Source organism: Astatotilapia calliptera, chromosome 1 (genome assembly GCF_900246225.1).
Source record: "Astatotilapia calliptera chromosome 1, fAstCal1.2, whole genome shotgun sequence".
In the NCBI taxonomy this organism is placed as follows: Eukaryota; Metazoa; Chordata; class Actinopteri; order Cichliformes; family Cichlidae; genus Astatotilapia; species Astatotilapia calliptera.
In genome coordinates this window covers 16,241,085-16,292,194 of record NC_039302.1, presented here as the reverse complement: position 1 = coordinate 16,292,194, position 51,110 = coordinate 16,241,085, and the positions used below count along the sequence as shown (strand labels likewise).

General features: G+C 38.9%; 3 protein-coding genes across 8 annotated transcripts; 1 reads left to right on the top strand and 2 right to left on the bottom strand.

Annotated features, from left to right (window-relative positions):
- Nucleotides 1–9,049: 9,049 nt before the first annotated feature.
- On the bottom strand, nt 9,050–24,503 carry LOC113020718 (trace amine-associated receptor 13c). Its single transcript, XM_026164959.1, has 3 exons — nt 24,270–24,503; nt 12,323–12,690; nt 9,050–10,841 (listed from the first exon to the last, which is right to left on the bottom strand). The coding sequence occupies exons 2-3, from the start codon at nt 12,603–12,605 to the stop codon at nt 9,949–9,951; spliced, it is 1,176 nt and encodes a 391-aa protein (XP_026020744.1). The 5' UTR covers nt 12,606–12,690; nt 24,270–24,503; the 3' UTR covers nt 9,050–9,948.
- Nucleotides 24,504–28,230: 3,727 nt separating this feature from the next.
- Nucleotides 28,231–34,225, top strand: hp (haptoglobin). Its single transcript, XM_026166309.1, has 4 exons — nt 28,231–28,315; nt 28,590–28,678; nt 32,595–32,878; nt 33,402–34,225. Exons 1-4 carry the CDS (start codon nt 28,248–28,250, stop codon nt 33,960–33,962), a joined length of 1,002 nt encoding a protein of 333 aa, XP_026022094.1. The 5' UTR covers nt 28,231–28,247; the 3' UTR covers nt 33,963–34,225.
- A 10,787-nt stretch (nt 34,226–45,012) lies between these two features.
- On the bottom strand, nt 45,013–50,789 carry sult5a1 (sulfotransferase family 5A, member 1). 6 transcript variants are annotated; one of them, XM_026164760.1, is made up of 7 exons: nt 50,765–50,789; nt 48,501–48,819; nt 47,996–48,207; nt 46,722–46,848; nt 46,534–46,625; nt 46,137–46,317; nt 45,013–45,338 (listed from the first exon to the last, which is right to left on the bottom strand). In XM_026164760.1, the coding sequence occupies exons 2-7, from the start codon at nt 48,637–48,639 to the stop codon at nt 45,226–45,228; spliced, it is 864 nt and encodes a 287-aa protein (XP_026020545.1). In that variant the 5' UTR covers nt 48,640–48,819; nt 50,765–50,789; the 3' UTR covers nt 45,013–45,225. The 6 variants fall into 6 exon arrangements, with proteins under 6 accessions (XP_026020545.1, XP_026020376.1, XP_026020621.1 ...); XM_026164591.1 differs by having other exon boundaries at nt 48,501–48,912; nt 50,765–50,782; XM_026164836.1 differs by lacking the exon at nt 50,765–50,789 and adding an exon at nt 50,253–50,274.
- Nucleotides 50,790–51,110: the final 321 nt, after the last annotated feature.

Genomic DNA, 51,110 nt, shown 5'->3' with positions numbered 1-51,110 from the left:
TTACACTGAAACAGCATACCAAAACATTTTCCAAAATGTTTTGGTATGCTGTTTGGTTGAGTTGGGGATCCCCAACTCAACCAAACAGAACACCTTTGGGAGGAATTAGAGCAGAAATTGTGAGCCAGACCTTCTCTTTCAACATAAATTACTGACCTCATGAATGTGCTTCTGGAAGAATGGTCAGAAATTCCCAGAAACACACTCCTAAACCTTGATATGGTTATAGCTGCAAAAGGTGAATTCAGATAATCCTGCTGCAATACAGTACATATATTGCTGCAATCTAAATAGAGTTAATTTGTTTACATTTCCTATTAATGACTGGTTCAATACACACAGAATATTGAAAGTATTAGGCAAAAGAGCAAATGACCCTGTTCCAATTTTTCCTAGCTTGTGTGACTTTTCTGCTTCTATTTTTAATCTTGTCCTACAGTTGGTTTACATAACTCCCACTTCCAAAACAGTAAGTAAACAGCCACTCTCTCTCAGCCATGCTGTATAGCCATATGGGACTTCAGTTCTCATTAGCCCAGGACAGCATAAAACAAGCTGGCTGAAAGGCATCAGAGATAACTGCCATTCAGTAAATACGCACACTAGGTGCACTGGAATCAATCAAAGTGAGAGATAGAAAAACTAACGGCAGTGTTTTATTGCAGTGTAACTAATAAAATTTCTATTTTTAAGCAGATGCGAACAATGATTAATATTTAAAAGGCATGAAACTTTTGAAGTTCATAGTGTACTTTTCACTTGAAAACTGATCACGTCATGAGCAGCAGATGTTGTCTTTTCATCGCACCTTTTTCAAACAGGGTAAAATCTCTGTGTTAAATATTACAGGGCACCCTCTCTGCACGAGGACAGGCTGCAGTGACAGGAACACTCAAGTTAAGTGCACTAGTGAGCTCACTGAGGAGACTGGATGAACTGTGCAGGTTTGTGTATTTATAGCTGACAACATAAGCGGGGAGTCCAGGAAGACTAAAGGTCTGTGCATACGTGCGCTGGCAGGTCAGCTCACCGGGGCCACGCTGTGATTATGGATGAATAATCTAGCTGACATATCAGCATGATGTGTGACTGAGCAGCATGGATGGGTGGTGATGGCGCTGGGGTTTTGTTTGGGCTCTTAAAGGATATTTTGCTCTTTTTGACCCTGCATGAATGATTACTTTAATAATGCCAACCTTACACTTTTCCAATTCTCCCTTCAAGCTGTATGCAGCACTTCACAAACATCACCAATAAACCAGTAAACAGGGAAGCTGTTCACTTTCCAGAGTATGTAAATTACATATGAGAGATGGCAGGCAATCAGATCGGGATAAGGACCAATTATCTCTCTGCAGCTGAGTGAATAGTTGAACTCCCAAACGTCACTATAGCAGTCTCCATGATAAGTGTACAGCCAGGTCTTCAGAATATTAACAGACCAGGTCAGGGACACGCTGACAGACAGTGGTGCATTGAACACCTTGCTGCAGGAAACTTTCTCACATGACTTTAACTGCTGCAAAGCATAGAGGGATACAGAGATGAGGGCAGTCCCAGTTGTTTTGTATCATCTTACAGATTAGTTTAATTCATGTGAACCCAGAGTGGACAGTGGCTTGCTGTTGCCCCTGCTGGATTAAGCACCGCTCCCACGCCCCCCTTCCATGTCACCCCTCTCAGCCATCTCTGCCTTTGCCCTTTCCTCTGTTGAGCCAAAAACAGACACCAGCCACAGGTGGTCTCTGTGCTTTATTGGTTCTGACACACATCTCTTGCCTTAAGAGCTTAGAGAGACAATTAAAAATTCATTAGGACACTGAAACGAGAGAGGGGGCAAAAATAAATAAATAAAAGAAACGGGACAAACAAAAATATATAACCTTGCTGTGGCTCTAAAGATCTCTGACCTACCATTTACAATATGTCTCGCTGGCGGTATTATTGTGCACGTCTGTGTGTGGTTTCGTTGTAGTGTAACTATAGAGATACAGCGCTTGTCTAAAACAAAAAAGAAGGTTGCCCTGGTGCTGCCCTTAGAGTCACGGGGGAAACGGACATTTTCTTTAATCTCTACTTTGTTGTTTCAAGCCGTTGATTAAAGTCTCTTCTGTGTTTAAGCAGTTCGTTTCTCACTTCTTCAGTCCATCAAAACAAAGGTGGGGATTATGTCTCAAGTACACTATCGTCAGACATTTGAACACATTTAAATGATTCTGAATAACAAATATTTCCCTCATGTTTTTTTCTTTTACTTGCAAATTAGCCTTTACTGTCACTCTATAGCTTTTTTTTTAATAAGGAACTGAATTTGTTTTTCTCCTTGACGTATCCTTGTTATAACACACAACACCTTTAAACCTATTCCTCCTGTTCCCGTGTAATCATTAAGTGTGCATATCCATGAGTGGTGATTATCAAGCTAGTGAGTCTTGAAGGGCTTCCATAGTCTTTTGTAAGTAATCAAGTAGAAATAAGACCAATGTACTTTTATTTGTTTTTTAAGAAGCATAATTACTGTGTACAGTGTGTTAAAGACATCATGTGGACTTTTAAGCCTACTAGCATGATGTTTTGAAAGATCTAGTTTCCTTTTTATTTGCATGAACACACAAACACTCAGGACTGTGAAGGTCCAGCAAAGACAGTGGAAAAAGAACAAGTAAGCAGCAGACGTTATAGCATAAAATCTTTTGTCAGGGACGATTTTACTATATGAAGAAAAGAAATAGAAAAAATATTCAGGTAACAAGTCTTTTCATTGCTGTTGAAAATTAAAATGATATAAACTTATGGTACTGTAAAAAAAAGTATTTACCCCTCTTCTCCAGTTCTTATGGTTTTTTTTTTTTTTTCATATTTGTCACACTTACACATTTCACATCATTAAACAAATTTTAATTATCCAAACCTACCGAGCCCTGTTTGAAAAATAACCGTCCCTCAGCCTCCCGCTCCTTGTTGACTTATAAATAACAGTAATGTACTAAATTCAGATCCAGATAAATTCACACTGCAGTTCTATCATGTGATTACTTGTCTTACAAAGATTCTGAACGACAGGTGAATAGAAAGAAAAACAAAACAAAACATGAAACGTGACTTTTTCCTCCTGCACACTTCTGCTTCACACATGTCACAATCTGAAGAAACAGGTGACAAATGAAGTCACTGACATCTATCAATCTGGACAGGGTTACAGACTGGCTTTTGGACTACACAAAGCTTGTGTCCACAAAAGGTGAAAACTTGGAACTGTGGGGAACCTGCCCAGGAGTGGCCAGCCCACTGAAATTTTATGAGTTTTGGGAAGCAATGTAAACAATTTAGAAGGTTTGAGTCCCATTAAATCAGACATGTAATTAAAAACAGCATTTCATAAAAATAACATCACACAAACAGTCATGTGTCAATCATAGTGGTGGTAGTATGATGGTCTGCAGCTGCTTTGCCGCTTCAAGATGTGGACTTGCCGTAACTGATGGGATCATGAATTCTGCTGTCTACCAGAAACTCTGTCTGGGAATGAGTTAAACGTGAAAAAATCCTCGAGTGTGGCTGAATTAAAACAGTGCTGCACAGAAGAATGTGTGTGAATGTGTGGATGACTGGATATGTAAAGTGCTTTGGGGTCCTTAGGGACTAGTAAAGCGCTATATAAATACAGGCCATTTACCATTTACCATCAAGAATGGGGCAAAATTCCTCCACAGCGATGTGAAAGGCTCATTGCTGCCAAGGTTGGGAGAGCAGTTACTTTGGATAGCTTTTTCATCTCACTAAATGAAATCATCATTTAAAAAGGGAATTTTGTTTTTACTCAAGTAATCTTTGTCTAATATTAACATTTGTTTCATGAGCTGAAGTATGCAAAAAAAAAAAAAAAAAAATCATGAAGGCAAATACTCCACGGCACTGATTTATGTCTGTAAGATTGACTTGACAAGCTGCAATAGTTCAAATATGTCTCAAAATGCCAGATGCAGCTTTAAACATGCCTCGTGCTTTGCAAAAGTGTGACTCACAAAATATAAAAAACAACAACAACTATAACAAACCCACCATTAATCCACCTGCAGCAAGTATGAAAGCATGCATGAATGATGCAGTGAGTCAGTGCTCTGCACAATGAACATGATTCACAGGACTGTTGTGAGGGTACAATGTACTGATTAATGAGTCCACAGCAGAAATACAGATCAGATTCATTTATTGTACTGATTATAAATGACATATGAGGCTACTGGCTGCTAGATGCCATTCCAGAGTACATGATTTGTTCTCTCTCTTTATTGTTTCTACCCATTCTCCCGATATCTGTCGGACAGCTTTGTGTTTTTCATCGTTGAACTCAATTACATGAGCAACCAAATGTCAGCTCATTTATCTTGTGGTGGGACTGGTGGTGGAGTAGACTTCTATCATGTCACTACTGATAGAAGTCTACTGCTCTACACTTCCGTCTCCACCCAAATGTCTTCCCACATTACAAGATTGCGCTTTAACCGTGTAAATGTAAAATATAAACTCTGTCCCCATCTACCCAAATGCACACACACGCAAAATACAATTTAGGTCACTCGGTTTTAGGATCCTCTTCTCTAGATGTAAAGATGCGAACTCGGTCTACCTAATTCTGCTTTCTCTCCTGTACACAGTCAAAGAGTCCTCCATGCTAAGTATCCAGGTGTCCCATAGCGTCACTGCCACTCCTTCTTCTTCACATTACATAATGTGACAGCCCTTCAATACTCAAGAGTAACTGTGGAGGTTGTGAATATCATCGCAGTAAACTGAGTGCATTACTGTCACACGGAAACCTATTAAAGTCACAAATGATGTGTTCACAAACACATTTATTGTTACCAAATCTGACGCAGTCACCACTGAGGAATTATGCACTACTCATACAAGTTTATAGTCTCAGTAGTGCAGTAGTAGTAGACAATTTGACCTTTACACTGAGCCCAAGATGATTGAAATGCTTTTGATTTGAAACCTTGCTGTGACAAATTTTTAAACTAGAAGATAATGATAGTTTTTCCTGGAAAATGTTTTTCATTCATTCATCCATTCTGTGAGATCTATGATTTAAATGAGTAGTTTGACAGTTTGCATCCATCCATCCATTCCGCTTATCCTTTTCAGGGTTGCGGGGGGTGCTGGAGCCTATCCCAGCTGTCTTAGGGCGAGAGGGATGGATGGATGGCTGGATGGATGGTTAGTTTGACAGTTTGGTAAGTACATTATTAATCTTCTTACTGAGAACTGAGAAAGGTAAAAATCCCGCAATTTGGTTTAACACAAACACTGGACGGCGGGGCAAACTGCTAAACTGGTCTGTCCAAAGGTAACACAATCCTTCCAGCCCCAATAAAGCTCATCCTAAAAATTATGTACAAATTTTGGGCAAGTTTTTAAAATTTGTGCGACTGTAAATGTTTTATAATATATACAATTGCATGTCTATGGTGTTTAATGGTGTTTGGTGTAAATAAATAAAAATAAAGTGTCTTTGATTTCATTTTTTATGGTTTAACCCTGTCATGCATGAATTATGACAACCTCAATCAGGACTTTTTTTTAAGTGTTTTTATTCATCTTTAGGCATGAAAAGATGAATAAAAATACGTAAGAAAAAATCCTGATTGAGGTTGTCATAATTCATCCATGACAGGGTTAAATAACAATATTTACAATGAAACACGGCATACATCTATAGTAACCTTAAACGACCAGAGGGTGGCAGGGTATGGAGTGACACATCAGTGTCCAACGTAGTGGTCTATGTGCAAGTATACCATCAACACTGACACAAATACAAGAAAACAGTCTTTGAATAGCTGCTCACTGTAGCGACCACTATGCGTGAAAGGGTTAAATAAATAAAACATATTAATTGTGAGCTTTATATTTGCTGGCAGGTAAATTCTTATTTTATCTTACGTCGTCGTTTTCTAATATTTTCCCAGCTACATGATTGGCTTATCCTTTTGTCTTTTTTGCAGTTTTAAATCTTTTATCAAAATATGCAATCACAAGCTCCACAGATTCCTCCAGTTCCCTGATTTGGGAGGCTGATTTATTATGTAGTGTATTTTAGAACTTGTTTTCAGACTTACCTCTAAAATCTAACTTGCCTATCAGCCATTACAATGCGAGTGTCCATTTAAAACACATTAGCATCAATCAAATGTTTCTTAATATTGCCAAAAACAAACTTCCATGTACCATATGTCAGCATATTTGACATTAAAAACCAAGGTACTTGTGTGTGGAATACCAATTTCTTTTAAATTTCGTTGCTGTGGTAAAGGTGACCAGTGAGCTAATAAATGTACTTTCCAAATGTCAAACAATCACTTCATGGTAAGTTACAAAAAATGTTTTCACTCTTATGTCAATCGAACTGTTGGGTTGCTGTTTATGGATTCACAGAATAATCTGTAAACTGCTTACAGCAGCAATGGCAAGAATAACCTCCTCCCTGCATTCAAAGGGATCTCAGTTGTGACAGAATAGCTCAAATTAAGCTATTCTGTCAAGAAATAAATTAATGACATTTTATACTTCAAAATTCTCATTATTTATAAATATAATTAATTCTTAAGTACACAAGAAACACATTATTTCATGTTATACATTGTATGTTATACCCTGAAAAGATAGACCGAGGGTCCGCTATATATCATAATGTTTTTATTCTACATCTCAAGTGGCTGGAGTCCCATTCATTTAGTCAGTACTGATTTAACCCTTGTATGGTGTTCGGGTCTGTGAGACCCGTGTTCAGTTTTTTTCAAAAGAAAAATTAAACAATTAATTATTTTTTCACGTGTAAATGTGTTGTGTCTTTCCACTCACTCCACTTGATTATAACTGATTTATTTATAACATTTTATATAAAAGAAAAACGAGAAGCACATTAATTCATAAATGTGATCTAACAAAGGTAAAGGGAAAAAATTAACCATGTTTGCTGTTCATATGTCTTGTAATTGGGATGAAGTAAACATCTGTTGAGTAATTTAACATAAAATTGTTTGATAGTGTTAATTTGGAAAGCCAAAACTCTAGCGGGTCCACCAGACCCATGAACACTGGCTGAGTAACAAAAATACGAACACCACACAAGGGTTAATAAATACACAGATCATTCTTTAATATGCAGACAAAATACAAAGCTAAAAATAAAAATCTGTCCAAAATAATATTTGTGTCCGACACCTGGCACAATGGAAATGGCTCATATAGCAACTGATAAAGTGCATTTCTGATACTTGAGGCAGACTGTTATCAAAATAAACTGAATTAATGGATTTTAAAAGTAACCTTAACTGTTTCCTATGAGGAGGCTGTAACATGATTTCTAATTACAAACAAACCCCATTATAAATTAACAGGTGACAAAAACACTGCTGTCATTAAAAAACAACACAAAAACAAACAAAAGATTAAAAAAAAGTTACAAATAAACTACTCATTATGCAGTTGTGGCTGTTGTGGCTCCTTGACATACTTTTTTCTCTGAAATTTGTGAAAGGCTCATTAAAGCCCTTTGAAAGCAAGGTTTAGATTTGGAGAGAGGAAACAAGGACACCCGGGGAGAGGATATGGATTTGTTGTGGCAGTAGACTCACTGCAAGGACTTGCTGTTGTGCAGTTAATGACCTTTTCAGTCACGATCCATAATATGTGGACAAACCTGAAAGCGTTTTTTAACTTTTTCAGAACTTTTTCATTTAAAGTTTTATGTGTTTCCATTTGAATGGCATTTACATTTGACTTATGGGAACTCTTGAGCCTCGGCTTTTTTGGAAACGTGTTAGGTGATGAAAACACCTCAAATTAGCTTAAACCAGGAAATGGCTTGGTCTAAAAACTGGATACAAAAACAAAACTCTCCGCCTACCAGCACCTCTAAACCTCACAAAGATGTTACTAAATTGTTTCTTTGTTGACACCAATAATCGTCTAGAGTGGTTACTTGGCAACTGTTTATTTGTTGATTTATTTTTTACCCTGGACATGAACCACAGAAACTCACATTAAAAAAAAAAAGAAAGGTAAGGAAACTTTCTATGTGTTTATAGGCAGATTTCATCATGTTTGTATAAACCCAGTCCAAGAGACAACATATGGGGCTTAATAATGAAGGTAATGCTTAATGCCAAAAACTGCAGTTCTTCAAATGACCACTTGAGGCTGATTTAAAAAGCAAGTCAGTGGTAAAATGGTCAACATCTTAGCAGAAATAAATATGTTTACTACCTGTAAAAAAAAAGCGACTACAAAGACATGACTTATTATGCCCACAACACCACAACAACTTAAACATGATGTAATGTAGATATTTAGTTTTTTTTTAATAAAAAAAATAATAGGCCACCATTGTTATTTATGGTGCAGGTAGGCTAGATCAGCGGTCCCCAACCCTTTTTGCGCCACGGACCGGTTTATGCCCGACAATATTTTCATGGACCGGCCTTTAAGGTGTCGCAGATAAATACAACAAAATAAAACTAGTACCGGTAGCGAAAAAAAGAAGATTTATTCATAACACACGTGAAAAGACCAAGGAAAACCGATTAAACGATAAAAACGATAACAAAATAACGCTGAAAACCGATAAAAACCCTGAAAACTATACATTTCACACCTGAGCCTCAACTCTCGCGGCCCGGTACCAAACGACTCACGGACCGGTACCGGTCCGAGGCCCAGGGGTTGGGAACCGCTGGGCTAGATAGCACAACCCATTCAACTAAAATCTGAGAATGACATAACTGAACATGAAAAGACTGTTGGCATAACTCAGAATTAAAAAACAAAAAACGAGGATGACCTTCTCCCAGGTTGAGCAGGCAACCATGTGCTGAAAGGCTAAATGCATTTAACCAGATTTGACTTTGAACCGTGGCCCTTTGTGGAGTGTCTTCCACCACTCTCTCTTCCTGCTTTCTGTTTCCTCTTCACTAAAAAACCCCAACAATGAAGACGATCACAGAGCTGAAGAAGCAAGCATGGGACAAAATCCTTTTCTGTGCAGCCACTTGAGAGGTGTGAAAGGGGAGTGTATCAGGTTATGATAAAATGTCTTTCCTAACCTGTAATTTCAGCCTACCATCCACCTTTTCAATGTAGTCAATCTCTCCTCAAGACACTTTATGTTTATAGACTCTTAAACACACTTTGGTGCACTTTCAAAGGCAGCACCTGCCATAAGTTATATTTTGCTGCCTGCAGAGCATCTTTACATTTAATACTTTCTGTTCCCAGGCTATCTTAAAGTTATTTTCACTTTCACTTGCTGTCTGCATTTTTGGGGAGACAAATTATAGGTGCAGCTTTTGGTCTTAGTTTCTGCTTCTCACCAACAACAACAAAAAGTGTTTGTGAGCTCTAAATTAATCAAATGTGTTAGTACAGAAGTGTCAAGAACACAGCTCGGGGTCTTTTGGAAGTTGTCTTCATCCGCATGTGCCCGATCATTTCCCTTTCTCTTGCTATGGATGAGAAAACTGTGTAGATTAATATCTCTTTTCTTGTTTCCTTTAGACATTTCATAGCGTTCATACATTATGTACTTGGTTGTGAGACTGATGTAATGAGTCGAACTCGTTTCCATCATCAATCCAGAGTGCATTGCACATGTAAAATAATCACAGCCTTTATAGGTCATAATATGGAATAACGTTGCTGCTTTTTTAATGGATGAAATTCATATGTTTTTAACATAATGCTTTAGCAAGAGAGATTATTGATGGCATATTAAGGACCACAAGTTGAAATAGGCAGGGTTCCTTTTTTCCTCTCTTTGAAAACAGGAAAGGGATGACAATCTTTTCACAGAGTAAGCGAATAAACCCATTCTTCACCTTTCTCTACTTTTTAAACTATTCCAAGTCATACTTTGGGTCACAGCCACAACACAGATTTACGCGTCTCTTAGTTCTTCTCGCCATGCGGGGGGGATTGATCTCGTTGAAACAGCAGGGTCACACCCTTCCTGAAGCGGTGGTCCCTGACGCTGTAAATAATAACATTACAGCAACTGTTTCCTGTCAGAATCCAGAAGGCAAAAAAGGAGAAATTACACCAGGTGTATCCCACCACGTTCCCGAGCACAAACACTGCAATGGGCGTGAAGGATGCTGTAAAGGCAAATGTTAATATGCCAATTGTTTTGGCTGCTTTGATGTCTGAAAAAGAGGGCCTGTGAGGGCATCCTCCACCTCCTCCTCCTCCATCGCTCAGACTCCCCTCTGAGAGTAGTTTGCGTTTTTGGGAGTACCGCCGAATGCTAGTGAAAGACACGATATTAACAGCCAATGTGCCACCGAGCAGTGTGAAATCGAACGCTGGGAATAACAACAAGATGTTGGCATCTGGCGGGAGATGGCCTCCAAGCATGAGTGGGGTGTAGTTACACATGCGACTGCACTCATTGTACTCCAAAGTGAAGTTTCTGCTGAAGATGAGAGGCGCTAAAGCCAGCAGAAAGCTGGAAGCCCAGGAGAACAGGATGAGGAACAGAGTTCGTCTTCGGGTCACCAAGGCGTCCTTTTGGAGTGGCCACAGGATGGCCACACTGCGCTCCAAAGTCATTAGGAAAATGGTGCTGATGGAAACAAATGTGCATCCAGCAAACACTGGACCAATCAGCATGCAGGGCTGCCATGGGCTTACTAGTCCACCACGAGAAGAGGAGTTGGCAGGGGAAGTAGAAGTACCCTGATACCAAACAGGGGGCGTGGTGGTTACCATCAGAGAGATTTCAGTGTAGATGGAAAAAGGAACCACGAGGACACCGACCATCATATCTGCTATGGCCAGAGACACTGTCACAGAGAAGAAAGAAGAGGAAGATGTCATGTTGGATAGCTGTATTTAGTTTTCCTTATTATCATTTACTTAGCATTTTACCATTAATCACAAGAACTGCTTTATTTGCAGAATTTAAAAAACAACCTTTCTGATTTAGGTTTTCCATAAATTTAAATGAATCGGTTGTGCTGAATGAAACTATTTAATATAAGACATAATGTGGATTGCACAACACTGGTCACTATATTCTTCATTTCCAGTTAATACTTGTACAGCTGCTGTTATTGTGTATATATTTATTTATTTATTTATTTATATTTCTTCATACATTCTTATATAGTTCTATATTGTGTATTGTGTATTTTGTTGTACAGTTATTTTATTTTCAACTTTAATTTATATATTTTATCTTATTCTTCCCAGTTAAATTTACCCTTCATTCTAAATTGTGTTGTACAGTTATTTCATTTTTAACCTTAATTTATATTTTATTCCTTCCTAGTTAAATTTACCCTTTTTAATTTTTCATATTTATTTCCTATCTTATTCATAGCCTTTTTTTTTTTTTTTTTTTTTTAGGTCACGAGCAGTTGTCTAAGCATTTCACTACATATCGTACTGTGTATGACTGTGTACGACTGTGTACGTGACAAATAAAATTTGAATTTGAATTTGAAGTTGATTTATAATACTTTATAATCCCTTCTGGTCACTGCCACCTTGTGAAAGGAATGCAATACTTATACATTATACATATAATACAATTTACAATATATTTATTGCTTAAAATTAAAGATTCTCTTATATCTCTCTAGACTGAAAAAAAAGTCTTCTTTAATATTACTGCATTTTACAAACAGGAAATTAAATTTTACTAAGGAATTGTTTTTTGCGTTTCTTGAAATTAGAGCCCTACCAATATAATGTTGAGGGACGACATATTGCCCAGTAATATCTATGTGATATACCAGAGGATAAATTAAAATACAAAAGGAAAGAAGAGGTGGAACAAACTCTTATAATCTTGTTGTTAGTATTAAGGTTGCATAGTTTGTCCACCAGAGGGCACTCTACAACGTTCCTGCATGTGTTTGGAACCACACAAACACAACAGCCAGCAGATACAAGAAATGTAAACCAGTGATCTATGACTTAATGTAGCAATATGAACAGAATCGTTATATTATATTAGTAAGGAGTTATAAATAACTGCACATGACCAATGTCAGGTAAATCTGTTTATGTTTCCTGTGCCTGAAAGAAAAAAATATATCAGCTGATATCAGATTTCATATCAAATATCGGTAAATATCTGATGTTGGTCGGGCTCTACTGGAATCAATCCATGAAACTTGATTTACACTCTAGATGTACATGTTAAGATGTGGTGATAAAGCAGTTCAATTATTATTTTTTAATTCAATTCAATAAATGTTATTTATATAGCACAAAATTACAACAAAAGTTGTCTCAACACACAGTTCACAACATTTACCTTTCAGGTATCCCTGTGGTGTTCTCGACTGTCTGGTCTGCACAAACACTGTAAGTGTGACCACGTTCCCAACCACGATGGCAAATGCTAGGCTGACCATGAATGCCACTGCCAAGGTGCGATTGAGAACCCCACAGCAACACACGGTACATAGTGGGGCCAGTGAATGGCCTGACCCCAGTCCTGCCTGAGCAGCTGCAGTCAGGTTAAACGGACAGTCAGTGGTCACCAGCAAAGCTGCCGTACTCCCAGGAACACTGACGTTGGGAAGCAGAGCAGTCATGTCCCAGGTTAGACTGGTTTTAAGGCTTGTGATGCAGTGGTGGCGGGACCACTCAGGAGACCATGTCCTGGACTGGGAAACTCTCCTAATGGGAAAAAAATAGGTAAGCATTGAAAACCTTATATCACATAATAAGCACATTATGTCCAACAGTTAACAGTCATGGTATTTCTCTTTTTGATGGCCGAATTGAACCAATGTTTTTTTTTCTAATTCTCTATTTCTAAAAAGATTTTCTAAATGCAGTTGTTAAAAATCGCATTAAATTTGTTATTTCTCATGATTTCAATAGAAATTTTATTTTTTTAACAAATGTCAGATAATTTTAGGTCGTTCATACCAGACACAATAGCACTTTTGCAGCACTCAAAATCACATCATTTAAAGCTTTGAATCGGTTACTGCAGTCAGTAGCAAACCTTTTAATATATATGTATCATCTGCAAATTTAGGGATGTTTGATTTTAACCTCTGAAAGCCACCATAAGACATAAGTGTGTATACTCTATATCTTTGCTGCCATTCAAACAGTGGCATTAAAACAGTTCTTACAAACATAGCTTTTAATATAAATTGAAGCATGTAATCCAATAATATGCTTGACTCAAAGGGTTTGAAGTGCTAAAAGTCTGTAGTATATGACATGTGTAGGGTAGAGAGGTTGTGCTTATGTTGCAGTACAGATATGTTACACTAAAGGCTGAATAAAAAATAGCCTTACAAATCATAGGTAGTCTTCTTTTTCTCCAGCTGGAGAGTATTGGCACTGAATTTATTACTTGTGTGTACCAGCTACGTGCTGTTTCTGTGCCCTAACACTGTTGGAAGCACCTCGATGCTGTCAGTTCCCATGCTGAAACTCTGAGTTCAGTACCAAATGTCTGTCTCAGCTGACAACTAAATACACGAGTCCTTCAATCATTTATGCTGTTCACTGGGCCAGAGAGCAGGAAGGTACGCACAGAGGACGAAACAAAAGGTAACAGGAGTGGACATATTCAGACCAGAGCAAAACCAAATCAAAGCCTGCATTTGCTGTGCAGCTTTGTGTGCAGAAACATGGTCAACAAAACATCACAGCTGTGGCTGAAGTCCTTTCACTAATATCAGCAGGGAATTAGAGGTTCTTGAGAAGCAAGGGAAACACTTGTGTATTTTTTCTGTGACTGGCTCATGGTTCAGGGTTGAATTAAGATCAGATATGAAAGACCCTCAAAGCTTGTCTGGAAACAAGGGCCAGATATAAAACAACCTGACGTTTTACTTGTTATTAGCAATTTAGTGAAGTGGGTTTGATCCTGGGCGGAGACAAAAAAAATTATATGATATCACGGAAACGATATCACGCTAAATATCTGCTAAACGAAACACGTGGTGACCCTTCGTGAATAAGGGATCAGCTGAACGTAGCTTTATGAACAGAAAAATAAATTTATATTTATAAAGCTGATAAGAAATTTCATCATTTTGAAATTTTGGTCACTTTGTTATTTGTTTTAATTAAGTGACTCTTACTGAGATGTAAGATTTTACAAACAATAAATTAGATTACACAGATGCACCTTTGGTACAAGTGACTTTGGTACAAGTGGTTGAACGTCTGGTGTCCTGGTGCAGCCACAACAACCTGGTGCTGAATGCCCAGAAGACAGTGGAGATTATTGTGGACTTCAGGAAGCACACAGCCCCACTCCCCCCCATCATCCTGACTGACACCCCCATCACCTCTGTGGACTCATTCCGCTTCCTGGGTACCACCATCACCCAGGACCTGAAGTGGGAGCCCACCATCACCTCCGTCATCAAGAAAGCCCAGCAGAGGATGTACTTCCTGAGGCAGCTGAAGAAATTCAACCTGCCAACACGGACGATGATGCAGTTCTACACTGCAATCATCGAGTCCATCCTCACCTCCTCCATCACCGTGTGGTACGCTGGAGCTACTATCAGGGACAAACAGAGACTGCAGCGTGTTGTGCGCTCTGCTGAGAAGGTGATTGGCTGCAGACTCCCATCTTTGCAGGACCTGTACACCTCCAGGACATTGCGGCGTGCAGCTCGGATCTCAGCTGACCCTTCTCACCCTGGACACAGTCTGTTTGACCTGCTCCCCTCAGGCAGGAGGCTCCGGTCCATTCGCACCAGAACCTCTCGCCATAAGAACAGTTTCTTCCCCTCTGCTGTTGGACACATGAACAATAACCATATGACTGTTCCCGCTACTAACACATGACCCTACGCTGTGTTCACTGCATCATTCCATGTTTGGCACTGATCACCACCTGCACTCATGTATATATCTTTCTACGTAGCACTCTTAATTCTTATTCTCATGTATATATCTCATGTATATCTCATGCACATATCTTTCTACGTAGCACTTTTAATTCTTATCCCTACTTTTATTTTTTCATGTCTATTTAAGTGCTATTTATGACACCATGTTTGCACTGAAGCACCGCAGCAATTTCCTAATGTTGTAAACCTGCTCAACATTTGGCAATAAACCCCTTTCTGATTCTGATTCTGATTCTGATTCAGTCTCCAGCATGTGTGGGTCAATCGTTTACTTGCTGGAAACACTTTTACTTCCTGCTAATGTTGATAAGGCCTGTCAGATTGCAAATGTCTAGATGTCAGTGGTGTGTTCACACTTATCATCTGAGTAAATTATAAACAGTGTTCTCATTATTGGAGGTTTTCCATCCCTGGTTATCTTGAAACGAAAAAAAGACATTTGGTTGTCTGACATTTCTGTTTTTCATGTGACAAAAAGATTTTGGATCACTCCTAACGCCTTAATTTTAATTTGTTATGTTCTGTATTGGCTGCTTTATCTCATTTGCTTTTCAAAATACTAGAAATCCTAAGTATGTGATTACTTTTCATGTTTACCCATCGTTTGCGTATGCTTATGAAACAACGGGGCATGCTGTTCCTCATAGGTACAAATGAGCTTTCGTGGTTTTCTCACCTTTTCGCATTGTAAAATAAAGAGAAAGAGCTTTATTTGTCTTCTTGTACTTTCAAAGCAAGGCTTTCCTGTCAAGCTCTCGTCACTTCTGATATTTCTTCCTCTGAGCTCATCTCTTTCATGTCAACCCTGCCTCAAAAGACAATTACGAATCTTTCGTTTTCATGGTTATGTTGTGCTGAGAAATGCAATTGCTGCTTGGATTGTTTAGAGACATTTTTTCAGAGCGAACGATGTTCTACATTTATACGTCCTGGCCACAGCAGCAGTCATATGAATGCAAAGGATAGACATGTGAGTCCAAAGTGTGAAGAGCGAGCACACTCCTGTCTGTGATTAATTTTGGGCAACAATACCAACTCGGTCAGGGTGGTATTGTTGTATTGTTCAGTCTCTTTCTGCATAAAACTAGAGTGCAGTCTGATGTGTGCTGACAGTGTCTCAACACAAGCTTAAAAGTATGTTGAATACTTCAATATTAACATTGTTTGTCTTTATCCTAACAGAAACATAATCTGGTTGGCCCCATATGCCTCCATGAAAACATTATTGTTGTTACAAATTAGCTGCACATAAATAACAGCAGACACATCCGGTGCATATCTGTAATGTTTGTTTTTTGGTATCATGTTCCTGAGTTTCCCAAAGACCCCTCTGCTGCTCAAGCATGCTTAGGAAAATGCACAGCTGTGGCTCTCTGTGGAGTTCTGTTAAAATGAATTTTACATCCTCGCCGTCTCACAAGCCCCACTGTGGTGCATCTGAAAGCTAACAATGGAAAGTTGTCGTCAGTGAAACCCAAACTGTCATTTAGTTGGAGTCAAGTCTCTTTCAGCTGCGGTTCACAGCAAAAACCAAGGGGAAACTTCCAGGGTTTTAAAATTAGGACAATGGAGAAGTGTCATTAACTGCAGCTCCTTAAAGGAAGTCAGTCCTCCCAGACCTGCCATGATAAGATTACACTTTAGAGCAGAAATAAGCAGTCGATGGATGATTTTATCATTTTTCTGCTTTTTGTTGTTGTTGTTTTGCACACTTAACACTGAGCTACAGTATCGATCATTCAAATAAAAAAGGCACCTTACTCAAGTGATGAACCAGTGTTGTGTTTACACAAAACAGACAACTGAACCTATTTTAAATTGTGTCTTTATGCACTTTGTTAATTTTAAACTTTTGTTCACAGTGTCATTAATATATGCAGAGGAGCTCAGAGAGGTAAAACTGTGAGTGTTACAGTGAGCCATCTGTAAACACAGTGGAGGCTCTGTCACGGTTTGAGGCTGCACTTCAGGCAGTGGTGTTGGAGATCTTGTCAAAATTGATGGAACGTATTGTTGGATTTGTATCCAACATGCAATACTATCTGGAAAGCATCTGATTGACTACGATCAAAAACACACTGCTAGTGCAGGAAAAATATGCTTGGGCAGAAAAACACATCATTTAGGATGATCAGATTGGCCTCCTAAGAGCCTGGACCTCAGTATTATTGAACCAAAACAGAACAAGGCAGCCAACATCCAAGGAAGGGCTTTGAATGTTCTTCAAGAAGCCTGGAGAACTATTCCTGAAGACTACTTCAAGAAATTACAAGAACACTTACCCAGGGAAGTGTTGTAGAATAAATACTGATTTTCAAGCTTGTTAAAAATGTACTAACTCATTTTCCAAGCCACGTATAAAGAAACTTGAGACGTTTTCACAGTGCTCTGTAGTCTATGCTGTATCGTGCCAAAAGAAAGATCTCATTTCATTGCTTCCACCCTTGTAAATTAGTTTTATTTAACACAAAATATGACATTTAAAGCTATAAACAATAATTTTTCTGTATTTTTATGACTTTATCAGCGGCCAGAATATTTCTATGTTTTGTTCTTTTCTTAAACAGATTTTTCCTCTTTTACAGATTATACTAGATTATAGTTTATAAGTCTCAGACCAAAAACTTAATATCCCTGTCATTTCAGTGCTGCAGTGGCCAAAGGCATTCATTTTATTAGCCAGATATGTTGAAAATCAATTCTGAGCTTCGAAGAATCGTTATCTGTTATTCAGTTCAGCAAAATTCAGATTGTGAGAAAATCCATCTGCCCTTTTGATTTTCTCTAAAGCTTGATATTTGCTCCCCCTCTGTGTCGGTAACACTGAGCTGCAGGCACAATGATAACTCAGCCTGAACAAGGCCAAGAGAGTGTTTAAAGAAGACTGTTTTCATTTTACAATTTATGAAAGCAGCTCTTGAAAATCTAAAATTCTTAAAATGGGTAGCAGCGAATGGTGAGGAATTATGACGTCAAGCATAGTTCAGCCTTTGACTGTGTTTCGTCTTTTTATGAGTGCATTCTTTTGTCTGTGAAAGATACAGTGTCATAGGGGTGTTTAAAAAAACTGATTCTAGTCTAAATTATATGCTCTTAAAATCAACAGGATTAGACAACTGCTTTCAAGTCAGAGTAATTATTTTACTTTAAATTTCCTGATGGTGCTGGTGGTAAAACAAAAGGAAAATTATTTAAGGGAGGATGGGAGATGAACCTCATTAAGGGGCTTTTTGCCCTTACCTTGAGTGAAGATGACAAGTGGAAGCCTTCCCTGTGGCAAGACCTCAGGCACAGTGAGACAAGCAGCTGACAGCAAAGACCGCACACACACACACACACACACGCACACACGCACGCACGCACGCACGCACACACGCACGCACGCACGCACGCACGCACGCACGCACACACACACACACACAACAAAATAGGCTGCATGATGATTTACATACGAGCTTTTTCACAACTTGAAATTTCAAGTCCTCAAGACAAAGGTCATTTATTTTTTATGTCTCAGTAGAAATCAGTTCTGGACCAAAGATCCAACATCTAAACTGCTTAACTATCAACAGTTACCCTGCGCATTTGTTTGTGGGCGTTACGACTGCTGTTTTTGTCGTCTTGTGCGACTGATGTGCTTTTCTTTCCTTTTATAAAAAGCCCTCCATTGCTGTGTCTTAAATCTGAGTAAGAGTGTAATAATTAGAGTGTGCAGATTCCTGCATGGGATTGGTGTGGATGTTTACAGCTCAAAGATGGCCGCCATCGAGAGAGGCTTTGTACACCTTTTCAGTTACCCACCACAGATTTACTGGATACTTTATTAGGTGCACTTTGCTGCTATTTCCCCACATTTTCTCCAACATAGTTCTATATTAGGTTCTTTATAGTTTGAGGAGATAACAAGAGGTGTACTGAAAAGTCTGATTTTAAATTTCCAATCAAATTCTCTCTACAATTGACTTCTTATTCCCTCTTGACAGGTTTTGCACAACTCTTCTCATATATTATCTGTGATTATAACATTTAATTCTAGTTCCCATCTCTCCTTAATATAGCCTGTGTTTTGGCATGACTCCTTTATAATCCTTTTGTAAATATGAGAAACATGTTTCTTAGCTGGGAGATGTTTTTCCATAATATTAATAAAGTATTCTTCTATGCTGTTAGGAGTTTTATTAATCTTTTTCTTTATGATTCAGGTATCTATAGCAGTCTTTAGGGGGGAGTTAGAATCGTTCCTGAAGTTCCTCTGTTCCCTGTCTTGTCATGGCACAGATTCAACAAGGTGCTGGAAACCTTGCTCAGTGATTTTGGTTCATATTGACAAGATAGCATCACAGTTGCTCAATATACAATAATGCTTAGTTGTTACCAAGGGGCCCAAAGAGTGGCAAGAGAATATCCCCACACCATTACAATACCAGCCTGTCACTTCTCACCCTACTACCTGGTTTGCAGCAGAAGTTGAGACTTCTCAGACAACATTTTTCTATCTTCTGTTGTCCAATTTTGGTTGACCCATGGAAACTTTACTCTTAGTTTACTGTTTTCAGCAGACAGGAAAGGCAGCCGGTGTGCTGCTGAAGGTCTTCTGCTTCAATATTTGACCTATCAAGCATTCAGAGATGCCTTTCTGCATACCTTGGTTGCAACAAGTGGTTATTTGAGTTACTGATGCCTTCCTATCATTTTGGAGCAGTCTGGTCATTCTCCTCTAACCTCTGGCATCTACAAGCCATTTTCACTCAAAGAACTCGATATTTTCTTTTTCAGACCATTCTCTGTTAGAGATAAGTGTGCAGAGAAAATCCCAGGAGATCAGTCGTTTCTGAAATACACAAACCAGCCCGTCTGAGACAATCAACCATTTGAGTTATTCTTGCCTTCCTATAAACTCAAAGTAGTCTAGCCATTCTCCTCTGACCTCAACCTGATTCAGACGATTCCCCATAAACCCTGGAGATGGTTGTGTATTTCAGTACATCAACAATGTCGGAAATACTCAGAACAGCCCATTTAACACGAACAACCATGCCACATTCGGCCATGTTTCATCTATTCTGATGCTCGGTTTAAACTTTAGCAGGCTGTCTTGTTCATGTCTACATACGTAAATGCATGGAGCTGCTACTGATGTGAAAAGCTGATTAGATATTTGGATTACTTTATTGAGCAGTGGAGCAGGCATACTTAATAAAGTGGTTGCTGAGTGTATGTAGTGTGACTCTACTTCATAGAGTAGTTGGTGCTTTGTTCTCAGATCTATTTTCTTTGTCTGTTTTCTGATGCACACAATTTCACGAGTATGTTTTTACTTTTCTCCATTTTATATAAAAAAATCCTTCACATTTCATTTTTGCTTCTGAACATTTCTTACTCTACATTGTTTGCAGAACTCTTTAGTCAGGAAGGTTTTGATGACTCAGACTTTAAAGAGTGGTGAACTATTCAAGTTTTGAAAAATGTGAATGGGGTTTTGATTGTTGCAGCTGACTCAGGTACTATGTAAAATTCAGTAACTGCCAAATCGACTGAGAAAAACTGTAATGATCAGTTGAGCAGGTGACTGTATTTTGAACAGTTTTCTCAGGTTTTTGTGAATGAGAACGGCGTCACTGTCTTTTGGTTTGTTTCTTTTGCTAATACTATGTTGGTTGTGATTCGTTACATAGATATATGTTTATTTCATCTCCAGTTTTAATGAATCTTATCATTAATTACATCATATTAACTGCAAAAGTAGTTGCAGTGGCTGATAGGCACTCTGCCATGTCCACATTTTAGCACATAGCAAATAACAAATAAGTCTTCACATAATGACGATTAGTCATGCTCAGTCTCTGTCAACACTTCTTTAATTGATATAGACTTTGCAGGGCTGTCTACTGTGTAGTATGTTTTAAAAAAATATTTTCAAAAAATTCAATGTGCGTCATGTTTCTGAGGTATGAAAGTAGTAAATATATAAGCTACAGTATCAGTTCTTTGTGTGTATTCGAGTGAAATTCTCCTGTTTCTCACCTCTTTTGGTCTTCAGATCTTCCCCGATTTTATTTATTTATTTTTTTACTCAAGAAATAAATTGTTGAGTTAACAGTCATTTACAAGACTTGTTATCAGGTCTTTTTCTACAGGGATGTAGTGTTGACAACAGTGCAAACCGATATGAGGAATAACAGTGAAGATGATGGCCATTAGAATAAATAATTTTGGAAATAAAGATGCCTCTGAACCTTGTAAAGCCTGAACCATGAAATAATTGCCAGACACTCTAATTTTTTAATTTATTGACATTTCCGACAGATTTAAAAAAAGTTTGCGTTTGCATGTGTGAGTATTAATTGGATAGTTTTTGCTACATCTAACGTCTTTAGTTTTTTCTGGAAAAACTTTTTTCTGACTAAATAACTCTGACTTAATAAGTCATTTCTAATTATTTATTCGATTAAGTGTTCATTATTGGTTTCTAAACACATGCACAGATAAAACTACCCGAAAGAAGCTCCAGTAACAATGCTGTGCTATATGGAGTCCTTTGTGGTGGAATAGCTGCATTTAGGTTGTTGTTCTTGCATGCAGTGAACCTTCTTTGACAGGGCTGTGTCTCTGAGTGACAGATAATGTAGGAAGACCGTGGGGGCCCGGTCAGGGCTCTCGAGCCAGGTCGCCTAACGCACACAGGGGTCATCTGCAGTAATAAGTGGGTCAGAGTCGCCTGAGGCCGACTGCCACAGCACATGAGCAGAAATACAATTTTGTCTTCACATCTTGGCCTGTCATTCTGTCTGTGTTTGTTTCACTGTGTACAACAAACACATACAGGCACACATTTAAAAAGGGTTGTTTTATAACCCTGTTCACAAAAACAGGGTTATAAAAAAAGAAGTGGGGACACTATAAAATGTGAGAACCTTATTAAAGGTTTTACTTTATTTAAAATAGTACAAGACTAATATTTCTAATGTTTGAACGCAGAAGTTTTGTTGAATATGATGCCAGCAACGTCCAAAAATTGGATGGACAGGAACATCACAGGGTTAGGGTTCAAAGGATTTAAAGAGCATTTAAAGAACACCAGGTGAAGGCACTGCTGTGGCTCACCTGGTTGAGCTGACCACCCTCCTGACCATTCTAGGAAACCAGTGCCAGTCTCTCCAGTCAAAATATGGAAAAAAAAAAAAAAGTGATTCATTTATAAAATTGACAAAGATCCATCTCATATCCTTTTGCCAGAGTATGAGCTGCTGTCCTCAGACTAATCTATTTAAGCTGTAAGCATCTAATTTCCCATCCACACCTGGGATGGTCTGAGCTTCTGCAGTGCATGGGCTCATCTGTGTAGGCACCATTATTGCTAAATGATGTTGCAGACTTTGGAGTAATGCATGATGCCATTTTACAAAATCTTTCAGGGAAGGACTCCCAATTTCACACACACAATGCCAAATCGCCTTCTGCATGTATTACAGCACCATGGCTCATCACAAAGAGTCTGCCTTCAGTCCAGAGTCGTCCCCAACTTAAAATTGCACATTATGAAATGATGAAAAAATGTGAGAAAGGAAGCCCTGGATTGTTTAGTAACTAAAATATCAACTAATAAAAGGAAAGGTGTTTATCTCTAGAGTTACAGCAGTCAGTATCCTCAGTTCCCAAATTGAAAAACAAGGAGGTGATGAAACGTGTGGTAAACATGGTCGTGTCCCAACATTTTTAAACATGTTGCTTTCATAATAAATGAAAGCAAGTGTTCAAAAAACAAAATAAAACAATTATCCTTGTACTATTTTCATTTAACTTTAGAGTCTGAATGATCAAATCACTGCAGTTCAGTTATATAGTTGTATGCAGTTTATAAAGCATTGAATTTTTTTTTAAATGAGTTCACATTTTTGCCTTTGTTCGTGTGTTTTTGACATCATTGGGAATATTTTTGCTCTTGTTCTGTCTGAAAAAACAAATCTCTGGCAGTGTTTGTTGTCACTTCAGTAGTTTCTCATTCTAGCTTTTCTTCTTTTTATTCCATTGCTTAAAATTTCTTAACATTACACTTAAAATGATGATCTGAACACTGAAAAAGCCCCTTTTTAACATATAAAGATACCCTATATGGAGAGATCATATAAGACATTCAGGGTGTACCCCCCTTTTTTATGGACTGCAACATCTGGAAATACTCTGGAAGTCCCTCAACCCTTTTTAAACCACTTAAATTAGGTTTTTCTTTTTCTGTGTGTGGTCTTTGCTGTGCATTTAGGGTAACAAATGAATACTTAGAGAGTACAAGAACAACAAGAAGAACAAAAATAGTTTAATAGGATTTTTAAATGATCCCAAACAAACTGAATAAAAGAAACTGTGCATCACAGACTTGACATTCTGGTATTTAACTGTAAAAACATATCAAACATTTGACAAATGTCCAGTTTACGCTTTTACATTTACACCCTTCTTCTCAGGTTTGTTTCCCGGGAGAAAAAAATAGAAATCAATAATTTATAAATTAAAACCTATGTTTCTTTAAAATTACACTACAATTTCTAAAAGCTGTTTCTGTCAGTGATATCATGGTTCTCAAGGATTGCTATTGCCTTGTTTCCCAGTAATGGTATTTAATAATGAACTAAATACATTTGAAAAGTCCCATTCACCCACAAGATGATGAACTTTTTACATCAGAGCATGTGTTTCTGGACTTGTCCTTATATGTCTTTACATCCTGTCTGTCCCTATCGAAATTATGCACAGCTAACAGACATCACACCCACCTCTGGACTCAGCCAACAGCTGCTGCATGCCTGAATGGTCAGACACCAAGCATGATACACCTGACAGTTTAGCAGGTTAGTATGAAGCGTTTTCCCCAATACAAAGCACTGAAGGTTTGATTAGGCTGACACTGCTAGCTTACACTGATTAAGATTTCTTAAAAAGCTTCCAACTGAAGAAATTTTCTTGTTTAATAAAACAGAAGAAAATAAAAACACTAAAAACAACTGTTGTGAAAAATATCATTGAAATTGAACGAGACACGTATCTGTGTGGCCGCAGAGACTACTCAATGTTTGTGTCCAATAACAACCAGCAAAGAAAAATGCAATGGGACTATTTAAAATATAAATATTTTGGTAAACTTAAAGTGAAAATATAAGTCTTATGCTTCAAATAATTATAGTATTTTTCTGAATGTTACACATTACAATTTAATTCTGTTAAGTGAGTAATTATGAGTTAATATTCAGAGCTAAATGCATACAGCGTGGGGATTTAGCCTTATATTATCAAGAAATTGTGTCAAAATAAAAGAGCTGCTGTCATTTAATCAAAACACAATTTACAAGAAATCTAATGAGACAATCTTACCGGCATTTCCTCAGAGCACTTGGCAAGACAGAGGTTGAGAGCAGGAACAAAATCCAGTATTTAGATGCTGACTTAGTGGAAATAAATTCCTGTTAAACACCGTCCAGTGGAGAAGAAAGTGGAGCTGTAGTCCTCATCATTCATTCTCCCGAGAAGCACACATTAAGCACAAAGCCTCTCACACACTCCGGCTCTCTGTCCATGTGATTCAGCCTCTCCCCTCTCCTTCCTCCCACTCTCTCTCCTTGCATTGAGCGCTTAATCTCCAGTCCCCACTACTTCACTGTTTCCCCTCTCTACAGCTTATCACATGCACACGGTCTTTCCCAGAGCTTCAAGGTAAAGTCCACAGCAGCACTTTGCTCCCTTTCTCTTTTTGTTTCCCTCCCATGTTTGGCCTCTCATGTGTCTCCCCCCACCCTCTCTCATCTTCTCTCTTTGGTCCTCGGTGCTCTGAACATCTGTCATGCTGTTGTGTCTCAGAGCTTCTGTTGCTGTTGAATTCTCACTTTCAGTCCACGCCTCATTATCTGCATAGACTCTTTGTCCTCAAGCTTATTGTAGCTTTCTTACATGCTTTCACTTTTGAACTTTTCACGTGCCTGTGCTGCTGAAAATCATCTCTAGCTCCATTTCAATGGCACCCATCGTTTGCCCCTAGTGGTCTGGGCCCATGTGCAAAGCTTGTCTAGCTTGAGGGTCACATCCATCCTCTGTTGTTTTCCTCAGGGAGAAAAGACTACAGCTTTCAAGTGAGACCTCCTACCTTCAAATATGATTGGAAACACTGAACATCAGGTTTAAGTACACAGCACTGATTTGTTCTTGCCTTAACAAAATCTCCACGAGACGGGCTGAAGTCATTCAACAGCAAATGCACTGAGATTGAAATGGAAATTGAAGCATTCGGCTGAAGAAATGTTGATGAGGCCTGAGGAATAAACAACAGTGTACGTGCTGAGCAGCTTTATGTAACTTAATCCTCAAGGGGTTTGTAAATCTGCCAAATAAATAGGACATATCCCATGTTATAGTCAGGGAGCTATAGCCTGGTTTCTGTTCTGGTTGATTACAGTTGGAGGCCTACCAACCTGAGTGACAGGTCTTTTGATGGTACAGCACTGTCAGCTATACATACTGTATCTATTGCTGTGTGAAGCCTGCAGACAAACTGAATGGCTCAAGCTCTGGTGGGAGTCACACTGTGAATAATCCAACATAAAACATGCAGTATTAACCTGAATGAAGTTCCTATAAGATCAGGGACAACACATGTGTTAGTGATTTGTCAACCCTTCCTTTCCTTCTTTTTTACTTTGTTTCCACAATCAGAGGAGTCGCCCTCTGTTGGTCATCATAAAGAATGCAGGTTTAACTTCTGTCTGTGTACATTTTTCCTGCCATTCCCACATACTGGATTGATTCATAGCAACTTTACTCAACCTTGCCTTCCAGAGCAATGCCGCTAACAAAGCTGGGTAAAGAACAAACATTTGTGACATTTTCTGTCCCAGAAAAATATTTGCATGATCTGAGTAGTTTGCACCCACTGACACGGTGATGAGGTTGAAATGTGGACTTTCAGAGAACAGAAGGGCTTCCTAAATGAACAGCTCTGTGTCTGACCCAATTAAAAGTGCACTCGCCTGAGTGTCATCTCCTTAGCACCGCCGCCATAAAGTGACTTACCCTGACATTAGTGTTAGAGTTTTAGGGTTTTGCTACCAAGTTATGTTCTTAAACTGATTACCCTTAGGAAATGTTTCTCAGGGCTCCCTAGAAGTCAAATCTTCACACCCAATTAGACTATATTTTAAGTACAGAGCATGAATATTAAATCTATCTAGTCAGTTACTGATAGTTTTTAATGCATGACTGAGAATGAGAGCATAATGGCCTCCACACATTTTCTGTCAGTACTCATAAAAAAATGAACACAAAATAAAATGTGTCAGGCCAGCACAAGCTGCCAAAACAGCTTCCCTTCAGTTTGGCATTGATTCTGCAAGTCTGAACTTTACTGGAGGGAAGAATACGATTTGTCCATAAGCAGTTCCCTCAGTTGGTCTTTTGATGATCTATCGCAGTGGTCCAAAAATCCTCAATACGTGTTGCAAACACTATAACATACAAGACTAATTCTGTGTGGCATGTAAATAAAAGCGGAATCCAATGCAAATCTCATATTTTATTTACATATCAAACATTTTTTTTTAAAAAAGTGTCATTTTAAGGAAAATATTGAGTCTAATTTGAATTTGATGTCATTGATATGTCTCAAAAAACTTGGGACCGGGCCTGTTTACCACTGTGCAGCATTCCCTCTTCTTTTAACAGCAGCCCATAAATGTCAGGAAATTGAGGACAGCCTCGTCTGATATAGGATTCTAGTCCTGGGCCTTCTTTGCCATATTTTTGTTTGATGATGCTCCAAATTGTTTTCAGCTGGTGAAAGGTCTGGACTGCACGCAGGTCATGCTGTTGTAATAGATGCAGTATGTGGTTTACCATTGTCTTGCTGAAATATGCAACGCTTTCCCTTAAAAATAAATAGTGAGAGCATATGTTGCTGTAAAACCTGTATATACATTTCAATACTGATGGTGCCTTTTTCACATGTGCCAATACTGCCAATTCCAAACTAATACAGCCCCATACCATCAGTGATGCAGGCTTTTGAACCTAGCACTATTAGTCCCTTTAGAGGGTCACATCTTCCATGTTTTCCAAAAATAAATACGAATTTTGTTTTATCTGACCACTGAACACTTTTCCACTTCAATTCAGTCCATTTTAGATGCGCTTTGGCCCAGTGAAGATCGTGGCAATTAAAACATATGTTCACATATGTCTTATTCCTTGTGTCATAGAGCTTTAACCTGCGTCTGTGGCTAGCATAGTTAACTGTGTTCCTGAGCACATGCAATGATTTCCATGACAGAACCATGACTATTTATAATGCCGTGCTGCCTGAGGGCCCAGAGATCATAGGCGTTCAGTATCGATTTTCGGCCTTGTCTCTTGTGCAGAGAGATTTCTCTCAGAGTCTTTTTATCTTATTGGGCCCTTTGCCCATCTTTACTTCTGAAAAACTCTGATTTCATTTTACACCGCATCGCAACATTTTAGGCATTAAGGCTGTATGATTCTTCCTCTTGATAGTTTCAACCTTGGTTAGACCACTCCCAATGCGAAATAAAGTTATAATCACTAATAAGAACATTGTAGTGAACACAGACGTGTTTTAATCGCACGTCTGAGTAACCTCTACACAGCCTCTGTTAAATAAATGCCCAAAGCCTCAATTCTGGACTTCCCACCATGAAACACATCTAAATTATTCCAGCACAAGGTAACTATTTACTTCCATGAATCTGATGAAATGCTGCGTTTTTGTTCCCTACAGACAAACCCATTCATCTGAACCTCGTTTTGTGTAATAACAAAATAAACAGAACACAGTGTTGCAAAATACTTCTCATCCACAAGTGATAGCAGTGTGTCAGAATCCGTCAGCACTGTTTATCTTTAGTAAACTATGAAGTAAATCTATGACCAAAGTACAAACTGTTATACTTTGCAAAATTAAAAAACACAGAATTACAAAACCTGCAGTTCGTTAGATCCACTGCTGAGCTAAAGTGTTAAAATACAAAAAATAAAAAAATAGACTAAACCAGCAGAAATTAACACGTTTTACCACTGTGCTATGGTATTTTGCCATTGTGCATTTTTATACTTAATTTAATTCAGTTTATTATACAACAAAATATATCATATATATTAACAAAAGATGGATATGCCCCAGATTGTATGCACCCTGACTCTAGTCTTTAGAGAGCGTCTGACTAGAGGAATAAAAGTCAGATTGCACAATTATTTATTTTAGATTTCAGGAATCGATGCTTTTGTTCTAAACAGAAATTTCCAGAGCAGAGGTGTTGCCTCTGAGCAGATATAAATACTCCCAGCAGAAAAATGCACAACACACTCGACAGAAGAGACTTAGCATTGTTGAAGAAGATGAATATGATCCACAGAATGGCGTAAGTTGGATTATTTTTTGGTTTTCATCAAATCTCTTAATAATTACAATCCATAAATCAAAGCATTGTTTTACCATGAAAGGTTTTCCATTCGTCATCTATCATTTCCTACATGCTGTAAATCCAATGCTGATATATCGATCTCAGTAATTAAATAACTGACTCCTTACAGTTTCTCATTCTATTTTTTTATCTGCTCCCAGCTCCACCGACCCACAGAAGCAGAGGCATTTAATTTTTATTCATCATTTCTCTCTCTTGTTGTCGTGTGAAGGTTTTCTCTGACTGTGGTCGTCCTGGCTGTGTGGGCCTGCCTGGCAGATGTGGCTCATGCTGAAGAAAGGATGAAAGCCTCTGTGTTAGGTAACACATACTCTTAATTCGAAATAAGCTTTTTACTTCAATATTTCATGTAACAAAAAGGTTTCTGCATGGTATAGTATTTGACCAGCCAAGCATTTAAAAAAACAGCCTTAAAAAGCAATGCTGCTTTGAGTCAAACTGAGACGTCAGCACGCTAACTGGCTCACCGTGACAGCTGATATTTAACAGATATGTTTATCATGTCATATCTTGCTTTATAAGTAAGCCAGTGATGTAAATATCCATGTAAGCATTCTAACAATTGACATTAATTAGCACTTACTACAAAAAGAAGTCATTCATTTTGCAGATTGTAGTAACTTGTTTTGAATGTCAGCAGAATAATCAGAGGTTATCACAGCTAAAGATCAGTCAGCCAGTATAGTAGGCTCAGTTGGCCTCGAAATAAGAAATAACAGCATAAAGTCAAATAATTCAAACAAGGATAGTTAAAAGTATTCAAGCATCATCAAGTTACCCTGAAAGCTGATTCTCTTATCTCAATGTTGCGTTTTCAGTTGGAGAAGCATTTCATCGCTTCTAAAAACCACAAGTTAAAAAAATCAAAATCAAAACGCTTGCAGTTTAAATATGGGTCTCAGTAAAGTTCAGTAAAGTTTAACCAAAACTAAACTAAAAACTACAACTATATGTCAAAAGACATTTTTGTTAATTACATATAAACATGACTTTTAAAAATAATTAACTGTAACTAACTGAACTGATTTTGTAAATTCGGAAACGTAACTAAAACAAAATGACAATATACAGGGAATACCCCTGTGATATTGTTGTGTACATGAAATTTTATGGTAATCCATTCCAGCTTTGTTCCGATAAATGAGTGTGGAACAAACCGTATTTTGACTTACTGCCATACTCTCAGATTACTGTGACATTTACCACTGCACTTCCTTCAGTATCAGCAGCAGCAGCCGCTTTTTCACTTCAACCACCACCAAAAAACAGTTTTCACCAGCTGTGTCAAACGTAGAAGTGGGCTGTGAAAGGGCTCCAAATTATGCCAGTTGGGGGGGCTTGCAAATTACAGTAACAGCTGCAAAAAATTGTTTGTTGTTTTTAGACTTTTTTCCTATATTGTTGGTCTATTTTTGCAACCTAACACATTTGCATACCACAGTGTGGTGTGAGAGCTGCCAAAGTTGCTTTTTTTAAATGCAGGCTGTTCATCAGTTCTGTAAATGGGTATACCATTCAATTTGATTACTGCAATAAAGCTCTTATACTTCTTTAAACTAAAAGGGAAGAATTTATAAATATCAGGTTATTAAATATGAGTTTAGTGGTCAAACCCACTTGAGATGAAATTGGGCTTCATGTATTCCTTGAACTAAAATGACTTTGACACCCTTGGGTTATAACGAAACCTCCTCTGCAGCTGTTGTTCAGACAGATAACTCCTGCATTAAATGACACGTGCTTTCCTGAGGGATCTGAGGACTGGTGACTTTTTTTCCCTTCATTTGGCTCTGAGGCTACTGCCTTTGAAAGGGAAATCTTCTGCTTCCCTGCTTCTCCCCAAACAGCTGATAAAAACTTTACAATAATCCAAACAATCAGTTTTTAGTGAAAGATAACTGAACCCACTGGAGACGTGATGAAAAAGACATTTTTAATAAGACAAAGGATGCTATTGTTTACTAAAAATATTAACATAATGAGACAAAGAAAACAAGAAATGTAGCACAGATACTAAATCCATTCATTGTTGCTGTGATGTGTTAAAATAATAAGTTGTTCATTTCTTGTAATACATTATGTGCTGTACTTAATACAATAAATGAACAAAATATTGGAACTCATTCTTGGTATATTAATTCTGCCAGAAGGATGTAAAATTAGAAGAAAATTGATGATAGTCTTTCAGTGCTGTACGGAGCTATCAATACATTAGTCAAAGCGGTCTTCATGATTATCTCAGCCACACAAAAGACTAGTGGATGAAAAGCACAGAGAACAGATTCCATATTTTGCTCCATGATACATTATTTAAAGTCTGTTGTTTTTGAAAAGGCTTTTTAGAGCAAGAAAGTGTCGTATTCAGATGGAAAAGCTCTGCTGAAAAAGCAGGAAGAGATAACAATATTCTTTAATGACTGAAGGGCACAAAGTAAAACGTGACAAGCCTGACATCAAGCAGGTCATGTTTTATTAATTAGGTTTAAGTTCTACTTGAGGGAAAATGGGAAAGAGCAAAAGTGCTATTAACAAAGCAGAAATGCTCAAACTGACAAAGTGTCCTTAAGGTCTACGCCTAAAACAAACATGTTCTAAATATCCGTTTATGCAGGAGGTCTCATTAAGACAGAGAGAGAACAAATTAGAAAGCAGCAAAACAGGATGAGCGAGTCAAACATAACATTTGTGACAGTTTCAGGCAATGAAAAAATTGCAAGCTGTTTTTTAAAACAACAACAACAACAACAACAAATGAATTAGAATTTATGGGAATACCAAAAAATTTGTGCTTCATTAAAAAAGATAATAATTAAGATGACAATAAAAGTCATCTCAAAGCACTTTATACTATAAAATGAATGAAAACAAAGATACTACAGGACAACAAATCTATACTCTGTACTTGCATTTGACCAGATGCCATTGAATTGAATGGTTTACATTGTGTTTATGTGACAAAATTACATGGAAAATGTACATGTGATCACATTACTTAAAGTCAGCATTATGGGCATAAATGTTGTTTTTTGTGCAAATTATGTAGGGCTAAGAGTTGCAGCAAAGCACAGTAGTTTACTTTAAATGTTTAATTTCAACCAATTTGAATGGATGGATATATTTGAAAATTTGCGATGACGATATAACTGACGATGTAACTGATGCGAGACAAAATAGTTTACAGTGCAAAAACCCTCCATCAATGTATTTTCACTTAAACAAGCAGCAGTTTTTTATGTGCATTAAAGCTATATAAAAATGTAACAGTGCAAATGCCTTGCTGACAGTTTAACCAAAAGGCATTTGCAGTGGAATATATGGACATATCCTGAGCATAACCATGTATAATATCCACAAAAGTTAAAAAGAGGTGCTTTGCAACGTGAAACTGCAGTGTGCCAAATAAATAAGTCAAATACGTATTTTTCAGATCATAAGGTGCACGGGATTATAAGGCGCATTAAGCAAAAATAAAGCAGTCAGATAAGTCTAACTTTATTCAACTCATTCTTCTTGCTTCCTCCACTTCTGCACCATTGACTCATTAATGCTGAATTTTCTCGCAGCTGCTCTGTTCCCAAGTTGTACTGCGTGACGCCTTGAGTTTAAAATCCGCTTAATACGCATGTCTCTTAACAGGTGCCATTTTGGGGTCCTTATACACACACAATACAGTAATATTATGTTGAAGCACAGTACGTATCACTCCGGGAGGCTCCTGACTACGGTAGCCGTAATGCTCCAACAGTCCATCAAGCATTGCGGGTTCGTAGCTTAGCAAAGTCGTACTAAAACATTTGACAGATTGCTGAGCGCCGTGTACCACATAAAATCGGTTTGAGGTCAGTAAGCACAACCAGAATTCATACATAAGGCACACGGGATTATAAGGTGCACTGTCGATTTTTGAGAGTGCCTTATAGTCGGACATCACAGGTAAAAAATGTATCCTTTTTTAACACAAAGTATTTTAAAGAGGTTGATAATGAGTTTAAACACTTTACTGAGCAGAATTAAAGTATGAGGTGCCGGTCGAGTATAACGTCTAATGTCCCAGTATGTGGATAAATGGTCTCCAGAGGTCAATAGTTTTTGTAAAATGTGGATGGCGAAGCTTTTTTGTGATGAACTAAATTGTGTAAACTTGAACTGTAGGCCAAGACAATATTTGACAGGATCGACAGGATTATAAATAAGAATGTCTGCGTTAACTTCCCAGCCTCCAGGACAGCATCTGTCCGCTCCAGGCGAATGGTTGGTGGGAAACTGGCTCCTCATGTGCCCTGGCAGGCCATGGTCTACATTGCTGAGAGCATGCTGGATGGAGGTTATGCAGGCGGTGCTCTCATCTCTGACCGCTGGGTGTTGACGGCTGGAAGAAACCTTTTTGTTAGGAAGAGTCGGGAGGACATTCAGGGACAGGAGCCTGTCATCCCTAAAGTGTACCTGGGAATTAGAAAAAAGGATGATGCTAAATCTTCCAATGAGGTTGCTGTTGAGAAGGTGAGGAAAGGAAACTGTTGTAGAGTCAAGAATTATATTATTTTACTATATGTTTGTTTTTCTTTTGTTTTCTTGTTCTGTCATTTCTATACACACCATGTTTTTAAGGTTCCACAAGTTTATAAAATAATCAAGTATGTGGATATCTTTTTCATTAAAGTCAAAGTTAAGTCATGAAAGGATTGCTTTTTAACACCACATAGTTGCTAGCATTTCTGAGCTTAAAGAAATTTGTTCAAACCTTCAGGGTGAGTGATGTGAATTCTACTGAATGAGACCAAATGATTCATGTGAAAATATATCACTTTTTATGAACTTCTTTGAAATCTGGCATACTTACGTGTCTTTAGACCTTAAAATTTATTATCAACGGGAAATTTGTCATCATTTTAATGGCTCTTACTTCATACTTCATTACACGTTTATTCTGTGTTAGGAAGCACTGCTTGAAAGTGAAAAAAAAAATACAAAGCTAAATGCAACATCAAACTTAAGAACAAACTTTTGCATTTCCCTCCTGCAGGTTGTTCTCCATCCAGGCTTTCAGAATCAGTCTGACTGGAACAACGACCTGGCTCTGATCCAGCTGAAGCAGCCTGTCGTTATAAATGATAAAGTGACCCCCATCCCATTACCAGAGAGAGGCCAGGACCTGGCCAAGGCCGTGCGTGGGTCAGGAATTATCACTGGATGGGGCTGGGGACCCCTTCTCACCCCTTCTCCCTTTCTCAAACACATCGTAGTCCCACTGGCCAATCACTCTGAGTGTAGGGCTGAATATGAAAGTCTTGCACTCACGCCAACTGTAGATGATGACATGATCTGCACTGCTGCCACAGAATATCAGGAGAATGTCTGTTTTGGGGATGCAGGTGGCGCTCTGGCTGTCACAGATCCTGAAACTGGGGACATATATGCTGCAGGGATCCTTTCCTATGATAAATCCTGCACTAGGTACAAGCATGCAGTGTATATGAAGCTTTCCTCGTATTTGCCCTGGATCCACAGCATTATGAGAGGAGATACAGACACATCAACTGCTGTGCGCTTTGAAGCGATGTCTGCGATGTACAAAAGGCAGTAGTAATTCGGCTGTCCTTTAAGTGTTGAGGAGGTGTTTAATCTGTGATTTGTTTTTGTTTTTTTTAAAGTGCTTGTGAAGTAACACCTGTTGTTTTGTATCATTTAAATCTGTGAAGAGAGGGAAAAATACACTGAATATTTTTTTTTAAAAGAAGAAGAAGGAACAGACATTAAAATGTACCACAGTAAAAGCAATCTCTCTCCTTTCATCTTGGACAGTGATGTCATAAAGCTCCTCAAATAAAGGCTATCTCATCATCATCATCATCTCAACTGTCAATTAATATGTGTATCCATCATTTACATACTGCCTTCTTGCAACTCGCTGAAAGTTGCGCTTGTTTCATGCTCATAGGAAACTGCACCTTTCTCTGTCAAACCAGTGTGTTTATCTCCCGTTAAGACTCGAGCTAAAGCTAAAATGCTAGCAGATTTTTTTTCTGGTGGTTTGCACATGTTCCTTGTGGATAAAGCACTAGTATTTCACCGTTAACTAAGGAAAGACCAGTATACAAAGCAAGCTGCCAGTGTCTCAGCTTTTACTGCTCTGGGATCAGTTATGATTGCTGCTTCATATGGAAACACAATGACCATTAGCAAGTAAACAAGCTTCAGTGATATAGCATCGTAAACAAAGGAGTTTCATCTTGCTAACCACTTTGTCCAACATGTGCGATGTAAAATTTGAAAAAATTGTTAATAATTCATTTAATACATTAACAAAGAAAGCTCTGATGATGTGAGGTCTAATAAAATACAACAGCTCAGTTATCAAATTATGGAAGTGTTCACGTTATGTTGTGCCAAGGTTATAACAGAAATCCATCAGCTGCTATGGAGCTCTACTCAAAGACGGTATAATAAAGATGTGACATTAATATTACCCACTGCTATCTGACTCTTTATTTTGGGACCATATTTGGATGAGTGTTGTGCTCAGTTATTGGCTAGTTAGTGTTAAGAAAGAGACTCTAGACCTTCACTCATCAAAATGTAAGCATAAACTTGTTCTTAAATGGGATTTCTTGTATTTGGCAATAACCAATACTACTAGAAGGCTAATCATATTAAGTCCTCCAAAAGCACAAGTTACTCAGTAACTCTAATTAATGGCCATACATCCACTGATACACATGCATATTGTAGCTGGCTGTGGGTAGTTTAAAGAAGGCTGACCTACTTTTGGAGCTGCAAGTGGCCATTTGAGAAACATTGGCATTGGCATAATTTTTTAGCCTTGGAGGTTCCCATTTGGCTCAATTTTACATTTTGAACTAACACTTGCAAGCGAAACACAACTCCACAACACTGGTGAGGAGTTCTGTCAAGGAAGAGAATGCTGCTGCTATTACAGCTCTAAAATGGTAAAACTGCTTCCTTTTAGCTAAGCTGTCAGTCTGAGACTTTTGGCTGGTTATGTGGTGAATAGATGTTGCCAATATCAACTAGTTATGAAATGATGTAAAAGGACAAATGGGTGCACAACCTTTGGACCAGTGACTATGCAAATATGGATGTAGCCACCAAGTCCTGCTGATCCATCTCAGCTTCTTAAAAAAAGAAATTATGAGCATGGGTCAGATTTGTTTGTGAAACCAATAACCTTTTATTGTCCTCCTTGATGTTTCTAAAAGGGCCATAATTTATGAAAGAAAAATTATGTTGTATTCAGAATGCTCCGTATCATCTTTTGCTGACTTTCAAAAACTGAATTTTATTTTGTCTACTTTCCTTAAACACAATGATGTGAGACATCATTGCTGATACAGGTGTCAGATTAATAATGTGTCCTCATGAGGAACTGCTCTGCGCAGACGTGAAGTTTCCCTGTTGCCCATTCTGAAAAGAGACTTAAGAGCTTCAAAGGTTGAGACTACATTTCATCATGTGCAGTCATCAGCGTGAAAGCAAAAGTTAACAATAAATCAAAAGAAAATAACCCAATTCAGAATTTGAGGACTTTAAGTGTTGCCTCCACATTTTTTTTCTTTCACCTAGAGCAGCAAGACTTCAAAGATATTTTTGTCTGGCAGGTGTGTTCACTCTGCCACAAATCACGAACTGTCTCAACAACAAATGCCCTGAACAGTGATATGACGACAGCCGCCTGTCTAGTTGATTCAATGTGATAGCAAAGATAAAACAGAAGGAAAAATCAAAGTGTGGAGGAGAGATGATTGATTTTATACCTTGGAATCTTTTTCATTGTATTGTAAAGACAAACAAGTTTAGGTCAAGGAGACAGGCATAATGAGACTGATGGTCTTTATTACTATCATCTCAAATATATAAGTGAGTCATTTCATCTGCTTGCCATAGTCCCCAGCCTCCACGATGGAAACTGCTGCTGGCTTTTATAAAATTGCTCAAGAAATGAAATACTGTGATTCTCTTCCTTCTTCTCATTTCTTCCTCCATGCATTTCTAATTATGGTGATTTTCTTTAGTTACTTTATCTTAAAAAAGGAGGAGAGCAGGATTTTACCAGGAAAAAAAAGAAAAGAAAAACTTATAAATCAACCCAAGACAGTCAAAAATCATATTCTCTCCAACATTTCCAATAGAGGCATCCAGGAAGCGTGAAGTGATGCAAAAGTCAGTCTAATCTCCATGTTTTTTTTACCTTGTTTGTTACTTCCTGTTTTATTTTGATAGCCTGTCATCTAATATACCAATACATACATGTGTTGCCACACTGCCCTTATATCCTCCCATGTTTTTAAGCCCTCTGTTTGCTTCTGTTTTTTGTTGAGTTCCCCATCAAGCTATGCGTTTTCATTTAACAAATCCATTTGGGGCCTTTTCTGCTGAACACTTTGATGTCTAAACAGTTTGAAATCAAAGCAACAACTAAACTAACTCTTATGTTTTGGGTGCACAGATGTGACAGTGATTGCTCAGCACTGCTCTTCCTCTCTGGAATATCTTTTTATCCACTGCAAACCGTTTTATTCTCCGCGGGAGTTTGCTTCATTCATCGGAGCGGAGACAGGGACTGCTACAGAGAGGCCAAGTACAGGTTCACTAAAGAAGTGGACATTGCTAAACATCAGCACTCTGAGAAGATGCAGCAGCAGATCTCAGAGAATGACTCGGCCTCTGTGTGGAAAGGTTTTAGGAATATCACAAACTACAAGCCTAAAACCCCCCACTCCACTGATGACTTGCTCTTAGCCAATACCCTTAACGACTTCTACTGCCGTTTTGACGAGCCATCAGGCAGCCTTCACACCTCCAACGGCCCCAACAATAGAGGCACTTTGGACACTAATTCCCCCACCTCTCCCCCCTCCATAGAGCCATCACCACCTTCAAACCGTTCACCTACAACACCCCCCTCCTCACCCCACACAAAAGAGGATTTCACACCACCTTCTCCCACCACAACTCTTCATATTCATGAAGCAGATGTGAGGAAGCAGTTTAAGAACCTGAATGCTCGGAAAGCTCCCGGCTCAGACGGCGTGTCTCCTGCCACCCTCAGACACTGTGCAAACGAGCTGGCCCCAGTGTTTTCTGGCATTTTCAACTCCTCACTGCAGGCATGTCATGTGCCTGCCTGCTTCAAGTCCTCCACCATAATCCCTGTCCCCAAGAAACCTAGGATCACTGGACTAAATGACTACAGACACGTGGCTCTGACATCTGTGGTCATGAAGTCTTTTGAGCGCCTAGTTCTCTCCCATCTCAGGACCCTCACGGCCCCCCTCCTGGACCCCCTGCAGTTTGCATACAGAGCCAACAGGTCTGTAGACGACGCCATCAACATGGCCCTACACTTCATCCTGCAGCATCTGGACTCCCCAGGAACCTACGCCAGGATCCTGTTTGTGGACTTCAGCTCTGCCTTCAACACCATCCTTCCAGACCATCCCCGAGGCAAGCTTTCCCAGATGAATGTGCCTGATCCCATCTGCCGGTGGATCACTGACTTCCTGACGGACAGGAAGCAGCACGTGAGGCTGGGAAAGAATGTCTCGGACTCCCGGACCATCAGCACCGGCTCCCCTCAGGGCTGTGTTCTTTCTCCTCTGCTCTTCTCCCTGTACACCAACTGCTGCACCTCCACCCACCAGTCTGTCAAGCTAATCAAGTTTGCAGATGACACCACCGTTATTGGACTCATCTCGGACGGGGACGAGTCTGCCTACAGGAGGGAGGTTGAACGTCTGGTGTCCTGGTGCAGCCACAACAACCTGGTGCTGAATGCCCAGAAGACAGTGGAGATTATTGTGGACTTCAGGAAGCACACAGCCCCACTCGCCCCCATCATCCTGACTGACACCCCCATCACCTCTGTGGACTCATTCCGCTTCCTGGGTACCACCATCACCCAGGACCTGAAGTGGGAGCCCACCATCACCTCCGTCATCAAGAAAGCCCAGCAGAGGATGTACTTCCTGAGGCAGCTGAAGAAATTCAACCTGCCAACACGGACGATGATGCAGTTCTACACTGCAATCATCGAGTCCATCCTCACCTCCTCCATCACCGTGTGGTACGCTGGAGCTACTATCAGGGACAAACAGAGACTGCAGCGTGTTGTGCGCTCTGCTGAGAAGGTGATTGGCTGCAGACTCCCATCTTTGCAGGACCTGTACACCTCCAGGACATTGCGGCGTGCAGCTCGGATCTCAGCTGACCCTTCTCACCCTGGACACAGTCTGTTTGACCTGCTCCCCTCAGGCAGGAGGCTCCGGTCCATTCGCACCAGAACCTCTCGCCATAAGAACAGTTTCTTCCCCTCTGCTGTCGGACACATGAACAATAACCATATGACTGTACCCGCCACTAACACATGACCCTACGCTGTGTTCACTGCATCATTCCATGTTTGGCACTGATCACCACCTGCACTCATGTATATATCTTTCAACGTAGCACTCTTAATTCTTATTCTCATGTATATATCTCATGTATATCTCATGCACATATCTTTCCACGTAGCACTTTTAATTCTTATCCCTACTTTTATTTTTCCATGTCTATTTAAGTGCTATTTATGACACTATGTTTGCACTGAAGCACCGCAGCAATTTCCTAATGTTGTAAACCTGCTCAACATTTGGCAATAAACCCCATTCTGATTCTGATTCTGTAGGAGGTGAAGACGTGGTACCAGGAGAGAACTCAAACTCTTTGGTACCTCTGCTCTAAAAGACTGCAGGTGATAGGAGGTTTAAACCAAACTGCCTCACTGTACCAACATACTGCCCCTGAAACGAGACATCAAAGATATTTATCCTTATTACTGACACCTACCATTCATCGTACCACAAATGTAAGGAGCTTCCCATGGCCAGGACTTTCCCTTGAAAGCTCACGATTAAGAGAAGAAAACATGAATTTACAGTCCTTTCTTTGGTGGTCTGACTGTTTTTATACTAATTCCACGTCTGTAAATCACTTCACGATCTTATAACAGCTCACTTGTCTGGCATGCTGACAGTCCTGGGCAGGAACAATAGAAAAAGAAGTTCTACCCCTTAAGCTGCTCGCTGAAGTGTGCGCAAAATCATTTAATGCTTTGACCTTTTTTTAGCTGAAATAAAAATCCAGAGAGTTAAAAAGTACTTTTTTTTTTTTATCTGATCTGCAGCAGAGTGCAAGGAGTTCTTCTCCATGGCTGTTAAAATATTAATATCCCTGTCAAACACCATTACTCTCTACCAGTGTCAGGGAGTGCTCTGTCTGACTCCATCACCCCTGAAAGCACCAGCATAGGTCACAGCTGTAGAATTAACATGGACATTTTTTTTAAATGCATACTTACATTTTTGTTTAGTTTATACAATCATATGCATTAGTTCTTAAACTGAATTCAGTTTTTTTAACTGCATCTACAGCAGAAGTAGACTATCATTCATGTTAAAATATTCACTGCTCTCAACTGCCACTTTACTGAATATTTGTTACCCAAGTTCTGTAAAAACACCAAACTTTTAAAGATGAGACAAGATTTTGGAGGTTTATATGTCACATCTGATGAACTGTGGGGCATGAGGCCAAACGAAAAGAGGTGTCACACGTAAAATTCAGTTCAAAGTTTTAGCAGGTCCTGAACTCATATGGGTTCATCTTGACAGGAAGTCATTATTGTTGTCGTCTAGTCATTTTTATTCAAGCTCTTTATTCAGACTTCCCAACACAGCCCTGTTCCTGTAGTTCCCGTCCTGCTTATTTGTCACAACAAACAGGAACTCAGTTTCAAGGCAAATTTACTCTGTAAATTTAATCTTCATGGGAACGAATGGGTCTTTGTGACACCAGTTCTGCAAAATAAAGCTATTTTCTAAGTCAGTCAGTCAGTTAGAAGTGCGTTGTGTACTCAGCTGCTGGTTTGTGTACTCTGTTGTCGTGGGTAACTGGGAAACAGAATCCTTTTAGGCTTCACTGACCATTGCCATATTCACTGCACTGCACGTTTTTCGATAAGGCAATAATAGAGCAGGATATTTTTTCCTGTCATTTGTTAATCATAGATAGCCTTATTCGTGGTAGACGTGCTTGCTTGGACACTTCCCTTCAGATTTTATCAGGAAATAATAGAGTCAGCCATCAAAACAACTGTAAGATTAAAATATAAACCAGTCTTTGTGCTGAAATGCCAGTATCTATCCTCCTGATTTCTCTTTTTTTCAGAATCATTAAAATCCATTAAAGAGTATCCATGTCTGTATTCAGTTTTTACATATATTCTTATACGTGATAATTATCATGCTTTACTGACACCTCGACTGAATTCATCAAATAGATATTTTAGTGCTGGAGTGATGTCATCTAGCCTGAATCTCTTAATAGAGCTGAGGTCTCAAATTAAGCGCGGAGGGGATCCGGCTTTTGCAGTTACAGCCACGAGACTGTGGAACAACCTTCCGCTCAATATTCATACTGAAAAGTCTCTACAGTCTTTTAAACTCTGTCTTAAAACTCTATTGCTTTGTAGTCAACCTTGTTGCTTTTAATTGTGCTATAGAGATCAAATTACCATGGGTAGCCCCTTTTTTAATGCGTTGATGATGCCTCTATTGAGTGGAGGAAAGTAACTACATATTTTCACTCAGGTACTGTAGTCAAATATTGTGACATTTATTCATGCTTGTATGTATTTATGTTTAAACATATGCCATTTTGAATGTAATAATCCAGATAACAATGTACCGTAGGTTAAAGGTCATACAGCTAACATTTTTAAATCATAAAATAAACAAATTATTAAATAATATCAACAGTCCTGGCATTATGTCACTGGTGACATAATGCCAGGACTGTCACGCCTTCCTGCCCAGAGTACAACCAGTTGTCATGACTCAGCTGTGTATTGCCTTTGAAGTTTGGATAATAAGTTGATACTAAGTCATTGTAGACCGAAAATCATATATAAATCTTAGACATGTGTTTAGAGAACACTTTTTTTCCTGAGGGAGGGTTTTAGCAGAGGCTTGCAGAGCGAGGATAATAGTAACAGGGAGAAGTTTACTCTGCGCAGAATCTTAAGCAACTTCTCGTTGTTTTTTGAAAAACAACAGCATGCCACAAAAAGACAACATGCATTTAAGTGCAAAACTTCAAAGATGTACACTTCCTTCTGCAACCAATTACAACAAAGTGACTATTGTAGCTGTACGCCACTGCCGCTGTCATAAAACTGTGCCACTGTGCTTTTTCCTCCTCAGTTTCACAAGTCGTTGTGCAGTGAAATATAAATCTGCAGTCTGTGACACCCTAAAACGCTAAATATGATTTGACTGTGCCTTTCAAACTGTATATGTGCACAGTATAACAGGTACATTTTGGAGCCATTGTTGTTTAATTGTCTTAAGGTCATATTTCAGTGATTAAATATTATATTAACAGAATTGATTTAAAAATCAAAGATCTCCAAACCCATAATACAAACAAATGGTTTGTTTCCCAGAATTAAAGTTCTCTTCAGAAACACAGTCTGCTTCTTCACCTGCACCACATGTTTCAGACCATCAAAGAATTGTTAATATTAGATAACAATAACCCAAGTGAATGCAAACTCCAGTCTTTAAAAGATTATTTAATTTAATAAGAGAAAAACCTACCTGACCCTGTGTGAAAAAGTAAGTTTGCATCTTCTACCAGAAAATCCTGAAGGAGAATGTGCAGCCATTAGTTTATACCCTGAAGCTCAAACACACTTGACTTATGCAGGACAACAACAAGTGGTCTCTTCAAGATCCTTTGGGGTGACCTTAAGCAAGTTAATGCACAAAAACCCTCCAGTGTGGCTGAACTGAAACAATTCTACAAAGAAGAGTGGGCCAAAATTCCACCATGATGAAAGATTAATTGCCAATTATAACAAATGTCTTTTTGTAGTTTTTGCTGCATGTGGCACAACCAGTTATTCAAGTTTTAGGGAGATATTCACATAGGACCAAGAAGGAGAATATTTCTTTTATCAGACTGGAGGATGCACATGTTGTTTGTATCAGTGTGATGTAATATGTGTTTCCTTTAATAGCCACCAAATCTATAGGATACTGTAGCTAAACAGCGAAATATAGAGAATCAATATGAGATGATGCTTAACAACAAGAACCTGTTTAGTCTAATAATGAATTTTTAAATATCAGGATCATCAATCCATTCATTACCACATAGAGTACGACCTCTTCCTGACTTATTCTTCCTATTACCGGTTTTAGTGTAGACTAAATTACTACATTGTTGTCATACTATGACAACAATGTAGTAATTTAGTCTACACTAAAACTGGTAATAGGAAGAATAAGTCAGGAAGAGGTCAGGAAGTCGTTTATTTACCAAACACAAAGTAACTCACCTGCACATCTGAGACTTGGTTCAGTTTACCACATCAACATGTGAGGCAGAATCCCCACTTCCACACTGCCAGAGTAGTACAGACCTTTCTGGATCAGGAGCACATCCAAATACTTCCTTGGCCAGGATTTACTCTCAGTAAGCCTCCTACTGAACATGCCTGGGAGATGCAGCGTCAACATGTTTAAAGAAAGCCACAACCGACCAGCATTGCACAGCCGCATGCTGCACTCCTCCAGGAATGGAGGCAAACTACTCAAAAACAGATGGTCCATCTCATAACATCCAGAGCAGGCCATAACTCATGTTAAACATCTTGTATATAAGTAGATTGTCTATAAATGTGTCTATAAAATCTTTGATCTAAGAACAAAATATAAATCTCAGAATGTGTGGGCTAATTACAGCTTACAGCAACCTTTGTATCAGCCAAACATCTTGTCCTTGCCAAAACACTCTGCCATCATCATTGATAATGATTAATATGAGGCTAAATGAAGAAAAATCCAATTTTTTAAAAGTCCTGCTGTGTTTAAACCGTTTAACACTGGCAGCAGCTTTACCCTTCAACCTCCTTGCCCTCAGCAGAGTCAGAGAGGGGTACGAGAGGTGTGAAGTGAATTCTCACATGACCAAAATGTGTGAGCCTGTGTGCACAACAACAGCTCGAGAGCTTCAATCACCGGTGTTTGCATGTGGGGCTGTGTATGGGGCTTTATCAGCAGCTGATATAGCAGCACATGTGTGCCCTTGTCAATTTGAATATTCAGGACGTTGTGACAAAAATCGAAATAATCAGTGACAGAAGGTGAAAGACGAAGAAGAGGCCAGCGTCTTTTATAAACAGAGGGAAATGTGTATCCCTAATAAATGGTAAAGATAAATCAATCCAAAATTTATTGAATGTTCTGCAAGACATATTTATCTCACAATCAAAGGCAGAAGGCCTAAGCATAGTTTTCTTTCTCTCATTTGGCTCACTTTCCAATAAACCTCCAACAAACCTTAACTGCATTCAGAAGTGATGATTCTTTCATTAGGGGGCTTTCACAGCTTCAAGGTTTTTCAAGCTTGAGTTTGAATGGTTTCTTTCAAATCAGGCCAGATGACGTCTCGATTTAAAGGTGCACGCACTCAATGAAGTAGCCAAAACGCAGATTCTTGCACACTAACTGTCATGATTCGGCTGTGTGGCAGGCAGGAGAGGACCCAAACGCACACTCACGGGGACACGAGGAATAAACTCAGAGAACACAGCTTTATTGCTGGAAAGGCAGATCACAGGTAATACGAAACTAAACTGGGAAAAACTAAATATAAAGCGCCCCAAGAAACACAGGGAGAATCACACACAGCATGAGGGAGAACGCGACACCAAACTGAGGGAGATGCAGACATAAATACACAGAGGGTTAACGAGGGAAGTGGGAACACACGGGGAACACAGCTGACACAGATAACCATAACGAGACAGGGCAGGAGTGAACACAACATGACGCATACTGACGAGAGACTGTCAAAGTAAAACAGGAAGTACACGGAGGTTCAGACAGGAGGAGAGAGAGCACGGGGAGAACACAGACATAACGGGCTGGGGAAAACATGGAATAAAACACAAGGAGAGACGAGGGCTCACAGATACACAGGGGCACACAGGAGGTAACCAAATAAGGAACATCTTAACTAAATAACCTAGGAACCAAGGCATAAATAGGGAACAAAACACAAAACACACAAAAACTAAGAATACTGGGCCAACATGGCCCAGGACCATGACATCAACATGAACTGCACAGACAATCACCTGTGAAATAAAAAGCACGCTCAGTGGCTGCTCATGTTAAGTGCTGTGAGTTTCAACATCACACACTTGTTACACAGACATAAATACATACAGACTAAAGAGACTGCTTAAAAAGTCTAAAGCGTGGTTGTGCTTCAAAAATTCAAATCCAAATCAAACAGATACCTGATGTTTGAATAAAATTACTTTTTTATGCATATAAATCTGCTTAAACAGAGGTGAGGTGTTTGAAGTAAAAGGACACACAAGGACGACTCAGGCATGGGGACAAAGAGCTTTATGTTAAACCCTGTCACCTGGACTTCTCCCTCTGCTCTTTGTTGTCATGGTTACGTAACTGTCAACTTCTTAGCCTGAAGTGTAAAGTGCCACTTGTTTTGAACCAAGGAAACAAAAATGACATGACACATTCAAGCATATAAGCTTTATTAATCTATTTATAACTTAAAAAGGAGAAAAAGAAGAAGAAGACAACCTCAAAAGCATCACTGTAGGTTTCACATGAACAACATAATTAAAGAATTCAAAACATAATTATCACAAAACAAGTGAAGGGTTAACATATACTGTAATCCACACATAAATGATTAACTAGTTTGAAAGGGATCAGTTGATGTGATCTATACTCTCGTGGTCTGTAGGACCACTACTCCCACACAAACTCTAAAGTGCTGTTCTCCATCATCTTTGAGGTGAAGACGGTTTCAAATTTTCTACTGTCCTCCTCTGTGAACATGTTTTTCCAGTCTCCCACTTTACCTGCATTGCAAAAAGGAAAGACAGAGAGAAAAGTCAAAATGATCTTTTTTTTTTTGTCCTGTTTGGTTCCATCAAAACTGTTGTCTGAAGGCCAACAAAGACGTGATTTTCAAATATAAATCAGAAATGTATTTTAAAAAGGGATTTGGTTATAGTTTACTGGGTAGTACTGTGTTTTATATTAAAGAGTTATCATTCAGTTGAACCTTTATGTATGACAAGACTGAATAGGACTATTGAAGACTGAATAATTACCTCGTCATTTTATGCTACTAAAAAAGGGACAATTTCAAAAATTCAAATGTCTATAATTGAGTCATTAAATATTAATTGAATAGTTTCACAGCCAGAAGACCAAAGGTGATATTTCTGTATATCTCCTTCTAGATGGTGGTATTGAATAACAACTTAGGCTGGGTGAAGTTGTTATTCAGTTGAAAGGAAATTAAAAACACTTAGACCGTTTAGTGTGAACAGGAACGGTGAACTGTGCAGCTAAACCAAACAGACAGTTTTTCTCTCATTACTTATTTTGAAGATAATTATCATGAAGATGAAATGATGCAAAAAGCAAAGCTACTGAGAACATAAATTTTCCTCCATTTCCTTTTATTTTCTTGAGACCTCTAAGATTCGTCTATCATGCCCTATGACACACTGATGAGAGCTCTCAATGTGTCATAGGTTACCAAAAGTCTGTCAGTAGATTATCAGCAAGTTGCATTTTTGCAGCTACTATTTTGGTCACATTAAGACACTCTCAGACATCTAATCTGCTTACAGTTCAGCAGAACTTGCCTTTTCTCATGAAGGAGCCCTTGCTGTGGTCCATTATTTCCTGAGGGACGAGAGTGTAGTTGATCATCTTGTTTTCCTTCATGCTGCTGAAGCTGCAGTGTTTCACGCAGTTGTTGACCTCGTCCTCCACCAGGGGACACTGAAGGAACGAGCTTATTTTCTTTATGGTGCCGTGCAGATCCTGGCAGCAGGAAGAAGAGTGCAATTTAAATTTCCTCACTTCACTGACATGAGAGACCTCCTTGAAATGCTAAATAATTATGTAATGAGCCATAGGGTTCAGTTTGAAGAAGTGTACTTCCACTTTTCAGACCTGCGTCTGACTTTGTGACCAGGGAACAAAGCAAATGAATATTTTACAGGGGATAGTGTGCTTAGCTGTGATGCAATAATTTACCAGCGACATTTCTTCATAGGTGATGTGAAGCAGATTGCTATTAATCTGACTGGTCCAGCCTTTAATGTGGTCAAACCAGGAACCGAAAGAAACTGAAACAAACAAGCGTGTGAAGAAATACTGCACATCTGATCAGATTGAAACTTGTAGCTGCACAATGATACAACAAGCAAAACAGTCACCCTCACCTGTTTCATCCAGGAATCGGTCCAAAAAATCTGGAAATGAATGAGGCTCAGGGAGGAAGTTGGCCATTTTGTGGAAGTGGTAAAAGGACACAAGCACATCTTTAGGATTTCTGCTCACATAGATGACCTGTGACATGACATGTGTTGTTAAGTTTACTCACAGTTATGTCCATAAATATTTAGTTGATCCTTTTTGTGGTAATCTTTCCCTCTGTGCACAACCACAGAGGATTTTAAATCAGACTATGTGCTTTTACTCCAGGAGTTTCACAAAAGTTTTGCAATAACTGTAGAAATTTCAGAGACCTTTAAACATAGTCCCCCATTTTCAGAGATTTTAATTTAACTGGACAACTGACCCACAGTGTCATAGCTGGGTGTGGTCTCTTTACTTAATAAGAAATTATGCTTTGTCCTTTACGCTCAAGAAATCATCCCTAGACTTCTATCAGCAGTCAAGATTGTTAAGTAGAATTAGACGCTTTCCCACAATGGAAACAAAAACAGAAAACACAAATATTTATCAGTTAAATTCATGGCACCTAAAAGTCTGTCAAGTCTGGATGACAGTGCTTTCTCAGAAAAAGCTGTCAATCTTGAAATGTTTCTCTGTGATTTGTGTTTTTGCTTTAAAAGAAAAAATACACAATTACTGAGATACAGCTTAATAATGAGATTTACAGCAGAAAAATCAACTAGTTGTGTTATCTGACAGACAAAGTGTAAATAATACCATAACTAGTAAAAACAACAACAACAACAAATAAAAGTCAAAACTCAGCTTACTGTGTACATCAGTATAGGGTATCTGTCAAATCAGTATATAAACCAGCCAAACCAGTGGAGTTAAGTTAAGCTTCCACACTACAGTCAACTGGACACTCTGCCTGATCAGATAAAGAAGTGTTGTTTGTTGTTCGGATCTACCACAAAATAATTAATAATGTCCTGTAGGAATTATTTTTAAATGAATGCATGATATTACAAATTGGACATTATTTGGCTTGATAAATGTATTAACTTGTCTCATTGTGTTAAAAATACACATGCACATTTTAAAGATCTGATGCCGGCACGTTATGCTTTCAGTATTAGGTCTTAAATAGTCAGTAGAGTCGGTAGTTTTATAAATCCCCTTATTAGACTAGTTTGGTGTGGCAAACTGCTAACGTCAGCCAGGCTGCAGAGAGCAGGCATGGGCTCAGTGGGTAACAGCCTCCAACATTGGCGAATGTTTAGAATAAATCTATCAATTAAATGTGCACTTTAATGACCTTGGTTTTGGAGTGCTGGAGGGCAGGGCCCAGCAGGTGATGAGGCAAGTGTGTAGTGATGACTCGAGCTGTAGTAGGTAAGGCCTCCAGCAGAGCAGAGCTATAATAGTGCTCCAACCAAGGAGCTCTTTTCCAGTTTTCAACAGTCTGGGACAACCCTGGGTTCCCTCTGGTGCGTATGAGAGTCACAACTTCCTGTAGCCATGTGGTACCTGTTAAGAGGAATGAGTGAGAGGCATTGATGAGCCCACATTGATGAAATTCAGTCATATAAACCATAGAAAGTTACTCAAACTCAGCGAAATGCTTAAAATGAAAAGTAAGAAGTTATTATGTAAATTGCTAAACTCACCACAATCTATGTCACCATGTTTTCACTGAGTTGCTTAACATGCTCATCTGGTTAGACTGGTGTGTGTGTGTGTGTGTGTGTGTGTGTGTGTGTGTGTGTGTGTGTGTGTGTGTGTGTGTGTGTGTGTATCTTTGGAAGTTTGTTCTCTCTTACCTGACTTTGGATAAGACACTATGAGAATATCCGTATCCAGAAATGGAAAGCTGACAGCATATTTCAAGGAATCCTGAGTGTGCAGGTGTCCAGGAAACGAAATGCCATGAAACATCTCTGTGACATCTAACCTGGCCATATCCACCTTCAACAAACTATTTACTGCTTTTGATATCCTTTCAGCTGCCTCTGCTCTAATCTCCTTTTTGTGATCTGCTCTGTAGCTCTGTCTGTCTGTAGCTCCGCCTGCCTCTCTGCCTCTATGCTCTCCTGTTGTGTGTCTTTCTTGTTGAGAACACACAGACAATGACCACACAGACTGAAGCAGAAAGAGGAAACGCTAATTAACGTGTCACACAGACAGTGGGGGTTACTTGCAGTAATTTCCAAATATCGTATGCAGGTATTCACACTGAAAGAGGAAATAACAGCTAAGTCAGCAACGTGGGAAAATCTGTACATGTTAAAAAACAGAGACTGACTGGACAAAAGAAGAAAGTAGTACAAGTGGTACATTTTCTCAATGACTGCTTTCAAAATGTACAATGGGTTTCTTTTATAGCTTTAAATGTATGAACTACTTGGACACAAAAGACTATATAGTATTACTCACCACTGAAAAACACTCCATAAGCTGCTATCAATGGCCTCCAGTCTTTCAGTCTCTCTCTCTCTCTGTCCCTCTCTGTTCCTCTCTCTCCCTCTCTGTTCCTCTCTCTCTCTCTCTCTCTCTCTCTCTCTCTCCCTCTTTGTGTAAGTAAACAAAGTAAACAAAGCTGGGGCATAGAAGCTAGTGATGGGATTTCCAGCTCTTTTTAGAGATCCGGCTCTTTCGGCTCCGAACCGGCTCTTCAGGTTGTTTTGTTGCTTTAATTAATTTATTATTAACAATAATATAAAATTATGCACAAAAGGAATTACTAACATAAAAACAAGTGGTTTTATTTATATATGTTTATATATAGATATATGCGGTGGCCCCTAGAGACAAAACACGTACAAACTCCAAAACACATTTCTAGCATGAACTGAACTTCCAAAGCAGAGCTACTAGATCACTTAAATTACACAATTGAAAGCATGTGTGTATTGTTTGTGTATTTATACACAGGCACTCATATATATATTCAAATAATTTTAAAAAAAAGTTCATTCACCTGTTATTACCACACACCAAATCCGGTCGTTGGTACTTGCTGGCTTGTGTAGCCACAAGATAACAAAGGCTCAACACTGCGCCCAGCATCCTGGAGCACTTCTGTTGTCTTTTGTACGTGTTTTGAGTTTTTATGTGCTTCTGAGTTTTTATATGCTTCTGAGTTTTTACGTGCTTCGGAGTTTGTACGTGTTTTTTACGAGTTTTTACGTGTTTTGGAGTTTGTACGTGTTTTTACGTGTTTTGGAGTTTGTACATGCTTCAGAGTTCGTACGTGATTTGAAGTTTGTATGTGCTTTGTCTCTAGGGGCCACCGTAAATATACTTTTATTTATTCACTCCACATAAAATGTAATAAATAAATCATATAATACAAAAATCAACTATTCACATTTCAAGTTTTAACTATTTAAATTTTCAGCTTTTTCCTTTCACAAATTTAAAATGAAAAGAACACAAAACACTGCAAACCACAACACAATTAAATATAAATTATAATATGAAAACTAAAAGAACATGCATATTCTCTGTCATATGGACCTGCATGAATAAACTTTCTCAATCCTTTATCATCTAGTTGTGGATGATTACTATACCTTTCTAATGTTGTTGTCCCTGCCTCTCTTTCTCTCTCTCTGGCTCTGTTCCTGTGCTACTGAGTGTAACTACCGCCCCTCCCCCCTCTGCCCAGCGTAAAGCACAAGGCTCGCGTGCAGAGTGAAGCGGAAAAAAAGTGCGAGAGAGAGGCTGAGAGAAAGAAAAAAAAAAAACCCACGTGACGGCTCGCGATAAGGAGCCGGCTCGCGTCGTTCACGTCAAAGAGCCGGATCTAAGAGCCATTTCGTTCGCGAACGACCCATCACTAATAAAAGCAGAACCGAGTCGTATGTGTGGAGGGACAGTAACTGTGTGTATATATGTAAGCATTTAAACACTGCAGAGAGTACAATTAACAGAAACAGTATTGTAGAAATTCATTTCACCGAAACAATAACGTGGCGCACAGTGTGACGCATGCACCAGTTTATTGTATTTCCAGACTTGCTTTCGGCACAATTTACAGTGCACGCTACTCTGTTTTTTGTCAGACTTGAAATAGCCGAAATACCTTCACGCTACGGAACTTCTATGGCTCTTCCGTTCAACAATCTCTCCGGCATTGGAACCATCATCTGTTTTCTCTTCGGTCACGCTCGGTTGATTTTTCTAGTCGGCACACTCATTTCCTCCATTACGCGCTGGCTCCATTACCCGCTGGCTGCTTCCCAAACAAACACGTGCGGCTTGGCACTTGTGCTGTACGTAACAAGTCACGCGACGTGACGCTGCGGCTGTGATTGGTTCGGCTCTGCGCTACTTAATTTAGATTGGCTGACCTTTTTTTTTTTTTTTTTAAGAGGACGAGAGCGGCGAGGTCTATCGCGATAGCTTAATTTCTCTATCGCGTAAAAGTT

Coding starts and splice junctions, on each gene's coding strand:
- LOC113020718 (XM_026164959.1), bottom strand. CDS start 12,605: ATGACTGCTCTGCTTCCCAACGTCAGTGTTCCTGGGAGTACGGCAGCT. Junction 10,842..12,322: donor ACCACAGGGATACCTGAAAG/GTAAATGTTGTG, acceptor TCTCTGTGACAG/TGTCTCTGGCCATAGCAGAT.
- hp (XM_026166309.1), top strand. CDS start 28,248: ATGCACAACACACTCGACAGAAGAGACTTAGCATTGTTGAAGAAGATG. Junction 28,679..32,594: donor GATGAAAGCCTCTGTGTTAG/GTAACACATACT, acceptor TTAACTTCCCAG/CCTCCAGGACAGCATCTGTC. Junction 32,879..33,401: donor ATGAGGTTGCTGTTGAGAAG/GTGAGGAAAGGA, acceptor TCCCTCCTGCAG/GTTGTTCTCCATCCAGGCTT.
- sult5a1 (XM_026164422.1), bottom strand. Junction 48,208..48,500: donor AGTGTCTTATCCAAAGTCAG/GTAAGAGAGAAC, acceptor TCCTCTTAACAG/GTACCACATGGCTACAGGAA. Junction 46,318..46,533: donor CCTATGAAGAAATGTCGCTG/GTAAATTATTGC, acceptor TCCTGCTGCCAG/GATCTGCACGGCACCATAAA.